At 38.9% G+C, this 60,948-nt stretch overlaps 1 protein-coding gene across 3 annotated transcripts; it reads right to left on the bottom strand.

The window, feature by feature from the left end:
- Positions 1-6,395: 6,395 nt before the first annotated feature.
- On the bottom strand, positions 6,396-40,894 carry IL18RAP (interleukin 18 receptor accessory protein). Of its 3 annotated transcripts, XM_032255562.1 has the most exons (14): positions 40,821-40,894; positions 40,529-40,677; positions 39,660-39,925; positions 38,631-38,683; positions 34,066-34,233; positions 33,293-33,617; positions 33,016-33,199; positions 21,414-21,564; positions 17,468-17,533; positions 15,691-15,814; positions 13,383-13,534; positions 11,766-11,903; positions 7,918-8,091; positions 6,396-7,185 (listed from the first exon to the last, which is right to left on the bottom strand). In XM_032255562.1, exons 5-14 carry the CDS (start codon positions 34,133-34,135, stop codon positions 6,851-6,853), a joined length of 1,719 nt encoding a protein of 572 aa, XP_032111453.1. In that variant the 5' UTR covers positions 34,136-34,233; positions 38,631-38,683; positions 39,660-39,925; positions 40,529-40,677; positions 40,821-40,894; the 3' UTR covers positions 6,396-6,850. The 3 variants fall into 3 exon arrangements, with proteins under 3 accessions (XP_032111453.1, XP_032111451.1, XP_032111454.1); XM_032255560.1 differs by having other exon boundaries at positions 40,529-40,876; XM_032255563.1 differs by having other exon boundaries at positions 39,660-39,887; positions 40,529-40,876.
- Positions 40,895-60,948: the final 20,054 nt, after the last annotated feature.

Below are 60,948 nucleotides of genomic sequence, written 5' to 3'. Positions count from 1 at the left end.
ATTCTGTCAAATGCATTTTGGAATTAGTTGATATGATCATGTGTTTGTTCTTCCTTAGACTGGTAGTACAAAGAATTACACTAAAATACTCTAAAATATTAAGCCAGCCTTGAATAACCAGGATAAGCTCCACTTGGTTACGGTGCATTATTATATTTGTATGTTGCTAGGTTCAATTTGTTAATATTTTCTTGAATAGTTTTGTTTCAATGTTCCTGAAGAATGTTGGTCTATAGTTTTCTTATAATTTTCTGTTTGGTTTTAATATTAGAAATATTCTGGACTCATAATTAACCTAGGAAATGTTCCGTTTTCTGAAAAAAATTGTGTAGGATTCACATTTTTTCGCTTTAAATGTTTGATAGAACTAGGCAGTGAAACCATCTGGGTCTGAAGATTTTATTTTTGAGATATTTAATAATATGAATTCAATTTCTTTAATAGTTATGACCAATTCAGGCTATCTATTTCATGTTGGGTGAGTATTTTTAGCTTGTGGTTTTTGAGTATTTACCCATTTCATTTAAGTTGTCAAATATGTATTTATATAGTATCCATGATATTTCCTTATTATTCTTTTAAGATGTGCAGGATCTGTAGTGCTATCTCGTCTCTCACTACTAATATTGGTAATTTGTCATCTTCTTCTTCTTCTTGTCAGTCTCGCTAGGAGTTTTTCAATTTTATTGATGCTCTCAAAGAACCAGGTTTCTGTAATATTGATTTTCTTTATTGTTTTATGTTATTCAATAGCAGTAGTTTCTGCTCTTAAATTTATCATTTTTTTCTGCGTACTAAGGTGGAAGTTTAGATTATTAATTTATATGTTTTCCTTTTCTAACATAAGCATTTAATATTATATACTTCCCCTTCAGTATGGCTTTAGTCTCATCTTGCAAATTTTGATATGTTGCATTTTCCTTTCCATTCATTTGAAAATATCATCTCATTTGCTTCGAGGCTTCCTCTTTTATCCATAGATTATTTAGAAATGTGTCACTTAATTTCCAAGTGTTTTGAGATTTTTTCCTATCATCTTTCTGTTAATCTCTAGACTGAATTCATTATAAATCCATTATAAATACAGAACATAACTTTGTATAATTTCAATTTTTAAATTCTTGTTAGTGTTTGTTTTACAATCTAGGATATGGTCTATTTTAGCAGATGGTCTATGTGTACATCAAAAGATTGTGTGTTCTGCAGTAATTGGTTGGAGCATTCTATAAATGTCAAGTAAATCCAGAAAACAACAATTAAGTGGTGTTGTTCTATATTCTTGATAGATTTCTATTTACCAGTTTTATCAATACTTGAGAGAATAATATTCAAGCCTCCAACTATAGTTGTGGATTTATCTATTTCTTTTTAGTTCTGTCAGTTTTGCTTCATGTGTTTTGAAGCACTGCTGTTAGGTGCATACACACTTAAGATTGTTATGTCCTCTTGGTAAATTTATCCTTTTATTGTAACGTAATATCTGTTTTTCTCTCTGGTAATTTTCTTTACTCCAAAGTCTCCTTTAGCTGATGTATTATAGGCACTCCAGGGCCTGGCATGGTGGCTCACACCTATAATCCCAGCACTTTGGGAGGCCAAGGCCAGCAAATCACTTGAGCTCAGGAGTTCAAGACCAGCCTAGACAACATGGTAAAACCCTGTCTTTACAAAAAAAAATAAAAATAAAAATAAAAAATTAGCCAGATGTGGCAGTGCACACCTGTGGTTCCAGCTACTTGGAGGGCTGAGGTGAAAAGATTGCTTGAGCCTGGGAGGTTGAGGTTGCATTGAGCCATGATCACACCACTATACTCCAGCCTGGGTGACAGAGGGAGATCCTATCTCAAAAAAATGTGCATATATATATATTTATTTAGAAACAAATAATGTATATTAATATATTTTTATCATATACTATATAAAATAAATAATAAATGTTAACATATTTATCCTATTAAATATATATTAACATTGTTTATTTCTAAATAATGTATAGATTAAATAATACATTTATATACAGGCACTCTAGCTTTCTTTTAATTAATGTTCATATAATTATATCTTATTAACCTACCTATACCATTGTATTCAAAGCATTTTTCTTTTTTTTGAGATGGAGTCTTGCTCTGTCACCCAAGCTGGAGTCCAGTGGTGTCATTTCAGCTCACTGCAACCTCCACCTCCCAGTTTTGTGATTCTCTTGCCTCAGCCTCATGAGTAGCTGGGACTACAGGCACGTCCCACCGGCCCCCGCTAATTTTTTGTATTTTTGGTAGAGATGGGGTTTCAGCGGGTTAATCAGGATGGTCTTGATCTCCTGACCTCATGATCTGCCTGCCTGGGCCTCCCAAAGTGCTGGGATTACAGATGTGAGCCACTGCGCCCAGCCCAAAGCATTTTTATTGTAAGGGCATTAAATTTCTTGTTCAGATAAGCTTGCAAAAGACAATGTACTGAGAATGCAAGACATGATCAAGATTTCACTAATTTTGAAGGTAGTGAATTAGCTGAATTTGGTTCTGATCAAGTTAAATCCGATAAAGGGCTTGCCGAAAATAATTTTAAATAAATTTGTAAAAGCTTATTCTAATAATCTCTGTCTTTTATTTTGTTTAGATATTTTACACAATGCAATTATTATGTTTGGATTTATGTCTACCATTTTGTTATTTGATTTGTATCTTTTTTTTAGTTTTTTTCCTCTTGTTTTTCTCTTCCCTCGTTTTGGATTATTTAAACATTTTGATTATTCCATCAAAACATTTTTATTGTGGTAAGAACGCTCAACATGAGGTCTATCCTCTTAACCTATTTTAAGTGTGCAATACACTATTGTTGACTATAGGTATGATGTCGTGCAGCAGACACCTAGTGCTTATTCATTTCACGTAGCTGATATTTTATGCCTGTTTATTGACAACTTCCTATTTCCCCCAGTCACCATTTTAGTCGTTCATTTTATGCAGTTGACTATTTTAGTTACCTCATATAAGTGAAATCATGCAGTATTTGTCTTTCTGTGCCTGGCTTGTTTACATAGCATAATGTCCTCAAAGTCGGTCCATACTGTGATTTATTGTAGAAATTCCTTCTTTTTACAGGCTGAATAGTATTTCAATGTCCATCATGTTTTAACAATATTTGATGTTTTGTTCATTTGTGTTAATGGCTACCCAATGGAATAAACTGTTACGATTTTCACATTCTACTCAGAATCAAGTGTGCCACTTCAAGTGGTAAAGAGACACCTTACCATCATCTAGACCCCTTATCTGACTCCTTTATGTTGCATTACATTTACCTATATTGAAAATCCTACCAGAAAATGTCATCATGTTTGCTTTTAATAAATCGCATCCTGGATGTTTTAAATATTATGCTATACAATTCTAGATCTTGTTGAACTCTTATGTAGAATGTTATTTTTGCTTCAACAGGAAATAAACCCAGTGGGATTAAGGCTCCAAATTAAGCCTGTGGCTTTAATTTCAGTTTTGTTTCACTTTCAGTTCTATTTAGACCTACTTCATATTTATACCTTTCAGCGGCCCGTATGGAACTCAGAAAGTGATCTCTCCTATAGCTCAATTCTCAAAGTTTATGGTATTCCCTTTAGGATCAGATTCATACATGCATAGATTGGGAATGAGCCCAAAGGTGTATAAACAATTGTATGTGTTCAGTTTCCTGAGCTCCTCTTGGCCTGTACCCTCCTCCTCTGTGCAGTTCTCTGGCCAAAGCATTGAGGCTTTATTTATCTCACTCTGCAGTGCACTTCCCACAACTTCTTACATCCATGTAATGAAAGGGTAAGAGGAAAAAGAAAAAATAAAACACAATAGAGGTTTGCCACACCCTGTTGGGACTACAGGTCCTCATGTCAAGGTAGACAATTCCTGTCCTCAGAGATGTAGGCTCTCGAGGGCCACTAATGCCACTGTGTTTGTTGGTGTCACCGCTGCTACCACAGGATTGCTTAGAGACTGGGCAGTGAAAGACGTGAAATGGAAAATATGGGAGGGCTAGAAAACTCCTTCTCAGTCTTCAAGCCAGAACTAAAGTCCTTCTCAAGCTCTTTCTGTTATTGCTGATGTTTACTTCTGAGTTTCAGACTGTACTGAGTCTAAGTCAGAAGAGACTGGGGACAAATTATGAGACTTTGAATTATTGTTTTCTCCAATCTGTCTGCTTCTGTTTACTTTCGGAATACTCAGATTGACTTTAATGCATTTTTATCCATACTTTATAGCTGTACTAGGAGGAAGAGACAGGATTGTGGTGTTTACTCCATCTTACCTAGAATTTCAACTTAGAAATAATATAGATGTTAAATGTAGGTATTAAAACCTACAAGGGACCAGGAAAGCCATGAGAATTGCTTGAGCGATCACAGAAGGGTCAGTAAGGAGTACTCTATGACGTATGTCAGAGATAGGGTGACCATCATCCAAGGTAGAATACTTTTTCAGAGTAAAAGAGAGTACTATAATAATAATACTTGGACAATAAGTGCAACCAGGAACTAGAATATATAGACACCTTCCTTAGAAGATGTGATAAAAAAGTAATACTCTTTTCTAATTATATTCCACTAAGTCCAATTGTTCTATTGCAATCAGTATCCTATACATAGAAATTTCGTTTTGGTTGTCTGCTTTCTTGTGGTTAATTGACATGTAAGAAATATAAATAGCCCCCTGTCCCAAATGCTGCTTTGTTACCTTCACTGTACCTACCAGCCTGGAAAGAGTGTATTCTGTAAATATTAGAAGTAGCTCTTTCTTTTTCTGTGTACCTGCTAACCTGAAGCTCGATTTGATTTTCTTTGAGGCTAAGGACAAAACGCTGAACCTCTGGATAGCTTGGTTCTAGCATTATCTATCTTAGGACAAACTGAATAAACCGGCCAAAAGAAGTCTGAGTCTTAAATCTCAGCGAGTGGCTGGCAGGAAGGCCAGTGATCCTGGCCATCACCAAAGCACAATGGCACCGTGACAGTATGGGTTCCTCTTCACTGAGACCCTGCAATGATCCTTCCCACAAGAAACTTCCTCCAAGAATAATTTATACCCTTTAACTCATCTTTAACTTTATCACTGAAATTTCCAACAAGGATGTTGCTTGGTGCCAAAGCCACAGTGGTTTTTATGATGTGGGTGCCTCTGTGAATAAAGAGTCAAAGTGTTTCACACAGGCCCCAAGACGATCATGACTTTTAGCCACTCTGAACTTGGATCACATCCAGACCGGTGGATGTGACACATTGCATGTGAATGAGCCCAGACGTTGCTTTTATTTATTGCTCAGATGATAAATCATTTTATTCCATTAGAGAAGACAAAGTATAAGAGTTTGATATCCATATGCAAGTGGAATACTATTTTAACTGCAGGATAAACTGTTGTAAAGGAAACACACTTGTGAGGGGGAAACTGGCTTCCTCTATCACAAACAATTTCATGGCCCTGCAGCCCATTACCCCATTACTTTGGAGGATTTAAAGGGAGACCCCCCAGATCGGAAGCATACAGGATTGCCAGACTCAGCAGACGGTTCAGGCTACAGTTCTGTTCACATTCCATTCTTGCTGCCTTTTAACCAGTGTATATCCTTATTTCCCAGACTCTTAGCTGCACTGCTGACTCTTGCCAGTGACTCTCTGCTTTGTATGTCACTGCAAGTCCATTCCTTGTCTCTTCATTGGCCTGATCATTTTGACCCAGTTGGTCTATACTTCCAGGGACCTAGGGTAAGGATTTACACTTTATACCGAACACGAAGATTTCTGGCCGATATCACAAGGAGGAACTGAAATTACCTCTACTCTTCTTTTCAAGCCTATATCCTGGCACAGACTACATTTGGCAAAAAGGAAAGGGATTCTTCCTTTAGTTCTTCCACCCAGAGTGGGCACTTCGCATAAGCACACAGTAGAAACCAACCCTAGCCTTGTCTATTGTGGGTGCTGTTGGTCTCTACCCTTTATGCTCACTTTCTGTGCTTCAGAGTTGTTGGCTGACCATGGAGTAGAAATTGTCTTCTTTACAGAAATGCTTTAGGCAGAGTTTAAATCACTTGTTTCTAAGGCGGGGGGTGGTGGCTCACACCTGTAATTCCAGCACTTCGGGAGGCTGAGGCAAGCGGATCCCCTGAGGTCAGGAGTTTAAGATCAGCCTGGTCAACATGGCGAAACCCCATCTCTACTAAACATACAAAAATTAGCCGGGCATGGTAGTGCACGCATGTAATCCCAGCTACAAGGGGAGCTGAGGCAGGAGAATTGCTTGAACCCAGGGGTCAGAGGTTGCAGTGAGCCGAGATTGCGCCACTGTACTCCAGCCTGGGCAACAAGAGTGAGGCTCTGTCTAAAAAAAAAAAAAAAGAAAAATCACTTGTTTCTAATAAAATAATATTTGTTTGATTGCAAGTATATATAAAGTCATATGCACAATACATGGTAGACATGACAGTCCCTAGCCACAAGGCAGAAGTAGCTGTATTTTCTGATTCTGCTTGGACCACTGGGAAATCTTAGGGGTGTTGTGTACTGAAAGTACCCAAAGTCTAGAGAATTCACTCCCTCTCTGTCCAGTCCAGGAAATCAAAGGCTCTAAACCACAGTTTCAATCCCATTCCACTGTCCATCAAGCTTGCTGGTGCTGGCAGGAGACTCTTTCAAGCCTGAACACACACACACAGAGCTGTGAGTTTTGTCCAGCAACATCTTTATCCGAGGGATTGGATTGGGAGGGGGCTCCCGGGCTCATTTCACTATTTCTTAGGCTGGGAGCTCCTCCCAGTGGTTTCTGTTTTACTGAGTCCTTTCCACTGAAAAATCCTAGAGGTAATTCTAAGCTGGTTCCACGTGAATCCTTGAGAGTTTTTTCACAGGCATGTGGTAGCGCATTTGGGTCCAGAACCTAGAATTGGGAGGAACTGATTTTAAGCCTCTCCATGCAACTGTGGGCAAAACCCTGAGAGCTTTTTTCACAAGATGAGGTAGAGACTCTGGCTCTTGGAAGTAACAGAACTTAATTAAAATGAGCTTCAGTGTTTGATCATTCAAGGCAAGATTCACTGCTGCTTGTAGTTCAAAGACACTGGGTCCGTTGACATAGTTGGGGCTCAAGATAAATATTCCTCTTCTGCTTCTCTTAATAATGCTCACAATGTCTTCTGCATACACTGGAAATAAAACATTTGATTATTTGCAGTTGATATTGTTAAACCTTGAGTCAGAAAGCTCTTTGCAATGGATTCTCTTACATAGAAGGAAAGGAGACGTGTTCATTCTACCACTTACGCTTTATCAACTCTATTGCCAGTGGAATATACGCTCCAGTGTCTAGTGACTCTCAACTTTACATTCCCCGCTTTGTGTTTGGTCTCCCCAAATTGGCAATTCCTCTAGGAACAACGCTGACTGGAACTAGGTAAGCTGGGATAACGGGAGCCGTGGAACGTCCCAGCCTCCTTGGTGGAGGTATCTGGGGAGGAGGAGACCAGCAGAACAGACTGAGATCTGGACCTCTCAGGGTGCCCAGGGCTTGGCCCAGGCCTGAAAAAGCCTGCTTGACCCAGTGCTGAGTGAGCTTTGTGAAATGCAGAGTCTCAGAAATCAGAGGGGCCACTAAATTGGGGTGACAGAGAAAATCTTCATCTGTGAAGCCAGGAGAGGTATCTTTGTCTTAGAAGGCCTGCCTAGGACCCCATATCATTTTTTCTTCTGCAAATGGATCTGTTTGATAATGGAGCACATCTCTGGAACACCTAGTTTCTGTGTTGTTGCCCAAGACGTTCTAACCTCATGAAATCTCCCAGATCTATATTCCAAAAGAAAGAATGACAAAAGGAATTTGGAGATTGCATTGAACTGCACTTTTTGCGCTGTAGGTTTTCTTGACATGTTGGACTTACCTCCTCCTGGAGCCACATCTCTTTCAAGCAAACACAAGGTATATCCATATTTGTTTTCTAAAACATCAGGAAATAGGCTCAGGGCCAAGTGTTCTTCACTCAGAGATGAAGTGGCCTCACTTTGAAAAGAGCTAGATTTTGCATAGGACACGAAAGCATCAAAATCCTTTTTATCTGAAGAATAGGAAAAAGTATAAAACATAAGTTATTTACTTTTTTAAAAACTATCATGGTACACATAAATGTGCTTGAAACCTATGGTAAATGAATAAGAAATAAGATTTGGGAATCCTTATTAAATTGCTTTTAAAAATTCATTTCAAAACCATACCACTAAGCAGTATTGCTTGTCCACCCAAAATCTAATTTATGAAGCACTTTTGCATTTTCGCTGAGGTTAGATCAAACAGCTGAGGCATTCTGTGACTGAATCACATGAACTCAGGAGTTTCTCTGAGCCTTCTTTGTACCTGCAGTGTTTCTGTGTCATTAGTCACATATCAAACAGGAGTCTGCCTCATCCCACATGATGGTATCCAGTAAGCAAAGTACTGCTGACACCCAGCACATTGTATCCAGGGATAAATAGTACTTCCTTGGAGACTTGATGGCACATATGCTGAGATGTGAATCCCTATGTCTAAAATACAGATAATCATAACTCCTTGGCAGGCTGTTTTAAGAGTTTCATGAGATAATGTATATGAATTTCTTGGTGCCTGGCTCATAGGAGGCATAAGATAAATGCCCATTACCCTTTATTTGAGATGGAAAACTATATGTATAGAACTTGCTACAGGATATTTTCAAGGTCGTATATGCCTTTGTTAGCTATATTATAAAATAATAATTTATATAATATGTAAAATAAATAGTCAACAGAAGCATATGAGACCTTGAAAATATCCTGTATTTTCATATGCATACTTCATAAATGCACGTGATTACTGGGACTAAGGAACTAACTGGAAGAAGTAGAAAATCCCAACACAACCCACAGGCTTTGGAATGGGATACACCAGATTCGTATTCCAGCAATCCCACAGTTGTTACAAAATGGTAAACAATAGCACTGATTGCTGTTGCTACTTAGTAGTACACCATGTTCAAGGTGAACCTAAAAAGATTCCATGGTGGATGGAAGTACCAGGTACCTAAAAGGAAGGTCCCAGAGTCAATAGAGGAGGATGTCAAAGAGCTGAGGTTGGGAAACTAACCTATGAAGAATCTCATTGCTCATGTAGGAAGGCTGAGACTTGTGAGGCATGGCTGACAGGTAGGTGTCGTGCTGTTTAAATGTGTAACACACCATAGTTGCCTCTATGTCTTCCATATCATGTGAAATCCCGGCAAACTAAAATTTTTCTATAACCTGGAAACTACATTTATTCAGTCATAAAATTAGACAACAGAGTATTAGATGATCTCTGAGGTCCTCTAGAATTCTAACAGTCTACATCTCCAAAATTTTGGTTACTCGGCACTAACTTCCAAACAGTCATATTGCTAAAGAATGTTACGGTGGCCAACAGAGGGCACTGCATCCCTGTGTTTGAAAGCCAACTTCTCCCTCCAGATCCGGTCACTAAAACATTATCTTTGCAAAGTAGAAAGAGAAAGGACACAAATCTTTCACCATTGACTGACTCTCTTACACAACCTCCAGAATCTTAAGGTAAATAGCAATTTAAGACATTTATTACATAATTTGCTTCACTCAAAAAAGCTATTAAAAATAAATCTTAAAAACATTTAGCTTAAGGATTTCTAGTATATATTCTCAATAGTTAGTCTAAAGAAAGACATGAATGATGCATTTCTTCTTTTTTTTTTCTTTTGAGATGGAATCTTGCTCTGTCACCAGACTGGAGTACAGTGGCATGATCTAGGCTCACTGCAACCTCCACCTCCCAGGTTCAAGTGATTCTCCTGCCTCAGCCTTCTGAGTAGCTGTGATTACAGGTGCCTGCCACCATGCCTGGCTACATTTTATATTTTTAGTAAGGATGGGCGGTTCATCGTGTTGGCCAGGCCAGTCTCAAACTCCTGACTTCAAGTGATCTGCCTGCCTGGGTCTCCCAAAGCGCTGGGATTATAGATGTGAGCCAACATGCCTGGCCACTTTTTTTTTTTTTTTTTTTAGATTGGGTCTCACTCTGTCATCCAGGTTGGAGTGCAGTGATGTAATCACGGCTCACTGCAGTCTTAACCTCCTGGGCTCAGGTGATTCTCCCATCTCAGCCTCCTAAGTAGCTGGAAATACAACGGGGCACCACCACACCCAGCTAATTTTAAAAAATTTATTGTAGAGATGGAGTTTCACCATGTTGCCCAGGCTGGTCTTGAACTCCTGAGCTCCTGCAGTTCCCCCCAACTCTGGCCTTCCAGAGTGCTAGAATTACAGGTGTGAGCCACCATACCCAGCCTCCCATGCAAGTCTTTATTCAGCCTTTCTTCCCCTAGGGATCTGACACCTCCTCACTGAAGTCCTAGTTTGGGAAAGCACTGGAGTTTGAAGGGGCCTCTCGGTAAGGTGAATGATTATCCCTGAAATCCAGCAAAAAGGGATTCTACCCTTTTCAAGCAACAGAGTCATTTACTAAAACTGCAAACTTCTAATCTTAGAGATTTCCTGGACTAGAAAAAAAACAGAAGCAGCTCTTCTATTCCAAAGAAGCAAACATCAATGAACATGATTATCCGACCCCAAATATTGACAGGCACATCATTAATAATAATAGCACTTGCATTTTACAGGACTTCTCACTTTTAGGGGCATTCTCACCATCTAAAAAGCCCTCATTTTACAGATGAGGTTAACTAAGGTAACAGCTAATGAGATCTCTTAAGCCAGGCAATCTGTGCCCAAATCTCAACGCCTTCCAGTGGTTCAATTTTAGGCACATGACTTCCTCTCTCTCTGCCTGGCTGGTAGGATTGCTGTGACCATTAAAGTAGCTAACACACATGACAGGAATACACTCCAGTCCTCAAGAAACAGCCATAGCTGACCATTTACAGTGTGCTGGGCGCCATTCTAAATACTTAATGTGGCCGGGGATGTTAGCTTATGCCTGTAATCCCAGCACTTTGGGAGGCCGAGGCAGGTGGATCACCTGAGGTCAGGAGGTGGAGACCAGCCTGGCCAACATGGCGAAACCCTGTCTCTAGTAAAAACACAAACAATAGCTGGGTGTGGTGATGCACGTCTGTAATGCTGACTACTCAAGAGGCTGATGTAGGAGAATTGATTGAACCCGGCGGGTGGAGATTGCAGTGAGCTGAGATAGTGCCACCGCACTCCAGCCTGGGAGACACAGCAAGACTCCGTCTAAAAATAAATAAGTAAATAAATACTTAATGTGTCTTAAGAATGCATCAAAGAGCCCTCATAGCATCCTTTGCAATTGGTGCTATGACAATCCTGTTTTATAGATGAGGAAACAAAGGCACAGAGATAATCAGTCATTTTCCCTTTTCCTTTAGGTTGGTTATAGAGGCATGATATTTAAGTCCAATATGTTTCACAATAGCATTGTCTACAAGATTTCCGGTAACTAGAATGAAACAAAAAATAAATGTTTCTCCAGCCTTCCTTAGTGTGAGGTCACCAGCCCTGGAGGAAGGCATCAAAACCTTAGGGGCATTACTTTATCCAGTGGGGGGGTATTTCTTTCTTCAGCTCCTCCCTCATGCTCTGCCCTGGCTGGCAGATGACATCTGAAATTATTTTCTAAAATAACTCTGAAGAAACAAAGCCAAAGTGTAGTGATGGTATTTTCTGTCATCCTGCTCCAAGTCAATTCCGAGAGGAAAAGTCAGAGGGCTGCATGTGGGGGTGACCTTACCCCCGAGCGTCTCGTCCTTGCTCTGGTAGGTCCGGTACAACAGAACTATTTCAATCCAGTGCCTGTAGAGGAGGGCACTCACCGCCAGCAAGGCCACCAGGGTCCCGACAGTGCCGAGCAGGATGTACAGGAGCACCACTGCGGAGACAGGGCCTTTGTGAAGAGACACCGAGGCAGCGGGCTTGGGCCCAGACCATGTTCAGGCCAGCACTGTGGCCCACCCAGCACCTTTTCCAGCTCTATCATTTTATCAAAATCATTGCCACTAGCAGCAGTTTTTGTGAATCTGGAAATCTCTTAAATCACATAATGGAAAACTACTCAGCCATAAAAAGGAACAAAATAATGGCATCTGTAGCAACCTGGATGGCAGAGGAGACCATTATTCTAAGTGAAGTAACCCAGGAATGAAACACCAAACATTGTATCTTTACACACGTAAGTGGGAGCTAAGCTATGAGGATGCAAAGGCATAAGAATAATACCATGGCCTTGAGGGACTGAAGAAGAAGGGCGGAAGGAGGGGAATGAGGGATAAAAGACTACACATTGGGTACAGGGCACACTGCTTGGGTGATGGGCATGCCGAAATCTCAAAAATCACCACTAAAGAACTTATCCTTGTAACCAAAACCACCTGTACCCCCAAACCCTACTGAAATAAATTTTTAAAAACATCATATTTTGAGAACTGTCTTACAATAAACACTAGAGACCCCAGGGGAATGGGTAATTCCTGATCAGGGTGGCCGCAAAAACTTATCACATTCATTTTATTTTTTTCCCTCATAAACGGCCACATGATCCATTTGCATCTTTCTCATTGCATATTGTAAATTATTTCCCTGTATTATTATTCCTACTGAAGCCTAAATTTCCAGAGACCAGGAGTCCCATCTGGCTAACCTGATGCAAGGGGTCTCCTACACATTCCCATGGGGAAAAACGCCCTTCACAGAGTGTCTACTATAGGCCAGAACACACTTTGTCTTATTTAAGCCTCACAAACATTCAAATATGCTTATAACTATAATTATCTATTAATTAAAGAAATGAATGATATAAACTTCATCTCTAAACATCATCTTAAAGAAATTGACATGCTGTTCTTCACCTAGAATTTCTATGCCAGCTTTTTTTTTCATATATCAGTAGTATACCATTTTGAACAATGAACAAGATTACTCCTTCTCTCTTCCTTTCTCCACTCATCAGAACATGAATCCATCATGTTCTCTGGATTTGGAAGCCAGGAAAGAAAAACTAGAAAGGGGGCTAGGTCTTAGCACAATGCCTGCCACTCAGGGCACGTAAGCCCTCTAGCAATTGTAGAATGAATGCAAGAATGAATGAGTGAATGAATGAGTTGCTTTTCCAACACAGCCTCCCAAATACAGAGTATTACTTAAGAGAACTAACTCCAAACCAATAATATGCAGTTTACCAGTTGTGTGGCTTTGGTCAAGGTATAAATGGGTTGACACAGGAAAGTGCTTAGAACAATGTCTGTCATCTGGAAATATAATCACTATCATCATTATTACTATTCTTTAGGAAAGCTCCTCCCCTCTCAAGGGAAAGCAGCTTCATGCCTCCTGGGCAAACTTCTGGGCTTACCTCCTCTCTTTTCCTTCAGTTGGATGAACTGGGTTGTGTTTCCTATGGAGTTTTGGACAAAGCAAACAAACTTCCTGCGAAGATCACGCTGAGTCACTTTTTCCAAGACGATATCACGCTCAATGATTTCACCCTTTACAGTGGATTCAATACTAAGAAAGGAGAAAAAAACCACATGCATTCAGTAACATACATTAACACCCATTTGCAGCATTTGGAACTCTCGTACAAGCATTTGAAACAGTCTGGCTTTTAGAGAACTGTGAAATCAATAGTATAAGAAGATACCAGGAAAATGTAAGATGGTCTGATAAGAGGGCTCTTTCTTGACTCAATTATTGACTCTTCTAAGCATTCATGCTAAGACATTATTTACTTGTGGGACTCATCTGACCTTCCTTACTTGAGAATAGATAGTAATAATGCATTAATAAAAATATTTAAAATAACCAACTCCTACTGAAGGTTCACTATGTATCAGTTCCTCTTCTGTGCACCAAATATGGACTCTAGTGTCCTCCATTCCTCACCTCCCAGAAACCACAGAGTTTAATGGAATCATACCAGCTTTGGCCAGTGACAAGGACGAGGCAAAGAAGATGGGCGAGCAGGCCCAGGCCACATCAGGGTAATTGGGCAACCTGATTCCTGGGCCTGTGACACACACCTCCACTTAGGAAGTTGAGACTCTTGGCATTTATTCACAATTTGAGTTCTCTGAAGTTGCCGATTTACAATCCATCTTTTTTTTTTTTTTTTTTTTTTTTTGAGACAGAGTCCCACACTGTCACCCAGGCTGTAGTGCAGTGGCACGATCCCAGCTCACTGCAATCTCCATGTCCTGGGTTCAAGCAATTCTCCTGCCTCAGCATCCCGAGTAGCTGGAACTACAGGCATGCACCACCACGCCCAGCTAATTTTTTTTGTAATTTTAGTAGAGACAGGGTTTCACTATGTTGGCCAGGATGGTCTCGATCTCCTGACCTCATGATCCGCTCACCTCGGCCTCCCAAAGTGCTAGGATTGCAGGCGTGAGCCACTACTCCCAGACTATAATCCATCTTTGTGTTAAGAAATCTTGTATATGTGAATGATGTTTTAGGCTGTGTTGCTCTGAGCCCCTGATGCCAGCTCCTATTTACTAAGTGCTTTCTACCTGTCAGATTGTGATAAGCATAATACCTCCACTGCAGCCACCCCTCCCAGTGAGCTTGCAAAGTGAAGGTTATTATCCATAGATTATCAATGGGGTGATGGAGGCTCATAGGAGTTAAGGGTCATGTTGCCACTAGATAGAAAATGGGTTTAAACCCAAGGGTGTGTAATGTCAAACTATACCTTCTTGACTACACTCTCCTACTATGAACTCTAATGCAGTAACAGCTTAAGATAGGCCTCAATGACCTTTTTGATCTTAGAAATTCTTGCTAAATTTTATTGTTGTGACCAAAATTTGTTTTTCTTTTTTGTAATGATGTATACTTTTCAAAATGATACTGCATTGGCTCATTGATATCTGTTAAATATCAGAAGAAGGTACTTAATCTATAAACTCTTACTCTGGGTCAGATCTTTGAAAAATCAGGGAATGTGTCCTTTAGAGACATGTCTGATTGGCCATATTGGATCCAGGCCTGACTGGAGATCTTTTCTTGTGATTGGATAGCTCCAAATATCTAGGCTTTTCTACTGGCCAAAATCTCTCACTAATAAATTCTTACCACTGATCTGGGTTCTGTGCCCCAGAGAGCGACAAACCAAGTCTAATTTCTGAAACAACGTACTAGCTCCCAAGGATTTCAAGACAGAGAGCCCTCATCTGAGCCTCTTTTTCTGAGCTAAGTTGCTTCAGCTGTTCCTCACTTCACATATTTTTTTGTCAGACTTCTTATTATGATGCCGTTTCCCCTGGATGTTTCCCAGAGTGTTCATTGCCCCACACATCTGGATCCTCGGACTCGCCACGCTCTGAATGGGCGACATGGGTGAAACGCAGAATGAGGGTAGGCAGCATTTCCTCCCGTTTTTTGGACGTGTTACTTATCTCCAAGCAGTTGGATCAGTACGTCTGTCTGCTCAATAGCCTGACTTTGAGGGCAGCCACGTCAAACTGTTTCTACAAATTGAGGTTTAAAACAACTTACATATTTCATTCAATGGCCCTTTGCACTTTGCATTTCTGTACTTTTATTTTCACCACGAATCTGTGCTCATGGCTATACCATCAACTGCATATTTCAGAAGTTTCTAAAGGTAAAAGCATCTCTTCTGAATCATAGAGAACAGAAACCGTGAGTTTTTTCCTTACCTTTTCGCTTCAGGTACTGAGACTTCCCACTCCAGGTCAGAATCTTTGATGTACCATTTTATGACAGGTTTAAAGACCCTTTCAAAGCCAAACAGTGCTTTGCAGCTAATATTTAAAGGCCTTCCTGAAAATGAAGAGGCCAGAGAAAACAAGAAGGAAGCTCATGAGAACACTTTGTCTTATGACTGGAAGGAAGATGTGGCCAGAAGCTGTTTTCTGATACAGTCAGGTCTGCAGGTAGAATATGTGTGCCAGAAATAATGAAATGTCTACACATCTTTCATTTAGAAACACATGAAACCAATTACGTTTGTTCTAATGGACAATCCTTCTATCTCAACCATATAACCATATGTTCTTAAAATGAAGATGAGCGTGATTATACCCCTAAGGGTCCTTACGTGGACTGAGAGAGACACTAAGAAAATGAGGAGTTTCTGAGATCAGCCCAGTCTCCTACACCTGTTGAAGAAAAGAAAATTTTACTATCCAATATGTTTATTAAGTAAAAATAAGGTTATTGTAACATGTGGTTTAAATAAAAACTTATTTTTATATTAAGCTACTTTTCTGAACAATTCAGTGTGAATGGGCATGTATATTATGAGGCTAACTTCTTTCTATCCATTTTTTTTTTCCCACGAGGAATATCCAGATATGCTCTACCTCAAACTTAATATTTACTTATGAAATGTTTAGGAGCTCTTTTTGAAAACTCATCTTTGCACCTTAATGTTTTTCCACCAGTAATACCTTATAATTCACTAATATATATGTGACTTAACTGTTTGAATTAATTTAATCCCCCCCCCCTCCCCGCTTTCCTCCTTCCTTCCGTTTTCCTAATGTTGACCGTATAGCTACGGCTATCTCTAGAGTCAGGACACACCACTACTGCCACCTAGTGATCTTATAACATGTATGTTTACATTTCTTTCTAAAATAATCTTTTAGTAGCATTTTAGAAAATATTATTAAAAGAAAAGCAGCATTTTATTTTACATACAGCAATTCTTATTTGTCTGCGTAGAAAGATGCAGATATTATTGAAGTTGACAAAATAAAAGGAGACCACAGGGAAGTGAATCTCTCCTCAATCCCCGAGAAGACACTACTTTGGAATACAAATTGTTTGGGCAAGGGTTGTAGAATTCCACTACAATTCTCTTAAATGCCACACTAAATGTCATATTCATAAGAGTTAATGTTACTCAAGTTGGTGCATTTATAGTCATAACTGATAGACCTGACCAACATACACAAAACCACCTGTTCCTGGGGTAAGTAAGGAAGAATAAAATCTATTGATCATGTTTTACAATCCAGCCACTTAACATACATTGTCTCGTTATTTCTCAATATAATGTTTTTATTTTTTTCTTTGAGATGGAGTCTCGTTCTCTCACCCAGGATGGATTGCAATGGCACGATCTTGGCTCACTGTAACCTCTGTCTTCCAGGTTCACGTGATTCTCCTGCCTCATCCTCCCGAGTAGCTGGGATTACAGGCACCCACCACCACACCTGGCTGCCACTGTGCCAGGCCTGCAATATAATCTTTTAGGGTCATTTTTATGGTACCTACTTGCAGATTTAAATACTGAGGCTTAAAGGGTGAAGTAACTGTCCATGGTTACAAAACTAGTCAATGGCTGAGTTGATTCAAACCCAATTCTGTTTGACTGGAAATCCCAATGTTCTTTTCCTTCTGTCCCACTTAGACCTGCTCCCAGCAGCACAATGTCATTCAAAGGTGATGTAATGAGACCCAGCTTACCAAGTTCTACCTCCAGTGTGCTCTCGATGGGATCCAGAATATCTGGTTTGAGTTTAGTGTCTGCGACTGAAAGATGAAAACAAAGATTACTATTTGCATGGAGAAGTCTCAGGGCCTGCTTGATGAAGATTTGCATGCACAGCCACACTTTGATCTAAATATGTTGAAGCTCTGTCTTCAAGCTCGTTTACTCATGATCTGTAAATTTAGGAATTCTGGTTTCCATGTAAAAATCTTGCCCCCTAAAATGACCGCCACATCAGGTTGTGGGTGCTGGTAGAACATTAGCAGTTAATTGATCCGTATATGCCTGTGTGCATTTTCTTTCACACTGATCCTGCCCCTTGGAGACTTAGCCCTTATCCCTGTCTTTTCCTACAAGATTTCTTTGTGGTACCATCTGGCTGAGTAATCCAACTGAAACGAGAATCCACCCGAGAAATTGTGAAAGTCAAGCATATCTGAATCCACCCCTCCATCCTTAAACTCACAGTTTATTTCAAAATAAAGAAGAGTTCAGTCCTTAATTAACAAGTTTATCCTTCAACTTCTTGCCACAAACTTTCAGATATGCCTCCACTGTCAAACTTCCTCGTGAAGGTGTCTTTTTCTGGATAAAGGAAAATTCAGGGTCTTTGTTGTTGGCATCATCCACTCTTACTTCTCAAAGGCCTCCTTCTCTCCTTTGCACCATCTTGGTCCTGTATATTTAACTTCTCTCTCTCTCTCTCTGACTCTTTCTCCCTCTCTCTCTCTTTCTCTGGGCTTCTTCTCATTAGCATTTATTCATGCTCAGGCTCATCATCCTTAAAAAGAGAAAACGTTCCCTGCCTCACATCCCAGCCTCACTCATTCTCCTTCCTTCCCAGCCAAATTCCTGAAAGGTAGTTCTCTGTGCCCATTCCCTCCATCCCCTCACCTCCCATGGAATCTGATTTCTGCCACCATTATTACTCCACTGAAATTGCTTTAGCCAAATTCACTGGTGACACTCATGCACTTAAATCCATTGGACATAATCAAGTTTTTAATTTACTTTCCCTCTTATCAGCATTGGACACTGTTGGCCGTGCTCTCTTTGAAACCCTCTCTTCTTTTGGTTTCATGTTCTCGTACTCTGCTGCTTACCTTCAACCTCCATATTCACTTCTCTGTGTCTGTCCCTTCCTCTATATCTCTTTTGACTATTAGTTCTCTCTTAGTATTCTTTCACTCCTCTTGATTCCTCTGGGTAGTAAGTTTATTCTCTAGTCCTCTTCCTTGTGAAAGGTCTTGATGCTTGAGATGTCTCTCCTACATCATCAATTTCACTTCCTCTGTTGCTCTTCTCTCCATCCTTCCACTGATACTCACTTGCTGATGTATGTTTCCATCCCCTTTAAGGATCTTCCTCTTTTCTACCTTCTCAAGCATTGAAATATTCCTGAGTTCAGCTCTAGGACCTTCTGTCTCTATGCCCACTTCCTAGGAGATCTCATTCAGCTCTTTGGCTTCAGATATCATGTAAAAATTGACTGTCTTCACATTCACATCTCTAGCCCTAATTTCTCCAGACTGGATTATCCAAATGCCTACTTGTTATCATGACTTAGATGACTAAAAGTCCTTTTAAGCCTAATACTTAATTTCCTCTTCAAATGTTCTTTTCCTTCAGCCTTTTCAGTCTCATTAAATGGTGTCACCATTCGCTAACTTATCCAGGGCAGAAAACAAAAACATGCTCGATTGTTCTCTTTCTCCTACCTTCTAAATAAAATCCAGCATCATGCTCTGTTGAATTACAAAAGCCCAGCCACTTCTCATCATGTCTTCTAGGTCTATTCACAGCACAAGCAGTTGAACCATGAGTCAAGCCTGCTGCTCCAAGACTGTGCCTGCTCTCATCCTTCGTATTGACGTGCTCTTGTCAGCACATTGCCTCCTTGACCAGCTCAAAGCCTGGCTTGCATCCATAGCTCCTGCTTTCCCTCATCCTTGCTCCCAAACACCAAATTCTTTGCATGTACCTCCTAAATATTTCCAAAGTCATCCACTTATCTCCATTCCCTTTACCACTCTCTAGTTCAGATCCCCATCAGCAACTGCCTGCTTGACCACAGAGCTTCCTCACTCTTCTCCCTGCCTCCATTCTTCCCAATTCCAACCCAGCAAACAAAGCGATCTATCTTGAATACGAATTTATTCATGACATTCTCCCACTTAAAACCCTCAATACCTCCCCCTTGTTCCTTCATTAAACCTCACACATATTAGAAGAGTGTGATGTCAGTCCTGCTCCCAGATGCTCTCCTTCATCTCCTGGACATCAGCTCTGCTGCTGCCTTGGTCTAGAATGGAAACTTCTCTACCCTTACTGAGCTGGTGTGTCCTCATTTCTCTGTTCTCACTTGGACTGGGCTTCCCCAGGTTGGGTCTGGTGGGCGTCCCATGTGCCCATAGTGTTCCTTTCTCTCGCTACACTGTATTATGATAGCCTGCTTCACCTTTGTCTTCTTACCAAAACAGAAAGTTCCTGGAGGTCAGATAAAGCATCCGGGCACTCATCCTTGCAGCCTTAGCTCCAAGCCTGACACATATTAGGTGTTCAGTACATATTTGTGTGAAAATGAATAAATGCGAGAATGAATGGCTAAGTGAGGAAGACAGGAATGATGGCAGAGAGGGCTTCACTGAAATAGAGGCAACAGATGTTGCAAGGTGTCTGTTGGGTGAGAGAAAAGCAGATTATGCCATTGAGAATTTGAGGGGCTGAGTTATGACTGAGTAAATTAACAATTACACATTGCTTGCAGGGGAAAAGTGGTGTAAGTGGGTTTTTCACATTCTAACATCTTTCAAGGAGCAATGTAATAATAGAAAATGACATCTAATCTATGTAAGATCTAATCTAAAGTAATATAAAATTATTCTGAAGTGGCAGAGGGTGCAAGGGCCAGGAAGTAGGCAGGAGAATTTCACTTGATCATGGGGTGCTCCATGTGGTTTGTATCTTGTAACAAAAGAAGAAGATTAATAACTAAGAACAACATCAACCACTCTGTAGCTCTTTGATACAAAGCATGAGTGACTGGCTCTCTTATGTTTTGACTCCTTAGACCACATTTCAATTAATGCTATCACATAGTTGATTCAAGCTGATACTTGCAAGTCTAGCAAGAATGATCCTAAGGTAAAAATAGACAAGCCATGGAAGAAAGCCAATGAACCAAAAAACGTATAGCAGATGTTCAACCTCATTATTAGTCAGAGAAGTATACTGTGGAGTAGAAAGCAAACAAACAAAAACAAAACTCCACTTAACATCAGTCATAAAGTCTGATAACAGCAAATATTACTTGGGAATAGAAGGAATTTACTGCCAATGGGGGTGTAAATTGGCAAACCAATAATTTAGTATAATACTATGTGTTTATGACACAAAACACATTTCATAACTCAAAACAATATTCTATTTTGTCAATAGATGCATACATATGTAGAAAAAGCATAAAAACATAAATGGAAATGTGATTATACTGCAGAAGCAAAGGCTTGGAAGGGAATGGAGTCATAGACCTCAAGTTGTTCTTCCAATATTTTGTTTCTTTAAAGAAAAAAAGTATGATTTTAAGCATGTGGGAAAATGGTAACACAGTTAAAACTGGTGATAGGTACATGGATGACAATATTTCTCTGTGTGAAATGTTTAATACATTTTTTAAATGTATTACAATAGCAATTCAGGGGCATACTCATGGACAACCCAACTTGTGAGAATTTGAATCTGTTTCAGAACTTAGCCTTCCTTGGGGGATGGCAACCTTGATGTTTGCCCATGTTGAAGATTTTACATGATTACAAGTATATGACTATTTTTTTCCCTAAGAGGAAAAAATTACTAAGCCAAAAGAAGATAATTTTAATTTGGTGCTCAGATCTCAGATCTTGAGACAAAAATCTCACTTACCAATGGTTCTCACTTGAACAACAGCTCTGACTGTCCATGAACTTGCAGTATCCGACAGCGTGTAATCACATACATATCTGCCCTGGTGATAGTCATAAACTTCATCCACTGTGATTTGGTTGCTCCTTTCCTTAGGGAGAAGGGTTCCATTCTAATCCAAAAAAAAATATTTTAACCAGATAATTTTTTGCCGTAGAAAAACTTTATGAATTACATCCCTACAGAAAAATCTTACAAATTTGAACAGGGAGGAAGAAGGTCAATCCAAGATAAGGGTATCCCACAAGCTATGAAGGCATTGTGTTGAAAAACTGTACTTATAAATTTGAAACAAGAGACATTTTCTAATACAATTGCATTGTGTGTAGAGATGAGACAGTCAAACCTCCAAACCTGATCAGCCCCTGAAGAGCTATTTAACATAGGACTTCCCAGAGCATGCATGACTTGGAGCCCTGAGATTATTCTAGAAGACCTGTAGTGTTCTAAGGGCTGATACCAAAATGAATTTTTTTAATGTGTGTGTGTGTGTATGTATATACAGGCATGTATATATGTATCTATAAAAACATATATTGTATATATTTACTTATATAAAAGATATATACTTATAAATAAATACTTTTATGTATTATATAAGCAGAGGTTCTGGAATGTGAGTGACTTTTTTCTCTCTCTGACAAAGCTGGTAATTGAGAGCACTGAGAATCAACCTCATTTTTTCTGGTTGCGTTTCATATTGCAATTGAGGAATTTCCCTTCCACTTTGCCTGTCTACTGGTGGAAGCTGGGATTCCCCCATGCCACATCTCTGGTGTGTTTCTTGTGTGCCAAGAAGGAATTTATAGCAGGCTGGAAAGGAGACTAAGGGTGGGGGCAGACTGGCCAGAGAAGGGCATCTGTGGGCAGGAAGCAAAATGAGGCCATGAGGTGGTGACAGACAAGGCTAAATATGTACCAGGTGATCCAAAGAATCAAGAACTTTTCAAAAGGAAATTTGAAAACATAGAGGGAAATTCAAAGATAAAACTTCAGAGCACACAGTGAGAGCACACAAAGACCAGAATCTGGGGGAGAGGCGTGTCGTAAATTGCATGAGAACGTAACGGAGGGAGGACACAGAGCCGTCACTAAGACCTCACCTAAGCCACTGGGGAGGATGGGGAATAACGTATCTTTTTTATCCATAAAAAGGTAAGTGAGGCTTAGTATGTATCGTTAAGACATTATGAAATGGAACATAGAGGAAACATCAAAGAAAAGAAATTAGGGAGAAGCAATTTATGCCAAGGATGATGGGAAACCCATTCTAATTATACAATTACAGGTCATCCTCATAGGACAAAGAAAGGCTAATGCAGCTGCACAGGGAACTCTTTCTTTTTCTCATATGTGAAGCAGTCACGAACAGAATATGGAAACAGGAACATCCACCAGCGTGAATCTGGAAGAATAGTGCCAGTAAGTCCTCAAAAGAATGGAGGCATGAAAAAAAAAAAAAAAAGAAAGAAAGACACTGCAAAGGACTTTTAAAGAAGCAGGGAGAAGAACACGGTTATTCTTACTCCTAGGGGCAGGTATTACAATATTATACCGCAGTATTATCAATTTATTATACTATCAGTCGGTACAGCTACTGAGCATCATGCACACTGTGTTATTCTGTGGGAATGGTGCTTCCTGGACTTGGCAACACAGTAGAGCTCCTAGCTGGACTTCCACTACCTAGTGCGGGAGGACTCCAAAGATCTGCATTTCTAGCCTCGTCCTCCCTGGCCCATCTTTCCTGGTGCATTTCAGGTTTTCATGTCCATTTTTGTGTTCCCTAACATAGACTCATTGTGTCCAGGTCTGTATTCATCGCTGCTTTCCTGCCCCTACTTGAATTTACTACTACTGTCTCTAACTTGGTAAATACTGTGAATATGTGTGGAGCCAGAAAGACACCAAATAGTCTGCTCATCTATTTTACACATTCTCCTGGTCAAAGCTTTTAATTTTCTTTTTATTACATGAAATATCACTAGCATCTGCCACCTTCTTTCTGTTTCTACTTCTTTCTGTCCTATCCTGGATCAGGACTCACACTTGTAAAGTTCAAACACATCAACAAGGTTCCAATAACCATCATGAGAAATCCACAGCCTTTATTTCCATTCTCGTCTTAATTAAACCACTCAAGAACTCTCAGCTCTCATCACAGTGACCATTCACTGAATATATCTTTTGTTTTTCTGTTTCTGTTGCCTGTGATGCTCTTTCCAGCTAAGTGTAGTTGTAGTCTCTTGCCCCGATTTTCAACTAGGAACCTTCTATTGATAGATTTTTAAAAATATTATTTATCTTTTAATGGGAATAGAGTATATTATGGAAATTATTGATAATGGGCTGGATGTCAATTTCTAGTGAAAGTCTTGAATTAATTACTTAACAGATGGTTTATGAACCCTTAGAAAAGGAAGTGATGGTTAATATCCGCCAGCTTGCATTTGCTAACAACAACCATATAAAGGTAATTTCATTGTCCACAATTAAATAGACTAGAGGTTCAGAGGAATACAGCAGACACAGAGTGTCTTCACTGCAGTGAGTCATTTGGAAAATGTTCTCATGATCTCTCTGTTAAACAAAAGGTACATTGTGATCTGAATGATCAGATGTAGGACTTTTGAGTGCCCTTTTAGTTAATTAAGCAATATCCTTGTGTTGTAGATGAATGGATCATATGTAACTAGAAGGATCAATCTGGAGTCAACAGCAGAGCACTCTGCTCCTGGAGCTAGCCTGGTTGATAGTTTTAGCAGGGGCTTGAGTGAGAACATGTCATGCATGCTGATCTCATCTACATGCCTCACAAATCTGCATGTGATGTGTAATATGTCAGCATTCAAAATCAGAATTCCAACCTCTTGACACATAGAATGAGCTAAAAACAACAAATTATCATTTAACAGAAATAAATATAAAATCATGAACATAAGTTACAAATTCTACTCTATAAACAAAAAAAAAAAAATAGAGAGAGCTGGCTTGATTTCCGTTTTTGTGAAACAACTTGACTTCCAATTGAGAATAAATCAATCCTACAGTGGGGCTGTCCCAAAGCTAAAACAATTGTGGGCTGTGAAAATATTCTGTTCTGAACAAGGAAGGAAATGTTTCCTCTGTTTCAGTGTTGGTTAGACAGCATATAGATGATTGTTTTGAACAGGTGTTAGAAAGCTGTCCAGATCATCAGAGTTCTGAAATGTTAATAGTGAGAATAATCAGATGGGCCAATGTATCAACCTTGGAACAGTTTTGAAAAATATAATAGATTATCTTCTTCCTATTTAGAAACACATTGAATTATCTTCTTCTCAATTTAGAAATACATTAATCTTTGGATCTACCCAGTCTCACCATGCTCAGCAATTCTCCACAGTGCTAGGCCCACAGGGTGCCAAGGTGCCAGTTATAAGAACTGGGAAATGAGAAGAAGTATCAGGTATAGGTACAAAACGTCCTTGTGGTTGGGCTCACACCTGTAATCCCAGGACATTGGGACACCGACGCGGGGAGAATCACCTGAGGTCAGGAGTTCGAGACCAGCCTGGTCAACATGGTTAAACCCCAGCTCTACTAAAGATGCAAAAATTAGCTGGGTGTGGTGGTGCATGCCTATAATCCCAGCTACTTGAGAGGCTGAGGCATGAGAATCACTTAAACCTGGGAGGTGGAGGTTGCAGTGACCCAAGATTGCTCCATTGCACTCCAGCCTGTGTGACAGAGGGAAAGACTCCATCTCCAAACAAATAAAAATAAAAATAAAAATAACTTCTCTGTGGTTGGCATGATGGCTCTCACCTGTAATCCCAGCATTTTGGAAGGCCAAGGCAGGAGGATTGGTTGAAACCATAAGTTTGAAACCAGCCTCAGCAACATAGTGAAACACCTTCTCTACAAAAATAAATTTTTCAAATTAGCTGGGTGCAGTGGTGTGTGCCTGTAGTCCCAACTACTTGAGATGCTGAGGCTGGAGGATCACTTGAGCCCAAAGTCCAAGACGGCAGTGAGCTGCTATTACACCACTGCTCTCCAGCCTAGGCAGCAGAATGAGATCCTATCTCTAAAACAAACAAAAACCTTCCATGCAACATTGGGCTTAAAAGCAACCCAGCAGCCATGTCAGAAGTGTGGCAAGATAATGTGGCATGAGTGAGACTGTTTTAAACCACCAATGGAAATGTCACTGAAGGCACAAGTCCTACTAACAGAAGATAACAACAATGTCGTCAAAACTCAAATCTTGGTGCCCTAGGCCAGTACAGAAGAGACTTTCCTACTGCCCTTCATTATAATTTGTTTTGTTGCAAGATTTGCTTAGCTGAAGATCGTAAAAATGCTGCTACATTAAACGTAACTATTATTTATTTAAGTTGAAGTATGTTTATGCAAACACTATTTTTTCATTACATTTTTAAAACTAGAAAAAGTTAGTGGAAAAATAATAAGTAACTCACTTTAATTCTGACTTTTCAGTCATTAAATATGTTAATTAATGATATAATTATTATAATTATATTATTAATTATTGGTTATTATAATTTAATCTCCAAGCCAGACCCCAGCACTTTCCCACAGTCTTCCTTAGGCCAAGAGGCAAGCACAGGTCAGCAATTACCTGCAGAAGGGGCAGCTGGCCTCACCCAGGGCCAAAAGATGAGTGGAAACCCAATCAAGCCTCAATGCTCTGCTTAAGGTTATGCCTGTCCCAGAGGCAAGACCAAGCCCACACACATCTGTGTAGCCTGGCTTCTGCCCCCGCCCATCCCAAATTGCTGAACAGCAACCCCAGATAACTCACTTTGCCTCAGAGCCTAGCATGTTGTCCTGCCCAACTACACATTCTAACAACAATATTTCTCAGCCAGATGTAGGGCATTTGGGTGCCCTTTTAGTTAATTAAGCAATACCTTCATGTTGTGGATGAATGGAAGGCATAAGGCTATTGCTCTGTGACTACTTCTGATCAGGCAAAGTTCCAGACTATTTGGGAAGACAAGCCTGCAACTTTGCCTGATCAGAGGCAATCACAGAGCCCAGCCAGCGACTCAACCTGACCATAGAGTTCAGAAAGATCTCACTGGAACATGAAGCACAGCAAGCATTTCATTTTACCTCAGAGCGCAGAAAGCAGCCAAGCCCAACTAAAAAACTCAGCACCAAAGTCTGCTTATCTGGGATTGCTACCAACTATCCCATCCGAATCCCAGGCTAGACCAAATAGTGAAGGCCTGCTACCACCAAAGAACACCTACAAAGACCAAAAGAGGTGGCTGCTTCCTCAGTTACACAGGCACCAATGCAAGGACTGATGATGATGAAAAATCAAGGAAAAAGGACACCACCAAAAGAAACTAATAAAGTTACCGTAATGAAATCTGAAGAAGTAAAGATCTACAAAATGACTGACAAAACTCCGGAATAATCCTCTTAAAGAGTTTAGGGAACTCCAAGAAAATATGTATAGAAAATAAAATAAATTTTAAAAACAATTCACAAACAAAGTGAAAAATTTATAAGGCAATTATTGAATGAAGAAAGAGATAAACTGCAATGTATTAATAGTGAGGAACTCGATACCTTAATTTCAACCATGGACAGCTCATTTAATTAAAAAAAAAACTTCAAAAATTGGTTTTGAATTATACTTTTGACCAAATTGACCTAACAGACACATACAGAACATTCTATCCAACAGCAGCCAAATACACATCCTTCTCAAGTTCACACAGAACATTTCCCAGGAAAGATATGTTCAGCTGCAAGGTAAGTCTTAACAATTTTAAGAAAATTGGGTCACAAAGGCATAAAGGTAGAAATCTAAAAACAGAAAATATCTTGGGAAATATGCACATATGCAGGAATGAAACAAAATGCTCCTAAACAACAAATGGGAAAAAGAGAAAATAAAAAGGAAGTTAAATAATATCTTGAGACAAAGAAAAATGAAAATATGATGTACTAAAACATGCGGGATGCCGCAAATGCAGTTCTGAAGGAAATGTATAGCAATGAATGCCTGTATTAAAAGAGAGGAAAGATTTCAAATAAACAATCTAATGATACACTTAAAGATGCTAGAAAAAGGGTAAAAAATTAAGCTCACAGTTTGCAGAAGAAAGGAAATAACAAACATCGAAGGAGAAATAAATGAAATCGAGGTTGGAAAAACAATAAGAAGAAATGAATAAAACTAAGAGTTGGTTTATTGAAAAGCTAAAAAGAAGATCAACACTCTTAGCTAGACTAAGAAAAAAGAGAAAACTCAAATAGATAAAATCAGACAAAAGAGGAGACTTTACAACCAATATCACAAAAATACAAATAATTATAAGAAACTGCTATGAACAATTATATGCCAATAAAATGAATAATCTAAAAGAAACAGATATATTCCTAGACACGTACAACCTACCAAGATTGGATTATAAAGAAATAGAAAATCTAAACAGACAGTAATGAATAAGGAGACTGAATCAGTAATAAGACATCTTCCATCAAGGAAAATTCCATTCCAGATAGCTTCACTGTTGCGTTCTACAAAACATTTAAAGAAGAACTAACACCAATATTTCTCAAACTCTTCAAAACAAACAAAACGGTGGGAATACTTCCAAGCTAATTTTATGAAGCCAGCATAACTCTGATGCCAAAGCCAGAGATGAGAATTATAAGAAAATTACAGGCCAGTATCCCTGAAAAATACAGATGCAAAAATCCACACTGAAATATTAGCAAACCAAAATTAATCAGACTTTAACAGAATCATTCATCATGATTAAGTAGGATTTATCTCTGGGATGCAAGGATGATTCAACATGCACAAATCAATAAATATGATAGACCACATTAATAAAATGAAAGATAAAAACTATGTGAGTATCTCAATCAATGCAGAAAAAACATTTGACAAAATTTAACACCCTTCATGATAAAATCCCTCAACCAATTAAGCATAGAGGGAATGTACCTCAATACAATAAAGGCCATATATGACAAACCTATAGCTAACATCATACTTAATTGTGAAAAGTTGAAATCTTTTCCTCTAAGATCAGATTAACAATCAAGAATGTGCACTCTCAACCACTTGTTTTCATCATAGTACTGGAAGTCCTAGCCAGAGCCATTAAGCAAGAGAAAGAAATAAGAAGAATATTAGTAGCAAACAAGTACAATTGTCTTTATTTGCTGATGACATGATCTCATCTATAGAATACTCTAAAAACTCCACCAAAAAACTGTTAGAAGTGATAAATGAATTTAGTAAAGTTGTAGAATATAAAATCAACATATAAAAATCATTAGTGTTTCCATGTACTGATAATGAACTATCTGCAGAAAGGGAAATTAACAAAGCAAGCCAACTTACCATAGCAGCAAAAAAAGTAAAATAGTTGGATATAAATTTAACCAAGAAAGTAAAAGACCTATATACTGAAAATTATTTAAAATATTGACAAAAGAAATGGAAGAAAACATAAATAAATATAAAGGTGTCCTGCGTTTATAGATTGGAAGAATTAATATTGAGAAAATGTCCTTACTACTCAAAGTGATCTACGCATTCAATGCAAACCCTATCAAAATGTCATTATTTTTTACAGGAATACAAAAAGAAAACTGTCCTTAAATTCGCATGAAATCACAAAAGACCCCAAATAACCAAAACGACCTTGAGAAAAAAAAAAAAAAAAAGAAAGAAAAAAAAGAAAAGAAAAAGCTAGATGTTCCACATTCCCTGACTTCAAAATATATTACAAACCACTTAAACCAAAACAGCATGGCACTGGCATAAAAACAAACACATCAACAAATGGAATAGGATAGAAAGCTCAGAAAGAAACCCACACATTTATGGTTAATAAATTTAAAAATAAAGATGCCAAGAATAAGCATGCAATGGGGAAAGGATAATCTCTCCAATAAATGATGTTAGGAAAACTGGTTATCTACAGGGAAAAGAATGAAATTGTATCTCATGCCACATACAATCAATCAACTCAAAATGCATTAAGGAATTAAACACAAGATCTAAAATTGTAAAACTCCTAAAAGAAAACATAGTGGGTAAGCCCTACAGTATTGTAATAGGCAAATATTTTTTTTGGATATGACTCTGAAAGCACAGGCAACTAAAACAAAAATAGACAAATGATATAGTGTAAAACTGAAAATCTTCTGTGTAGCAAAGAAAACAATTAATGGAGTGAAGAGACAATCCACCAAATGGGGAAAATATTTACAAGCCATACATCTGATAAGGAGTTAACATCAAGAAATATAAGGAGCTCAAACGCTGCAACAGCAAGAAAACAAGTAGCCCGTTTTAAAAATAGGCAAAAGATCTGAAAAAATATTTCTCAAAAGAAATCATGCAAATGGCCAACAGCTATATAAAAAATGCTGGGTATCACTAATCATCAGAGAAATACAAATTGAAACCACAATGATATATCACCTCGCATGTGGCTTTTATCAAAAAATTAATCTGTTTTACATTGTTGGTGGAAATGTAAATTACTACAGCCATTATGGGAAACTCTATGAAGGCTCATCAAAGAAACTAAAAATAGAACTTCCATATGATTCAGCAATCCCAGTTTTGGGTACATATCCAAAGAGATTGAAATCAATATGGCAAAGGGATATCTATGCTCCTAGGATTACTGCAGCACTATTCACAATAGCCAAGATATGGAATCAATCTCAGTGTCCATCAACAGATGAATAGACAAAGAAAATGTGATACATGTACACAATGAAATACTATTCTGTATTTATGAAAGAAAATTCCATCATTTGGGACAACATGAACGAACTTGGAAGACTATGCTAAATGAAATAAGCCAAGCACAGAAAGACAAATCCTGCATGATCTCACTCATATGTAGAACCTTAAAAAGTTGAACTCATAGAAATAGAGAGTAGAATAATGATTGCCAGAGGCTTGGTTGGTGTGGAGAAGAGGGTGAATGGGGAGATGTTGGTCAAAGAATACAAAGTTTCAGATAGGAGGAATAAACTTTCAGACATATTTCATAGCAGGATGATTATAGCCAATAATATTGTATTGCACATTTCAAAATAACTAAGAATGCAAGTTTCAAAAGCCTGGCCACAAAAAATAAATAAGCAAGGTGAGGGATGTGTTAATTAGCTTAGTTATTCACTCCACATTGTATACATATATCAAAACATCACATCATACCTTGTAAATGTACATAATTATGATTTGTTAATTAAAAATAATTTTAAAATAAAGAAGTTGAAATAAGTTTTAAAAGCAATCTGCAAGGCTGTTTTTTGATTTGCCAATTAAAAATATTGTGGAATGTTCCACAGACTCCAAGCCCAGGGATTTATTTCAGTTGGATACTCTACATCTGATGGGTGTATCCCTGCTCAGCAGTTTTATTTGAATTCCATAAAGCCATGTTTTTATTTTCTCAGCCAGTGTCAGCTTCATCTGTTCAGAGATGGGTTGTAGGTATGACTCACCCACCACCTGATAACCTAGGGTTTAGCAAGAAGGAAAAAGGCATTGGATATTTTTTTCTTGCCTAATGCCATCACTTTTAGTAATGTACTACTGTTATAAGGTCTGTGATTTCCAGGTTACTATGTGCCTGTGTATGTATGTGTATGTGTAAGTGGACACACACATTTGTGTAATTCACAAAGCCAGGACCTATCCAAATCTGTATCAGAGGTACAATTTTAATAACAGCCATTGTACACCTATTCTTAGGGTGGCTGCCTGTTCACCATTAAACACATGCTGACGTTTGTAGTCAAAGCCCCAGGGAAGTGAAACAAAGCTTCCTTTTGTGAAGGTCAAACAGTTTTAGGGTTTAGTTTATAAAAGCAATATTTTCAGAGAGCTGGCAAATATTATGTGGCTTGTGCTCACCTGAAGAGTAAAAGATTCATAGCTTTCACTTCAGGTGTACGATCATTGAAAAGTCAAACACATTTCAACTGAAATAACTGGGACAAGACTGCTTTACTGGCCTGAGAACAGCCCACCAAGACAACAAAACAGCTGCCATCCTGGATGACAGATATACTGAACCAAAAGGAAGTTTTGTTCTGGAGAGAGAACTGAAAATAATGACCAAAACTATTGGCTCTTCTTACTAACATCATTTTAGAGGTAATGAAATGAATGTTTCTGAAATTAGGATTTTATTGAGACCAGCATTCTTTCAGTGTCATATAAAACTCGAATGTGAGACCATAACACATGCCACTCATCCTCTCTGTATATTTATTTCTGTAAAGGATGTGATAACATCCGTCCTTCTATTAGCATGGAGTCTCAGGAATTAAGTAGGGAAACGTCTCCTCATACCATGGTAACTGTAGCCCCAGGAGACTCGCATTCTTAAAATTTGGGGTGCCTTAAACCATTAGATAAACATAACTCATCTTTCTGACTTTAATCAGTACCAATTTAAAGTAATATTTTTATATTAACAAACATATATATTAAGAGAGTGAATGCAAAATTGTGCATAATTTTGAAGAGAAAGTATTGGGCTTCAAATAGTTTTGCAATCGTCGGAAGTGATTTACATTCCATTCCCGGATTCCGCCACCCAAGAGACAACTGACAAGGGGCTCTGTTGGAGGAGATGGTTAGGCAGCATTTAGTCATCGGCTAGCACTTGGAAAAACTATAGAACAAGATGGAAATACGAAGTGCTTTTTTTATCGGAGTTCACATACATGTGGTTCATAGCTCAAAGTCATTGTGAAACTTGTCTTTGTTCCCTTTTTCTCTTAACACTGTACTCCTTTCCCACCATCTCACCTGTGCAAGACATCTGTCACTCAGGGCCACCTTGGATTTGTCCTAACTGTCCTTCAAGATCCTTTTGGGAATGTATTCCAGTCTCCAATATCTTTCACAAACCCCTCAAGACTTATGTCTTGGGTGCTTCCTTCCCCTTTGCAATGCCTATTGCTTTCCCAAGACAGTGAAAATGAATGAACTTTTTCTCCTACATTAGCAGATGTTAGTAGGTTTATGTCTAACCTCATGTGTAATATACCGGAATTTTGTATTTTCTGCTATTGATCAAAAGGATGTTTCTAATAATTAGAATATCAAGCTCTGTGGCTTCCCAGAGGACATGATCATTTTAGAAAGTCAGATCTCCTGAATAGGCACAGGGCCAGTTTTTGAGAAGCTCTAGACCTCAGATTCTCAAACACGCTTTTCTGCGAATAAGCCATGAAGATGATACCATAAAAACAATGAATAAATCCTTCCCTTGAGACAGACGGATTGCTTGAGATCAGTAGATCGAGACCAGCCTAGCCAACATGGTGAAACCCCATCTCTACTAAAAATATAAAAAATTAGCCAGGCGTGGTGGTGCAGGCCTGTAGTTCTAGCTACTCAGGAGGCTGAGGCAGGAGAATTGTTCGAACCTAGGAGGTGGAGGTTGCAGTGAATCAAGATCATGCCACTACACTCCGGCCTGGGCGACAGAGCAAGACCCCATCTCAAAAAATGCTCTTATATTAATTTTAGAGAATTCACTCTTACCTGGTACCAGATTACCTCTCGACTTTGTGCATCACGTTGGCAGCTGAGACTGGGGCAAGAAATGGAGCCAATACTCCCAAGAAGTAGGTCTTGCTTATGTGATGCAGAATTCTCACAGGATGCATTTGTCTGAGGCTTAACTTCTAAAATCATCTTGACACAACAGGCTACATGATAGGGACTCCTAGGAAATTAACAAGATCCTGTGAATATAGATTTTGTCTAGATAATAGAGAATTTGGGAATGTTTTCAGGTAGAAATGCATTTGGAACATACTTAATCATCTTGGGTCTACAAATATATGATCCAGCGTTATTCACCCCTGGGGTCCTAAAACGAAGGGTGTATTTTTCCTGAATGATGTGAGGATTGCTTTTTCTAATGTCCTCTAATGGATCACCATTCGAAGGTTGTCGGTACCATTGGATATCAGATAGGTCCTTACTGCCAGTGAAGGGTAGGTGCTCAGGGCCTTGTGTTGGTGAGAGTCGACTTCTGTGGCAGAAATATGATTTCTGTTGCTTTGGTAAATCACAAAATAAGACAAATTCTTCTTCACTCCTTGTAGAATATGTCCAAAGGAACTTTTTTGTGGAACAATCTGAAAATCACAATAAATAGAACAACATGGAAACATATTAGAAAACAGAACTCTAGCTTTCTGTTTAACAAGAGACCAAGCTTCCTCGTGTGCCTTTCCTCTTCACTGCCCATTTTGTAGGGGAAAGGAAGTTCATGTTTTAATTCCCTCCCAGTAGACTCCAGCATCACCAGCAGCAGCTCCAGTTTCCTAGAAAAGATGGTAGAACCCTGGCTCATCCCTCTTCAACTGCTCTCACTGAACACTCAACTACAGTAATGGGTACCTTGTCAATGCTTGGTATCAGTTGAAAGCTGTTCACCCCAATAATTCTCCTCTCACTCTCTTTTTAACGGTAGGATGGAAAGGTTGTGTATTATCATGGCATGATGCTGATATATCAGGTTATCCCTCACTTTACCTTTGACCACAGACTCACAGCGCTAACACAAAAAGTGAAAAATCCTACCTGAAATATTAAATTGTTTAATTCTTTCTCCTGCAACAAGCGAAAGAAATATCCAGCCCAAATAGAGCATTGTTCTCCTGTGTTCCTGTCATCACTCCAGTAACTTCATTCTGTTGCCAGAATAGAGTTTTGAGATGCAGAACTCTTTCTTGAGTATCCTTTTCATTTCTGTAAATGAAGAAATGGGAAATGAAGAAATCAGAGCCTGTGACCAAAGTGCAACTCAGACAGGAAACTTCGAAAGGGCAGGTCCTACCCAAACCGGCTTTCATGTGCCCATAGCTTACATGGGTATTTCCAATGGTGTGTAGCAATCTTTTCACTGCTGTCATTTCTTACAAATCACCTCAAGCTCATGATATCCCTTGGGCCTAGGCTCTATACAGAGTGTTCTTTTAATGCCATTTTCCCCTCATTAATCTTTTTTCTTTGATATGCTCACCTAGCACATACATTTCTATGAGTAATTTGGAAAGAGTTAAGTTTAACTTTTCCTGAAAAAATAACCCAAGTTGAATACAAATGTCAGGTTCTTCACAGTTAGGGAAGCTAGAGATGCATCTCCTATTGATAAAATTTGAGAAGGCTTGCACATCACTAGTCTGTACTATTAGAGAATAGGGGTCACCTGCCTTTCTGCCCCAAATACAAGAGGGAAAATTGTCACTGGATGGCATCACTATCAATCCTTTCAAATATGAAAGGCGGAGCTGGTCCCCTCCAGAGAATCATATCTAGGCTGTGTCCAAAGGACTTGTGTCCCGTTTGTTGATAGGTTAGTTATGGGACTCTTCAAACCAGTTAGGAGAAATGAAAGATAAGAATCCTGGGTGGGAAATATTTAATTATCATTTAAATGTGTTTTGAGTAGGAAGAAAAAGGATTTTGCTATAGAACAGTTTTATCTGTGTATCTTTGAGTTCTGAAGTATTATCATTAACATAAAAATAACCTGTGTATAACTCTTCAAGTTATAGGAATAAGGTAAGTTCCCCCTGAACTTTGGCTAAAGATTCCCCCTAAAACACTCCCAAACTGTCATAGGTTCTTTAAGGGTGCTGAGGGGAAAAATAAATAGTATAGTCCCTATTTTCAAGGGTCTATTACAGTATGGAGAACATCATTAAAAATGCAATTATTCTGACACTGGTTAAAACCATAGGGAAGTCTTTATTCAAGACTTTTGGGGACAAGGCATGGTGGATCGTGCCTGTAATCTCAGCACTTTGGGAGGCTGAGACGGACAGATTGTTTGAAGTCAGTAGATCGAGACCAGCCTGGCCAACGTGGTAAAACCCCATCTCTACTAAAAATACAAAATATTATCCAGGCATGGTGGTGCATGCCTGTAGTTCTAGCTACTCAGGAGGCTGAAGCAGGAGAATTGTTTGAACCCAGGAGGCGGAGGTTGCAATGAGCCAAGATCACACCACAGCACCCTGACCTGGGTGACAGAGCAAGACCCCATCTCAAAAACAAAAAAACAAAACAAACAAAAAAAAACTTTGGGGGAAAGAGATCAAACTCAATTCCCATACACCAAGGACAAAGTGCAAGGTAAAGGTCAGTGGATAGAAAATTACTGAGTGACGTAAGGACACAGGGATCCTTGCTAAACTGACCTAACAGGATTCTTGCTAAAGGCAGGTTAAGGACTTAAATATCAAGGGTGGTGAATGGGGAGCTTTATCAGACATTTAGGGCCATCAGATATCAAGAGTGCACTGATAAATTAGCAGAATTTTTTTCCAAGACTATTTGGGCAGGCCAAAGATAGGAGGGGATGACAAAACTGAGGCTGAGCCAAGAAGAAGGCTCAAGGGACCCTGACTAAATCTTGGCCAGGGAGAGAGTCTTTGTCAACATAAACGCGAAAATAAACAATCACAACAAAGTGTAAGAAAGAAATGAAGTCCAGTGATGACAGAAAAGGAAAAAAAAACAAGAGGAAAGTAAAGAAAGAATGGAGGAAGGGAAGGAGAGACGGAAGAAAGGAGAGGAAAAGGGAAGAAAGGAGAGGACGAGGAAAGGAAAAAAGCAAAGAAAGCAAGCTACCCTAAATGTTATGTGGCCTCTCTAAAAATCTTTAAGTCTCTCCACAACTTCCCTGGGTTGGTTAGTTTGTTTGTTTTGGCAGCTGACAAAATCAGTCTCTCTGTCTCTCTCTCTCTCTCTCTGTCTGTCTCTCTCTGTCTCTCTTCCCGACATCTATTTCGCCCTGAAAGTTTCTCTCTTCACTTCTTCCTGTGCTCTCTGGCCAGTTCGACAGCCACATCTCCACCACCCCCAGCTTTCCCAGGACCTTTCTTTCTTTTTTTTTTTTTTTGAGACGGAGTTTCGCTGTTGTTGCCCAGACTGGAGTGCAATGGCACGATTTCAGCTCACCGCAACCTCTGCCTCCTGGGTTCAAGCAATTCTCAATTCTCCTGCCTCAGCCTCCCGAATAGCTGGGACTACAGGCATGCACCATCATGCCCAGCTAATTTTTGTATTTTTAGTGGAGACAGGGTTTCACATTGTTGACCAGGATGGTCTCGATCCCTTGACGTCGTGATCCACCCGCCTCGGCCTCCCAAAATGCTGGGATTATAGGCATGAGCCACTGCGCCCGGCCTCCCAGGACCTTTCTTTCCAGATAGTGCCATCTTCTCTCATAAACATTTGGCTTATCTCACTTTATAACCTTCTTTACTTCCAACCATATTGCAACACACACACACACACACACACACACACACACACACACACACACTCCAATTCTTAGATACAGGAGGCGATAGTAATTTCAATAATTATAAATTAATTCTTAATAATTAATGTTTCTCGAACAAGAACTCTGAACTTGAAATATCCTGGAGATCCTTTGTAGAAGCTCTGAAGGACACACACAAAAAAATAAAAACATAAAAAGAAATATCTTGGAGATCCAACTGGAGCAATCCCAGGGCAGCAGGGTGGGGAAGGGGATGGCTCAGAGCAGGGTCTGGATTTCAGCAGCTGGAGGGTGCCTGGGGCATCTGTAACAAGCCTGGAGTGTCTGTTGCCCCACAAGGGAGGGCAGATGAACTTCCTTGAGAAACCTCAGCCTTTCAAAGTAGGTCAGAGCCAATGGAAAATAAAGAATGACACACCTAAAAGGAAGACAAGGAGCAGAGCTGAGAGACCACCTTGGCAATGCAGACAGAGAAAGCTTGGAGGAGATACTAGACACCAGTGTCAGAAGCTGCAGAGGAGTCGGACATGAGGAGGACTGAAAAGTGTCCATTAAAGTGTCTTGGTTTGGCCACCAAAAGCTCAGCATGTGCAGCTGGGGTGAGATGAGGGAGTGCTTCAGTGTGGAGAGAGAGGAGTGGAGGGAATGTGTAGTAGAGGGAAAGAGGCTGCATGATGCAGGGAAGACAGAAGGAAGTGTTTGCTCATTTCTGAGGATGAGAGAGCCTTGGGCAGGATTCCACTGTGAGGGGAATGCATCAGCAGGCCAGTGAGGTCAAATACATATGAGGGTGAGGACAGGGTGCATGGACTCCTTTCTCCCAGGAAGCCAGAAGAGATGGGGTCCCTGATACCATGGAGAGATTAATCTTAGATAGGAGGCAGGCAGAGCCATGCAGGGAGACAAGGAAGGTCTGCCCAGACCACTTTGTCTAGGTGAAGCCAGAAAGTACAGGATGCTACCACCTGGAGGCTGATGCTGACCTGGCTGTCTGCTGAGGGTGAGGCATGTTGATGGGAGAAAGAAAAGGGACTCTGTGCAATGCACCTTGCAGAACGCCAGGGATAGGGGTTAAGGTCACTGAGTTATCCCCACTGCTGGTAACTGACAGCTCTTCTTACAAGGACTGCAGTCAAGGAACAAGGCAGGATCAGCAATGGCTTTGAAGATGTGATCTTCCCACTTGCCTTTCCCTTGTCCACAAAGTCTCTGAAAGAACAGTCCTCCAGCTCCAACACCAGCCACATCTTCCTAAGAAGCAAGCCTCAGCGTTTCCTTTCCATGCCCAAACCGTCACCGGCTACTGCCACCCATGTGATGAAGCACAGATTCCGGAGCACCATGGACAAACCCTGTAGCGTTTGGCTCTCTCATGTCTTATCTCTGATTCCTTCCTCAGAGAGACGTTCCCTGGCCGCCTGGATAAAGAAGCCCCTCCCTCCCTCCTTGCCAGCAGCCATTTCTCTTCTTACTCATTTTAAATGACTTTTGTCTTAGCACACATTATTGTCTGAAACTTCTCCCCAGCTAGAACGTAAGTTCCATGCCAGCAGGAACTGAGTTTGTCTTTCCGAGCCCTGCAGCGTCTCTCCAGGAATAGTGCCTAGCTAATAACAGGAGTTCAGTAACAACTTGTTCAGGATTTAGCCATGCTGCGGTAGAACTGTTGTTCCTCACGCCTTGTCCTGCCACTAGATTGGGAGCTCCTGAAGAGCAGAGACCCTGTTCCAGCAATAATATCTCGTCACCAAATGAATAATTAGTAATAAATTCTGTGTTCTGAAAAATGATACACACTTCCAGAGCAGTCAGAACAAACACATAGAGCAATCTATTACGGCAGTTCACTTACTTTGTGACTCCAGTCAAGTCACTTAGGTTCTTTCCGGACTTCAGTTTTCTTATCTGCAAAATAAAATGTCTGGACCATATCAGCAGTTCCTCAATGTTAGAATGACAGAATCAGAATTTCTGAGGTTTAAGTCAGGGTATTTGTAATTTTTAAAAAAGCTGTCTGACTTCTAAATCATAACACTAGATGATTGCTAAGATCATCCCAGCTCTACAGTCCTGCAATTTACGTCTACATGTCCAAGCCTATAGCAAATTAGTTACCATGACACCCAGCAGTCTCCAGCCCTCAGAATTTCCACCAACCTTGAGATGACAGCTACTACCTACTGATGCACCCACCCACCGACTGGCCTCAGACCTCCGGCTGCCTGAGGCTGCAGCTTTCACTCTGGGACAGTGTTTCTCAAATTATCTTGATTATGAGAATCACCTGAAACACTTATTCCAAATGCAGATTTTTAGGCTCCCCGAGGTCTTATTAAATCAGATTCTCAAAGAGAAGAACAATGGAACCTACGTTATAAACAAGTATCAGGGCCACCACTCTCAACCAGGAGATATCTTTGGAAAGCTCTGCTCAGTGAAAAGCATAGAGCTTGGGGAGTTGGGTCAGTGCTGAGTTACAGTAGCTGTTGCCAGCATTGTGGGCAACTGATCAACAGGAGCCAAAGCCCATTCTGGAAGTCCCGTTTATGTGGGACAACACACCCACACTGTGTAGCTTGTTTGTTAATATCTACCTTTTAAAGGCCATCTAATGTTTAAGTGATGTTTTCCATGCTGCCATCGCTAAAATGCTTCACTGAATTGGAAGAATCTATACAAATGCAGAGTACATCATTTATTGAGCACTGGGCAACTTAAGCTAAAGCAAGCTTCAGACTCTGCTTATGGGAATAAAATAATGTGGCTCTCATTTACTTTCTGTAAAGGGAAGAGGGGTGCTGTCCTTCTAGTATTGCAAATGGACAACCAAGACTCATATTGCTTGGAATAGCGGTGCCCATTCTCAATGATAATCACATACCTGGTGAGTATTAGAAGGGGGTTTCATATCCAGGTGTAGAGGGTCTCAAAGCTTCTGATTTCCTCATCACCATACACCGTCCTTCACAAAAGGAATTGAGAGCCCAGCAGCACTGAGAGAATCTACAGAATCTCTTCTTCAGTTATTTTCCAGATGTGAATCACATATCTTTCCTCAGAGGATGAAGATTTCTTTTTCAGGTGGTCGGGGCTACACCTTCAACTGTCTCTGGGAGAAACAACGAACTAAACTTTTCACACAAAAGTCTGTGGTGGGAAACAAGGAAGAGAGAGGAAAGCACTGGAGAAAGCAGTGCCAACAGGGATACAGGGATCAGAGGCCCAGGGAGACAAAGGTCACCATCAAAGGCAGATGTAATCCACTTTACACAGAGAACATCTGTAGACAGAGATTTGGTTTCGTGTAATAGTAACAATATTTAATTCAACTAATATCATTACGATTCTCACATGCTCCAAAGTAGCTTTTTACCCTATAGCCTAGGGATAACAGAAAATGGAGCTTAGTGCCTGCCATCAAAGATGTTACAGTTAAGTTCAAATGGCCATTCAAACTTGACAAACATCTTGAATCTCTCTGCTCTTAGCCCTTCCTGTAAAATGCTCGAAGCACATTAGACAGGTTTATTTTATAGCCACCAGCTTTTTTAAGTGAAGACTCCATATATATGGAGAGGTGAATTTTGTTAGTAAATAACCCATTTGTTATTCTAAAATGTTTCTTGAAAAGTAATTGTGTTAGCAACTCATTCTTAAAATTATTTAAGCTCTTTTCCCAACTTATATTTTCTAGTTAGGAAATCTAGTGGAAAAACAAAAACAAAAACAAAAAATGTACTACTCTCTTACCTTTATTTCCTGGTCTTAAGACATAAAAAAAGAGGAAGGAACTTCAAGTCCTTATTTCAGTGACTGCCAGCTTTGTATCTGAAGAAAAACATGTGAGAATATCCATTTTCAAAGGGTTCGACTATATTTCTTCCTATCCAGAGAGATACCTAGAGAAGACCCAGCAGCCATGTAACTCACACAGTTTAAAAACAATGAGTTATAACTGGATGAAAAAGGAAAACCTTATTTTTTAAATGGCCATTGACATTGTGAAATGGATGGTCAGACAGAGGAAAGTCAAATAAACTACCTCTATCAGTAGGAAATGCTCTGAGGAAGAAGCGCCTAAACTCTTCTCTCACCAGCCTCCTTGATGAGATAAAGTTTGTGGTTGGGTTTAGTTGAGAGAGTGAGTAAGCTGGGTTCCTTTACAGGAATTTCCTGTAAAGAATATTAACTCTCAACTCAATTTCTCAACTGTGGGTTTTGTTTTTATTCTTGTAAAACTAACCTCCAAAAGTGTAACCTTTGAGAGAAACACTAAAGCCTGTCTTGTGGTTAACTTTTTTTTTGTTTTTTTGTGTGTGTGGTTAACTTTTCAATTTTGAGAAAGAAAAAATAGCTCTCCAACACCAATTTCATAAAGCAGTAATTTATTAATACACAATGGAAAATACATTTAAGGTCTAAAGTTACTTGGGTTGGTTTTTTTGTACCTATTAAGAGACAGTTTGAGAATATAACATATAATTGAAAACTCCATTGTTCCTTTAATAGAGCAACTGAAACCATTTAATACTTAGAACACTCTGAGACTACAATAGTCGTAATGAGTTTTGTCTAGGAACTTCCTTGGTTAAGTCTAGATAACATCCTTCATCAAGAGTTTAGTATTCTAATAAAGGTAAGGCTGGCACAGCTAAGCACATCAAAGCTCCAGGCTGCTTCTACACATATCTGGAGAATAACACGAAATACAAATGAAAACTACTTTTTTTACTTCGGTATGAAAGCAAAATAAGTGTTTACTTGAAATGAAGGTAGGAAAATACAAGAAGAATTAGTAACTGTAGACAGAAAGGAGTTCCAAAAATGTATCTACCACTGGTCATGCATCTACCTAAGATTCCAAGAGGATGTGAGGGTTTGTTCCAAGCCTATGCCAAGAGCGGTAACAAGGAGCAGTGACACAGACACGCCAGGCACATGATGCTGCAGGCTTACAGCGTCATGTGGCAATAGCCCCAGTGATAAGAACAAGGGCAGGAGACCCCAGAAGTCTTGGAGAAATAAGGTTGAATGGAAGAAAAAGTCTAATAATAAGGTGTTGTTTATGGTAAGTGTTCAATACCTGTTGAATGGAACTGTATTCAAGTGAATTGGGTTATGGAAGTTGTCCTTGCGAAGTTTCAGAGACCTGGATGCAGACCTCGAAACTGAATCTAAAGTTATTATATTCGGCTGTGCTTGCATTGCTATAAAGAAATACCCAAGACTGAGCAATTTCTAAGAAAAGTGGTTTAATTGGCTTATAGTTCTGCAAGCTGTACGGAAAGCAGAGTGGCATCTGTTCCTGGGGAAGCCTCCAGAAGCTTCCAATCATGACAGAAGGCGAAAGGTGAGCAGTCACATCACACAGTGAAAGCAGACGCAAGGCAGGGGTTAGTAACAAAAATGTTAATGTAATATGCAAATGTCCCTCCTTGTCTAGTGATTCACATATATAGGGAGTAAAGGACTGTAATTAGTATATTAGGTCCTATAAGCAAAACAGTGATGTTTGATCAGGATAATGAAGCCATAGTCACAAAGATTTCTCCTACTAGATTAATGGTAGGGGGTAAGACAAAGTTAGTGAGATTTGCTAGAAGTCATTAAGAAGCTATTAGTGAAAGCGGTGTTTGAAGACCTCAGGTAAGTAATATGATTCGGCTATGGACTTGGCTCATAGTTCAAATTTGCTAGGCAGAAAAATAAGGATGAAGTGAGTCCATGAGCAATTATAAGGGTGCCTGCACCTACAAGGCTTCAAGGGGTTTGAATGAGAACAGCCATGACGACAAGTGCTATGTGGCTTATGGAGGAATAGGCAATAAGCGATTTTAGATCAGTTTGTTGTAGACTATTAGAGCTTGTCATAGCTATCCCTCACAGGAATAGTATGAGGAAGGGGTAGGCTATATGTTCTGTTAGGAGGTTGAGGATAAGGATAAGCCCTGAACCATAGCTACTTAGCTTTAGGAGTATCTCCGCGAGTACTACGGAGCCAGCAATAGGGGCTTCTACGTGGAAGTCACAGGTGAAGTCTATATAGAGGTATTTTTACTATAAAAACCATATACATGCTAGTCATATAAGATTATTGGATCAAGAGGCTAATAGCTTTTGGGTGGTAAGTATCATTACTAGCATATTTAGTGAACCTGAGGTATTCTGAGTATAAACATGTATAACAAGTAGAGGAAGGGACCCTACTAGTGTATAAAATAAGAAATATGAGCTTGCATTGAGGCGTTCTAGTTGGTTATCTCAGCAGGTGGTGATAATTAGGGTAGGAATTCATTTCGATTCAAAGAGGATATAAAATATAATTAGTTCTGTGGCTGTCAATGCCATAATTTGAAAAATCTGCAGGGAAATCAATATAGAGCTATAGAGCTTTTTTCTTGGGGTTGATTCATTGGACATTTGACATTGGCTTGCTAGAATTATAAGAGGTAGTAGTCAGGCTGTTAAGATTAGGAAGGATGATGTCAGCAGGTCAGAAGAGAAGATTGATGAGAAGTTGGATGAGCTATTGTTGAATCGGTTAAAAAATAATAGGATAATGAGGCTGATGAGTAGGCTGTGGGTAGTCATTGATTCAGATTATATAATTTTTAGAGAATCATGTCATTAGTACAGCATAATTGTTGGAATAGTAATTTTTGGCATTGAAGTAAATTTAGATTTTGTACATAAACTAGGCCGTATGTGTTGGAGATTGAAACTAGTAAGGCGGTTTCACAAGCAGCAAATACTAGGAGAATGATGGGTATTATGGATGCTAGAGTGACATGTTTGTTTCAAGTTATGAGTATTTATGATAAATATTAATACTATTTTGCCTTCTATGCATAATAGGGATAGTAGGTGGGATCGATAGACTAATACTCCCAGTAGTGACATGGTGTATGCTAGCATAATATTGATATCAATAGAGGGCATTTAGTAAATATGGTCTATCATAATGAGTTGAAATTATTTATTTTGACTTAAACTATTTACCAACTCAACTCAGCGTAATCCTTTTTGGGCTCATTCATAAGTCAAGCCTAGGATTAAAATGGTAACTAATATAAGGGCTGTGCTGATTATTAGTGTCAGCTTCTTTGAAGGGCTGTTTCTAATCCAAGAAACATACACATTCCATCTTCTACATGCAAGATATTTTGCTGGACGACTTAAAAACAAGCTGAGGCATAATTAATGTAAGAAAAGCCTGGGGATTACAATGCTGGACCATAGATTCAGGTTGTTCTGAATATATACTCTGATTAGCAGCAGTTACAGGTAGATGTTTAAAGGAAAAGAAGAGACAGTTTCTAAGTCATTTAGCAAGAATTACATTTAAATAACATAAGCTATTGATTGGCCCTCCATTGTTATCTGTCTCACAAAGTTCAAGAACGTGAAGATAACGAGTTAGGTAGCTAGTCAGAAACAAAATGACTAAACAATTGCTCTAGGCATGAGTGCAGTGGGGGGGGGGAGCATGACTAAAGTCACATACTTATATCTCTCTGGGCCTAATAAATTCTGCACACCTCAGATAGCTTATACTACACCGAGCTATTTTTCTTCTCTCTTTTCTCCCCACTTTGATCAAAAATCTTCCCACAGAAGCATTGTTGATCAGTCTCTGCTTAACTTAGAATGATAGGCATCCTTCATCCCCTGTCACTGGAAAGGCTCATTCCTAGATAGATCCCAGTTAAGTCACTGATTTATATAACTGCCATTGCTTGTTGAATTATCTCTAGTTTTTGAAATTTTATGCTTTTGGATTTCTTGGAAGAAGTACAGCAATGGGAAATATGTGGTGAAACCTATTCCATTGGGGATTCAATCCAAAGTTTAGGAAAATAATAAAAACTCAAAAACTATGATTGGTTAGGGCTGCGACCTAACAACAGGTATGTTATAATCTTCCTTGAAGACATATTTTTTCTCTCTCCAGCTTCCCATTTTTACCAAAGATAAATCTTACTGGGACCAATTTACTCATAAAATAAGTTATAGTATTATACTTGGTCTGATTATTTGCATAAAGTGCAACAAGAATCATGATTAGACATATAGGCTGTTTTAAGTTGGCTTTGCTGGAACTTTCATAGGGAATTTTGGATTACACTTTTAAAATATATATATATATATACATATATATTTCATTGCACTTTAGGTTCTAGGGTACACGTGCAGAACATGCAGGATTGCTGCATAGGTACATACATGGCAATGTGGTTTGCTGCCTCCATCCCCCTGTCCCTTATATCTGGCATTTCTCCCTAAGTTATCCCTACCCCCCACTGTCCTTCCCCTAGTCTCCCCCAACAGACCCCAGTGTGTGATGCTCCACTCCCTGTGTTCATCTGTTCTCATTGTTCAACAATGAGTGAGAACATGTGGTATTTGATTTTTCTGTTCTTATGTCAGTTTGCTGAAAATGATGGTTTCCAGATTCATCCATGTCCCTACAAAGGATACAAACTCATAGTTTTTTATGCCTGCATAGTATTCTATGGTGCATATGTGCCACATTTTCCTTGTCCAGTTTATCATCGATGGGCATTTGGGTTGGTTCCAGGTCTTTGCTATTGTAAACAGTGCCACAGTGAACAGACGTGTGCATGTGTCTGTAATAGAGCAATTTATAATCCTTTGGATATATACCTAATAATGGGATTACTGGGTCAAATGGAATTTCTATTTCTAGGTCCTTGAGGAATCGCCACACTGTCTTCCACAATGGTTGAACTACTTTACACTCCCACCAACAGTGTAAAAGTGTTCCTATTTCTCCACATCCTCTCCAGCATCTGTTGTCTCCAGATTTTTTTAATGATTGCCATTCTAACTGGCGTGAGATGGTATCTCAATGTGGTTTTGATTTGCATTTCTCTAATGACCAGTGATGATGAGCTTTTTTTTTAATGTTTGTTGGCCCCATATATGTCTTCTTTTGAAGTGTCTGTTCATATCCTTTGCCCACTTTTGAATGGGTCTGTTTGTTCTTCTCTTGTAAATCTGTTTTAGTTCTTTGTAGATTCTGGATATTAGCCCTTTGTCAGATGGGTAGATTGCAAAAATTTTTTCCCATTCTGTTGGTTGCTGGTTTGCTCTAATGATTGTTTCTTTTGCTGTGCAGAAGCTCTCGAGTTTAATTAGATCCCATTTGTCTATTTTGGCTTTTGCTGTCAATGCTTTTGGTGTTTTAGCCATGAAGTTCTTGCCTATGCCTATGTCCTAAATGGTTTTGCCTAGGTTTTCTTCTAGGATTTTTATGGTGTTAGGTCTTATGTTTAAATCTTTAATCCATCTGGAGTTAATTTTAGTGTAAGGTGTCAGGAAGGGGTCCGGTTTCTGCTTTCTGCACATAGCTAGCCAGTTTTCCCAACACCATTTATTAAACAGGGAATCCTTTCTCCATTGCTTGTTTTTGTCAGGGGTGTCAAAGATCAGATGGTTGTAGATGTGTGGTGTTGCCTCCAAGGCCTCTGTTCTGTTCCATTGGTCTATATCTCTGTTTTTAAAAGCCTCAAGGTTAGGAAACCAAGCCAAAAATTTGCCACCAGAATGTACCTGTGATAATTCTACAAACTGAGTGAATTCCTCTCCTCTTGAGGTTCCAACATGGCTTGAGGACCCTAGACCTGTCAGAAAGTGACATTCCTTACTTACTGCAAGATTATAAACCTTAAATAGGAACCAGGTAGATAAGCTACTAGGCCATCCTTTTCAAGAGGCTTTTGATTGGTTCTAGAAAGTCAACTTCAATTCTTTAAAGCAGTCTGGTTATATCTGAAAATATGCCATTCCAGTCAAAGCCTTGGTAAAATAATCAATGTCTCCAATTTTGTCCTGTTATGGAAAACAGATTCTTATTAAACTTACGCAAATAACTACATTGCCAGGAAAATAAGACTACTCACATATAGTTTCCAAATTTTGGAGAAATCAGGTGGAGAGAAAGGCAAATGTTTCCATTTTACTCACAAAGATCTATTTTACCCAATTGCTATAACTACAAACAGCTGAAAAGAATTTTTTTCATGACTCTGGAAAACAAAACATGAAAAGAATAAGCAATGCTTCAAATAAAAGTCCTAAAAATCATTTTAACGCTATATCACTTCAGTCCCATGTCATTAACATCCCTTGTGCTTGAGGCTGGGTTAGCAATCTGCACGAATACATCAGTTTATTAGAGTTCTGTGTGCTTTTACATAGTCCAAGGATATGATATCTAAAGTTATCAGAAACCTGTATTTAAGAGTACTTTCTAGAATCTCCTTGAAGAAAAAGCAAATTTTGGACTATAGTTGATTATAAACCATTTTTTTAGAAGAATCAAAGTAAGACAGAAATGTCTGAATCATACCAATGATTCAGGACTTTTGTTCCTTAGCTCAGCTAGGTCTAGATTCTTGTCTCATAACCAGGAAGAAATAGGCACTCAGACATCAAAGAGTTAGTGGTGTAGGATCTATTAAGTGAAAGGAAAGCTCACAGAAGAGAGGGACCCTGAAAAGCAGATTTTCGGCTGCCCCTTTCACAGTTGAATACCAGGGCATAAGCTGTGAATTCCTGGCAGCTCCACCCCATCCTTCTAGTGCACATGTGGGCACTTAGACTGAGCTGCTCCATATTTATTTATTTTCCTTACTGCACATGTGTTAAGGGATGGAATTTTTCACTGTAGGCATGTTTAGGCAAGCCACCTATGCAAGACCCCTTATCTGCACCAAACAAATGGTGTAAGCACTTGTGGGGTGGGGTGGAAGGTTCTCTGGGGAGCTTCTCTTACTGTTTGCCTAAGGCAAGCTTGATAATGACTGTTCTTTTTTTTTTTTTAATTGTACTTTAGGTTCTGGGGTACATGTGCAGATCATGCAGGATTGTTGAATAGGTACATAAATGGCAAGGTGGTTTGCTGCCTTCATCCCCCCCATCATCTATATCTGGTATTTCTCCCCTCATTATCCCTCCCCACCCTTGCTGTCCTTCCCCTAGCCACCCCCACTGACCACAGTGTGTGATGCCTCCCTCCCTGTGTCCATGTGTTCTAATTGTTCAACACCCACCTACAAGTGATAACATACCGTGTTTGGTTTTCTGTTCTTGTGTCAGTTTGCTGAGAATGATGGTTTCCAGATTCATCCATGTCCCTATGAAGGACATGAACTCACCGTTTTTTATGGCTGCATAGTATTCCATGGTGTATATGTGCCACATTTTCTTTACCAAGTCTATCGATGATGGGCATTTGGGTTGGTTCCAGGTCTTTGCTATTATAAATAGTGCTGCAATGAACATATGTATGCTTGTGTTTTTATAATAGAACAATTTATAATTCTTTGGGTATATACCCAGTAATGGAATTGCTGGGTCAAATGGTATTTTATTTCTAAGTCCTTGAGGAATCACCACACTGTCTTCCACAATGGTTGAACTAATTGACACTCCCACAAACAGTGTAAAAGTGTTCCTATTTCTCCACATCCTCTCCAGCATCTGTTGTCTCCAGATTTTTTAATGATCACTATTCTAACCAGTGTGAGATGGCCCTATCATCAAAACTGAAAGAGAGGAGCTAGATCAAAAAAACTCAAAAGCTAGCAGAAGACAAGAAATAACTAAGATCAGAGCAGGACTGAAGGAGATAGAGACACAAAATCACTTCAAAAAAAAAATCAACAAATTCATGAGTTGGTTTGTTGAAAGGATCAACAAAATAGATAGACCACTAGCCGGACTAATAAAAAAGAAAAGAGAGAAGAAGCAAGTAGATGCAATAAAAAATGATAAAGGGGACGTCACCACTGATTCCACAGAAATACAAACTACCATCAGAGATTACTACAAACAACCCTATGCACTAAAACCAGTAAACCTGGAAGAAATGGATAAATTCCTGGATACTTGCACTCTCCCAAGACTAAACCAGGAAGAAGTCAAAACCCTGAATAGGCCAATAACAACGGCTGAAGTTGAGGCAGCAATTAAGAGCCTACCACCCAAAAAAAGCCCAGGCCCAGATGGGTTCACAGCCGAATTCTACCAGACATACAAAAAGGAGCTGGTGCCATTCCTTCTGAAACTATTCTAAACAATACAAAAAGAGGGAATCCTCCCCAACTCATTTTATGAGAACAATATCATCCTAATATCAAAACCGGGCAGAGATGCAACCAAAAAAGAAAATTTCAGGCCAATACCCATGATGAACATCAATGCAAAAATCTTCAATAAAATACTAGCAAAAAGAATGCAACAGCAAATCAAAAAGCTTATTCATTATGATCAAGTAGGCTTCATCCGGGGGATGCAAGGATGGTTCAACATACACACGTCTATAAATATAATCCATCACATAAACAGAACCAAAGACAAAAACCACATGATTATCTCAATAGATGCAGAAAAGGCCTTTGACAAAATTCAACAGCCCTTTATGCTAAAATCCCTCAATAAACTAGGTATTGATGCTATGTATCACAAAATAATAAAAGCTATTTACAACAAACCCATAGCCAATATCATACTGAATGGGCAAAAACTGGAAGCATTCACTTTGAAATCTGGCACAAGACAAGAATGCCCTCTCTCACCACTCCCACTCAATATAGTATCGGAAATTCTAGCCAGGGCAGTAAGGCAAGAGGAAGAAATAAACGGTATTCAAATAGAAAGAGAGGAAATCAAATAGTCTCTATTTGCAGATGACATGATTATGTATTTAGAAGACCCCATCCTTTCAGCCCAAAATCTTCTCAAACTGATAAGCAACTTCGGCAAAGTCTCAGGATACAAAATCAATGTGCAGAAATCATAAGCATTTCTATACACCATAACAGACAAACAGAGAGCCAAATCAAAAGTGAACTCCCATTCACAATTGCTACAAAGAAAATAAAATACCTAGGAATACAACTAACAAAGGATGTAAAGGACCTCTTCAAGGAGAACTACAAACCACTGCTCAGTGAAATAAGAGAGAACACAAACAGATGGAAAAACATTCCATCTTGTGGTTGGGAAGAATCAACATTGTGAAAATGGCCATACTGCCCAAAGTAACTTATAGATTCAATGCTATCCCCATCAAGCTACCAATGACCTTCTTTGCAGAACTGGAAATAAACACTTCAAACTTCATATGGAACCAAAAGAGAGCCTGCATAGCCAAAACAATGCTAAGCAAAAAGAAAAAAGCTGGAGGCATCACGCTGCCTGACTTCAAACCATACTACAAGGCCACAGTAATCAAAACAGTGTGGTACTGGTACCAAAACAGAGACATAGACCAATGGAACAGCACGGAGGCCTCAGAAGCAACACCACACATCTACAATCATCTGATCTTTGACAACCCTGACAAAAACAAGCAATGGGGAAAGGATTCCCTGTTTAACAAATGGTGTTGGGAAAACTGGCTAGCCACATGCAGAAAGCAGAAACTGGACCCCTTCCTGACACCTTACACTAAAATTAACTCCAGATGGATTAAAGATCTAAACATAACACCTAACGCCATAAAAATCCTAGAAGAAAACCTAGGCAAAACCATTCGGGACATAGGCATCGGCAAGGACTTCATGGCTAAAACACCAAAAGCATTGGTAACGAAAGCCAGAATAGACAAAGGGATCTAATTAAACTCTAGAGCTCCTTCACAGCAAAGGAAAAAATCATTAGAGTGAACCAGCAACCAAAAGAATGGGAAAAAATTTTTGCAATCTACCCATCTGACAAAAGGTTAACATCCAGAATCTACAAAGAACTATAACAGATTTACAAGAAAAAAACAAACCCATTCAAAAGTGGGTGAAGGATATGAACAGACACTTTACAAAAGAAGACATCAATGAGGGCAACAAACATATGAAAAAATACTCATCATCAATGGTCATTAGATAATGACTGTTCTTAACTGCTTCCTGCTGATAGGGCATGCTGTTTTGGGAAAGTGGGGTTAGGACTCCTCCTGAGTTTGGTTTAAGGGTCTCGGGAAGAATGATGCATCCATACACCGTTCCATTTGCATCATCATTTGAAGCTTAATGGCCTCTAAGTGAGAATAAAAAATTTGGGTCCTTAATAGACATATATACAAATGAAACAAAAGGATAAGGACAGTTCAAAAATCCCAAGGCTGCCAACATGCCCATATAACTGGTGGCTACATCTATGCCTGCTAAGATTTGGGAGCATGGGGCTTCACTTTGGTTAGCTCCCTTGGTCTTATTTTCCCAAAAAGAGAGAAACTTCTTGGTTATGAGTATCCCATTTACTACCATCAACTGGCAGGATTTGCAGGATAATTGCTCAGAATTAAAATACTGATCCAGATTATTACATTACTCGTTCCTTTTTTTTCTTCTGAGCTGCAGCCAAAGATCACTGGTTGGTTCACAGGAATAAGAAGGGTTAGTCTAAAATGTAGGCAAAATCTTAAAAATAATTGACAAGATTAGAATTTAATGACAAGTGCATGGTATGTTTTGAAACATAATTTTTCTCTCTCCAGTCCTCATTTTTATCAAAAACAAATCATGATAGGACTGAGTTGTTTGCAAAATATACTTCAGTCTTATACTTGGCCTGATTATTTGCATAAAGTGCAGCAAGAATAATTATTTCTCACATAGATTTTTTAATTGGCTTTGATGGAACTCTGTTCCACAAGGAATCTCAGATAAGACCTTTCAAAACCAAGCCCAGCCATTGGTTTGCCCTCAAATACATATGAGTTTCATAAATTCCTCTCTTCTTGAAGTCCCAAAAACATAGGGCTCCTGGTCCTGTTAGAAAGTGACATTCTTTAGTCACCACAGGTTAGGAACCCTGTACAGGGAGTGTATAGACAAGGAATGAGGCCAGTTTTCCTAGGTGGCTTTTATTAACTCTTAAAGTCAAGCCAGATTCCTTAAGTGGAAGCACATCCTTCCAGTCAATTCCATGGTAAAACAACAAGTTTCTCCAATTGCATCCTATTGCAAAAGAAAATTGACTTTTATTGCAACTGATGCAAATAACTATATTGCCATAAGCTAAGAATACTCATAAATAGTTTCAAAATTCTGGAGAAGCCAGGCACAGAGAGAAACAAATATGCTCCATACTTTGTTCAGAGGAGTATAGCTTACTCAATTATTAAAGACCATAAATAGCTCAAAATAAGTTTCCTTGCCCCCTGAAAAACAAGGATCAGCAATGGTTTAAGCAAAAAGTTAAAAAGATTGCTTCAGTTTTCTATTAGTTCAGTCCAATCCATTAACTCTTGCTCTGCTTTCATGAACATCTGAAATATTCATGAACATTTCAGCTCTTCATGAGTCCTGTATGTTTCCCTCTATTCCAATATTATAATCTTCAAAGGTCTCAGAAACCTGAATTTTAGAGCACCTGTCAAAGTTCTAGAGCTGATTATAAACCATCTTTTGAAAAGGATCAAAACAAGACAACAATTAAATATGAATGACAAAATGTCAGAATAGTTACAGTCAAGAACACGATTGACAAGGAAATTTGGTTATCTCTGTGATTTACAATATCTTAACATCATAACCTTAATTATGATTGATAGACATTAGAATTTTAGAAATCCTATACAACTTTGGAACATACATTAATATTATTCACTAAAATATAACCTAAAGAAGGTTAAGCATTATTTTTATTTTGGCAATACCACATGACTAAACATGTCAAAAATACTGTTTACCATTCTTTTGGATGCTCCAGGGGCCCTCCATAGCATCCCAAAGTTAGGGGTCAGGAGAGACCATTTTTGAAGCTGAAATTTGATTTTGGAAAGACTACCAAACAGGTTAAATGTTCAAAACACTTGAACAATTATGGAATAGAATTCCAAATAATTCAAGGTAATTATTTAGCCAAAATGATGACTCAGATTTTTTTTAAAGGCAAAATCATTCATCTCCTTGCTGTTACATGAAAATCTTGTTCAAGAGACAGAAAGTCAAATTTTACCCTTGCATTAGTCTATTAATGTCAAACCCGATTTTTAAATGAAAACTTATAGATAATTCTATTCAATCTTAACCAGTTTGACCATGAGTTGAGATTCTTATAAACATTTATAACCCTTTATAAATTTTTGTTAAAGATCAGATTAGTGCTTTCAGAAAACCTTGTTATGCTTTTATTTCAATGCTCAATTTACAGGAAAACCATATAATACATTTCTGAAGTTAGTCGATACGTTCACACACATAATTTCTTTTGCAAGATTAATTTTTAGAAACCTTCCACAATTTGTTTAAACCTTCAACTTTAGCTTACCTAATTCAAAACAATCTTTTAAACCTAGGCAAAAATTTACATTCCTATGCCTTCTTATAATCTTCTACTAAAAACACATTTTACTTTCCTTATACATCTTGCTTGTAAATCAATTTTCAGTAGTCTCAATTATAATGACAACTCTTAGCAATTTTTAATTTTAGTGTAAAACCTGGTAAGTTATTTTATTTTTTAAATGTTGTGATTTATATTAAAAGTACTTTCACCACATCTTGTTATATGCTCCCAGTGAACCCTGTGAGGTGGGCGGGTTTACAAAAAGAGGAAATCCAGTGAGTCCGAGCTCCCAAGTGAGGAAGGTAAGTTCTAAAGGGCTTCTGTTTCTTAGCTAAGGCCACATGTAATATTCATGGTGTAGGTCTTCTGACATCAAGTTCAGAGCCTTTCCCAAAACATCAAGGGAGCATTCAACAGGGACTGCTCATCTGTTTATATTCTACAGATACTCTCAGAATAACTCCAGCAGAACTTTTCACAGCAATGTGTCACCCTTATAATGTTCCCATACTATCCTTTCTGTAGCTGGAGCCACGGAACATCTGTTCCAGTTAGATGCTAACTGGAAGATCTGTAACAGTTCATGGGTGGCCAGTGCTGCCATTGTTCAACACATTCCTCACTGTAAGCTGTTTCCACAGAGCCAAACTTCTTCCCAGAAATAGTCATCTATGTGTTTCGAGCTTCGATGCTTCATTTTAAAATTAAAATTGGCATCATCTTGCTTGCCTCTCTTAATCATCAGAATTTTGGCTGTTTCCTTTTGACCTTCTCAGAGGCCAAAACTTTGCAAACACTGGGTGTATCCAATAAACTTGTCACAGGCTCTGAGGGCACATCCAAAGACATTCCAGAAAGTTCTGTAGCAACAGCCCTCTAAGGAGAACACTGAGGAAGAAAGCCCTCATAAGCAATGTAGCATTACAATTATGAATAATGGCTATGTGTATTAAGAAGCACTTTGTATCCTTTATCTAATTGAATCCTCAAAAGAATCTTCTGAGGTAGGATAAAGACCTAAACATCACACATTACCACGTGTTCACATAGGCATAATGCCCTGATACTGCAAAGGGCAAAAGTTAATGCCTAAAACTTATAATGTAAATAGCTAATGCTTCCCCTGCAACTGTCACTATCCCCTTGGAGGGTTGGTCTGTTAGGGATCTGGGTCAATTTGGTGTTTTTCACACACTTTCAAGCCCAAAAGTGCTTTGTCATTCCCACATCAGTCAGTGGTTTACTCCATTTTAGGTAGATGAGATTACATGCAATGGAAATAAACATACTTTGCATCTAAGAAATCCAAAACAGACATTTCCATCCCAATTAAGCCTACTTCTATGGCTCCAAACTGACTTCTGTTGCACTTACCTAAAGCAGAGGACATAGGATGCCAAATTTCAAAGTATTCTTTCCTTCCTTTTTTTCATTCCCATCCAGATTAGTGCAAGCAATTAAGAAATAAAGATTCTATATTAAAGAAAATGTGGCAAATATACACCACGGAATACTATGCAGTCATAAAAAATGATGAGTTCGTGTCCTTCATAGGGACATGGATGAATCCGGAAACCATCATTCTCAGCAAACTGACACAAGAACAGAAAACCAAACACCACATTTTATCACTCATAATCGGGTGTTGAACAATTAGAACACATGTACACAGGGAGAGGAGCATCACACACTGTGGTCAGTAGGAGGAGATTAGGGGTGGGAAAGCAGAGGTGGTGAGGGTGGGGAGGGATAATGAGAGGAGAAATACCAGATATAGGTGATGGGGGGATGAAGGCAGCAAACCACTTTGCCATGTATGTACTATGCAACAATCCTGCATGATCTGCACATGTACCCCAGAACGTAAATTACAATAAAAAATAAATTAAATTCAAAAAAAAGGAAATAAAGATTCAATCCAAGAACCTATTCTTAAGTAGCAATTTGAAGAGCCAATGTTTGGTGTCAGATATCACTGTACACATTTTAAAACACATGTTTCTTGAGAAACATCTCAGCCAAGCGTGATGGGTTTCTTTCTGGCCCCTCCTTCACAGTTACAGAATCACAGAAGACAGCCACATGAGAACTGCTCTAATCAGAAGAAAGATGAACAGCCCAACCCAAACAAGACACTCTGAGTCATGACTTCCAGAACTTCTGCCATAACCATGGCCTTTAAACCACTCCACTACTTCCTGGAGGTCAAATGGCTGAGTCTTATAACCTAGCTCTTTCTTGGCTTTCTCTAAGCTAAAATAATGGGTAACACCAGTTTTGTAAACTTCAGTGTGGGTGAGAAGCGGCTGAAAGTTGCAGAGTGGACCCAAAATAAGTGAGCTATCTCTGTTAGGAAAGCAAAGCAAAACAGGGTCAAAGCTGGTGGGTGAATGGGAGCATGTAATCTAGACCCTCAACCACAGGCCAGAAGAACTCAAAGTTGTTCACTGGTCAGCCATCTGAGATGAAGTAGGGCTGCCCAGAGGCAGTATAGCCCTTGTCAGTAATCAGGGCCTCTGAAGCTGGAATGGGAGCCTGCACCAAGCTATCCACATGGACAAACTCAATCAGGCTTCTGGGATTTCCATAGATAAACTGGAATGGATCTTTCTTAATGTAGTTGACTATTTTGGGAAGGCCCAAAAGCATTACCACGTGATTACAAGGTCAAACTCCCAAGAACATAAAACAAGATGGAGATCTGAAGTTTGTTACTGACCATTTGCCGGGCTGGCTTGAACAGTAGGCTTATGGGGTCCTAGACCCACATTCTATCCTAAGGTACCCCTCTTCATGACAGAACCATACAGAAAGACACACAAAGCACACCAGATTGGCTATGGCTTAAGACTAGTCTCATAAATCTTTTTTACCATTATTCAAAACTTTACAGATGACATAAACAGTGATTTTATCATTCATTCAACCGATTTGCACAGGGAGAGGGAGGCCAGAAGTCCGACTGGTAAAAATTTCTACCCTTTGTCCAGCGTGTCAGGCTTCTGTGTTCCCTACCCTGAGCTCAATTTCAGCAAAGCAGCTTAAGGTTTGGGGTAGATCCTCAGTCTGGGGGATGCACCCAAGGAGTGTTTCCTGTGGTACAGGGACATGATTATCCATCTGTGAAGAGAGGACAAAGGAGGCAAAAGGAAGAAGAAGGCTTTTTTCTTTCTCAAAGGAATCCCAGTGATTCAGGAGGCATTTGAGAGAAATACAGGTTGAAGATGATTGGCTATCCATCTAGAAAGATGGTAACAAGGCATCCCTAGTTTCTTTATCTTCCCAGCCAATACCTGGGGGTACATGAGGGAAAGAAAAAAGCATCCCCTTTTCTTTCTTCCATCCTTATATTCCCAAGTCCCGGTGACCTCAGCAGAATGCCACCCATGGGTGCCAATGTGGCTTTTCACCTATGTTAACAGGGGATCTAGGGGGTGGGAACTATCAACATTTACCTTTGTGCTGCCTTTCCCCTGCTGTCATAACCTTTGAGTTCCCTAGATCTTGTCAATGCCATGGATGCAAGCCTGACCTCCATCCACAAAGCAAGAAGGCCTAATTGGCAGGAATTAGCCATGTTTGGGGGCAGGAAGACACCTCCAGGCATGGGTGGAGAGAGGGCATGACTTTAGTCCCATACTTATGTCTCTCTGGGCCCAATAAATTTTGCATAACTCACATGGCTCACGCTGCTCTGAACTATTTTTCTTTTCTCACTGGGAACTGTCATCTTACAGCTGAAAACAAGATGATTCTTGTCCTTCAAGGCTTAACAGTTGAGTTGAGGGAGAGGAACATCTAAAGGCCACTTTGTATATGGTAATTCCAGACAAAGATATGCACAGCAGACCACAGGAGAGGAGTTCTTAGCCATCCTGAGGACAGAAGGATGGCTTCCCGAGAGAATTTACTGAATTTTCATTTTTTTCAAACCTCAGGTGTAGATGCTTAAGTCAATGAGCTCTAATATTTTCACACTCTTCCCTAGACTTATTTATTTATTTATTTATTTGTTTGTTTGTTTGTTTGTTTGTTTTTATTATACTTTAAGCTCTGGAGTGCATGTGCAGAACGTGCAGATTTGTTACATAGGTACATATGTGCCATGGTGGTTTGCTGCATCCGTCACCCCGTCATCTACATTCGGTATTTCTCCTAATGCTATCCCTCCCCTATCCGCCCACACCCTGCTATCCCTCCCCTAGGCCTCCCCACCCCCCAACAGGCCCTGGTGTGTAATGTTCACCTCCCTGTGTCCATGGTGTTCTTATTGTTCAACACCCACTTACGAGTGAGAACATGTGGTGTTTGGTTTTCTGTTCTTGGGTCAGTTTGCTGAGAATGATGGTTTCCAGGTTTATCCATGCCCTAGACTTTCTTTCAGTTCTCCATACCCCACCACCTGCTGCTTGACTCTTCCCTCAGGACATTGTTTCTCTATCAGCTCACTTAAATGATGGTCGTTTTCTCTCCCCAACCCCAGATACCATTGGTTTCCAGCTATTGTACCTCCCTCCTCCCTAAGAACCCCCAGCTTCAAATATCATTTGGGCTATCTCACCTCGTGTCCCTCCTTGTTGCAGTCATCTGCAAAGCCCTGGGTCACTCGGCTTTATTCCCTGAAGAGTTTGGTTCTGGGCTTGCTCTTACTCTTGCCAGAATTCTTCCCGTTTTGAGTCTTGGTAATTTTAGTGTTGATATAGGTGATCCATTTAACATCCCAGCCTCTCAATTCTTTGACTTCCTCTCCTCCAAAGCTCTTGTACCCCATCCTTACTTCAGCTATTTTATTCCTATGATCATAACCTAAACTTGTCATTATTAATAATTGTTATGCCTCCATATTCTCAATTGAAAGCGTCCTAGTCCCCTTGGCAACTGCCTGCTATCATCCAGCTTACTTCCCAAAGCACTCAAATTCCAACACTCATTTAGTCACAAAAGACCCTTACATTGATCCTATCAAATTTTCAGTGATCTCCTTCAAGCTTGCATTTTCCAACTTAAATTCTATTATTCATTATCAGTCCCTTGCAAAGTACATACATAAGCAATTATTTTATTCATTTAGTTAAATTTCTTTATACTTTTCATTAATATGTTTTTAAATTCTCCACTAGAAATGTACAACGGACAGTTAATGCATTCTCACATTGATGCATTTCCAGTGCATTCAGTATGTTAGGAATCTATCTCTTTCCTAAAGACCATCTACCTGGAACATGCTCTTTTGCTTAAATGTGGCAAATGTACAATTTCCAGCATTAGATTTTCATTTACTATCAGCCTGGAGATGCCTTCCACCACTCTCCTAAGCTGGATTCCTTTGCTCTGAAGCCCAAAGTACTATATGTTCTCTTTATGGAGGACCACTTCTTCCAGGAGATCTCGGATAAAGGGACATGGCGAAAATATTTTGAGGACCTGAGAATGTCTACTTTATTCTCTTATTTGAATAATTGTTTGACTCAGTAGAGAACTTCAGGTAATACAGCATATTTTTTCCAGAATGTTAAGGCATTTCTGTCTCCATTTTGCTGAGTAATTAATTGATGGGACCTTTTAATCTGGAACTTCATACCATTCTATTTTCAGATACTTTCTTATTTCCAAAAACATTATTTTTGTTTTTTTTTCTCATTTTAAAGAGTATTTGTTTATTATCATTTTTATAGATATTCTTTTACTCTAATTTAGACTAATTTGCAAATTCAAATACAAAATACAAATTTTTTCTGTATTTTCATTTATTTAGCTCCTTGTTTTACATTCTGGGTAACACCTCATCATTCTCCAACTCTGATATTGTCTTTTCCACTTTAGTTAATTCATTTTTAATTTCCAACTTATCTTTATTATGCTCTGATGTATTATATTTTCTTGTCTCTCTGAAAACATTGAAGTTTGTTATTTAACTATGTTTTTCCTTTGGCTTATCTTCATTTCCTCCAAGTTCCATTTTGTTATTTGTTAATCTTGGCCTTTCATAGTAAAGAAATTTCTTAAATATGTAAGGATTTTTCACTGTTTGCTTACCTTTAATAATGGAATGCTATGACAAAGGCTTTGCACACCTACAGACCAATCTTACTTAGAAGTATATATACAAAGTCCTAAATAAACTATTAGTAAATAAAATATATATTTTTAAATTCATTAGGATGAAGTGGTATTTATCCCGGAACTGCAAAGTTGGTTTGATATTATAAAAACATTAACATTCTCTATGGATACAAATTATATAATCACCTCCAAATTTGCAGAAAGGGTTTTGAACAAAAGTAAACACTCATTGATGTTTGAAAGAAAGCACTAAACATGCTGTCTAGTTTCCGTGTTTTTGTAAAGTTTTCGAAAGTTATCTTGTATTGATTTCAAGTTTTATACCATTGTGCTCAGAAAAGATATTTGATATGATTTTAATATTCTTAAATTTTCTAAGACTTATTTTGTGGCCTACTATATGATCTGCCCTAGAGAATGTCTCCTGTGTGCAGTTGAGAAGAATCTATATTATGCAGCTGTTGAGTGGAATGTTCTACAAATGTCTGTTACATCTATTTAGCCAGACTAAGAAAAAAAGGAGAGAAAACTAGAATAAATAAAATCAGAGACAAAAAGTCAATGCTGCAACTGATACCACAGAAATACAAAGGATCATAAGAGGCTATGATGAACAATTACATACCAACAAATTGGATAAACTAGAAAAAAACGGATATGTATCTGGACACATATAATCTACCATGAAGAACAGAACACCTAAAGAGATCGATAACAAGTAATGATATTAAATCAATAAAGTCTCCCATCAGAGAAAAGCCCAGGAGCTGATAGCTTCATTACTGAATTCTATGAAATATTTAAAGAAAAATTAATATCAATTCTACTAAAACTATTTTTTTAAAAATTGAAGAGAAAGGAATACATTCAAACTCATTCTACAAGGCAAGCATTATCTTGATACCAAAATCAGACAAGGACACAACAGAAAAAGAAACTACAGGTCAATATTTCTGATGTACATAAATGCAAACACTCTCAACAAAATACTAGCAATCTGAGTTAAACAGCACAATAAAAAGATTTTTCACCATGATCAAGTGGGATTTAATCCAGGAATGTGAGGATGTTTTAACAGATGCAAGCTAATAAACATGATGTATCACATTAACGGAATGAAGGACAAAAATCATATGATCATTTCAATAGATGCCAACAAAGCATTTGACAAAATTTAACATTCTTTCATGGTAAAGCTCTCAACAAATTGGGAACAGGTGTAGATACATAAACGCAGTAAAAGCCATATATAAAAATCCACAACTAATATCATACTGAATGGGAAAAAATTGAAAACTTTTCCTCTAAGATCTGGAACAACATAAGGATGCCCACTTTCATCACTTCTATTCAACATAGTGCTGGAAGTCCTAGCCAGTGTAAACAAGCAAGAGAAATAAGTAAAAGGAATCAAAATTGGAAAGGAAGAAATGAAATTATCCCTGTTTATAGACAGCATGATAATATGTATAGAAAACCCCAAAGAATCCATTAAAAAACAGTGAGAACTAATAAATTCAGTAGCGTTGCAGGATTTGAAATCAACATACAAAAATCAGTAACATTTTTATACCCAATAGCAAACTGTCTGATAAAGGAATCAATCTCATTTACAATAGCTACAAAAGAAATAAAATGCTTAGTAATAAACTTAGCCAAAGAGGTGAAAAATCTCCACACTGAAAACTATAAACATTGATTTAAAAAATTTAAGACCACAGAAAACATTGGAAAGGTACTCCATGTTCATGAATTCAAATTAATACTGTTAGTAGAGAAAATATCTGAAT

This window comes from Sapajus apella, unplaced genomic scaffold (assembly GCF_009761245.1).
Source record: "Sapajus apella isolate SASKATOON/1434 unplaced genomic scaffold, GSC_monkey_1.0 scaffold89, whole genome shotgun sequence".
Classification (NCBI taxonomy): domain Eukaryota; kingdom Metazoa; phylum Chordata; class Mammalia; order Primates; family Cebidae; genus Sapajus; species Sapajus apella.
Note: the sequence above shows the minus strand (reverse complement) of the source record. Positions and strands in the feature narration are given on the sequence as shown.

Excerpts from the sequence above, each read along its gene's own strand:
- IL18RAP (XM_032255562.1), bottom strand. The coding sequence starts at position 34,135 with ATGCTCTATTTGGGCTGGATATTTCTTTCGCTTGTTGCAGGAGAAAGA. Across the intron at positions 33,618-34,065 it reads TAAACAATTTAATATTTCAG|ATTGTTCCACAAAAAAGTTC; the intron begins GTAGGATTTTTC and ends TGTGATTTTCAG. Across the intron at positions 13,535-15,690 it reads TCAGTACCTGAAGCGAAAAG|TATTGAATCCACTGTAAAGG; the intron begins GTAAGGAAAAAA and ends CTCCTTTCTTAG.